The sequence below is a fragment of the Eschrichtius robustus genome, chromosome 4, assembly GCF_028021215.1.
Source record: "Eschrichtius robustus isolate mEscRob2 chromosome 4, mEscRob2.pri, whole genome shotgun sequence".
In the NCBI taxonomy this organism is placed as follows: domain Eukaryota; kingdom Metazoa; phylum Chordata; class Mammalia; order Artiodactyla; family Eschrichtiidae; genus Eschrichtius; species Eschrichtius robustus.
In genome coordinates, this window is record NC_090827.1 from 65,663,592 (window position 1) to 65,735,680 (window position 72,089).

At 37.2% G+C, this 72,089-nt stretch overlaps 1 protein-coding gene across 1 annotated transcript; it reads left to right on the forward strand.

The window, feature by feature from the left end:
* The first annotated feature begins 9,026 nt into the window (after window positions 1-9,026).
* TMPRSS11A (transmembrane serine protease 11A) lies at window positions 9,027-52,836 on the forward strand. Its single transcript, XM_068542184.1, has 9 exons — window positions 9,027-9,051; window positions 21,836-21,954; window positions 23,753-23,871; window positions 35,926-35,993; window positions 37,955-38,115; window positions 44,328-44,499; window positions 46,684-46,943; window positions 50,743-50,885; window positions 52,675-52,836. Exons 2-9 carry the CDS (start codon window positions 21,879-21,881, stop codon window positions 52,834-52,836), a joined length of 1,161 nt encoding a protein of 386 aa, XP_068398285.1. The 5' UTR covers window positions 9,027-9,051; window positions 21,836-21,878.
* The last annotated feature ends 19,253 nt before the right edge of the window (window positions 52,837-72,089 follow it).

Below are 72,089 nucleotides of genomic sequence, written 5' to 3' on the forward strand. Positions count from 1 at the left end.
TTCCACACACATTATGTTGTTTAATTCTCATAAAAGTATTGCACATAAATGGTACCAGCTCATTTCATATAGAAGGAAACTGATGCTCAAAAGATCTAAGTAGCCTGTCCAGGTTCACATAACTTGATTATAATCAAGGCTAAACACTAAGTATATTCATATTTCATGTAGCTGTTAAAAAGAATAAGGTAGGTAGATCTGTGTCTCCAAACACAGAAAGATCTTCTAAATATTAAGTAAAGAAAGAGCAGGTTGCCCAAGGGTGTTTGCATCATGACATTGTTTAATTAACATTCATATATGTTTTTCTATGAATACGTGTGCGTATGTGTCTGTGTCCGTAAATGCTTAGTATGTTCCACGAAAAGATGGACCCTAATAACAATGGTTGCTTCTGAGGAGAAAGAAATAAATCATGATTAGGACATGGTCAAACAGAGTTTCAGCCTCATTTCTTATGTCTTAATATTCACAAAGAGTTGGTATTCATGTTGTCTAATTGAAAATATTATTTGTTTCCCTGATCTTCTCTTTTTGTTTTCTTCATTATAATAAATCTCTCTCTCCCTCTCTCTCCCTCTCTCCCCTTCTGTGTGTGTGTGTGTGTGTGTGTGTGTGTGTGTATACATACACACATACATACATATATGTATATAAATATAGAGATATATATGTATAAATATATATTACATAAATATAAATTAAATTACACTTATTACATTGTCATTTAGGGAAAAAATCTGGTTTGATATGAGTTTATTTGTATGTACTCTGAGAAATAGGTATTTTTAAAAAGTAAAATGATTATGTATTAATAAACTCGCTATACCCCTGATACATGGAGATAGCTGTTGTTCAACAAAAATTTAAGGAGTATTTCCTGAGTCATATTATGAATCTCGGTTTTAAGAATATCTGATTGTTTTTATTGAGAGCTTTTTATGTGAAGGTTTCTTTAAGATATTTGTATACCTGCCAATAATCTTCTTTAAACTCTTAATCCTAGTGCATTCCTAAAGTATTTCTCATTCAAATCCCTGTAACCAGTTCCTTCTCCTTTAACAAAATTAGTCAATACCAAAAAAAGAAATATTGCTTTCTTGTTGGGACTATGCTGTCTCTGGAGCTATTCTATGGGTTGAGGCTTCTCTGTTCAGACTTGTCAAACTAGTTTCATTTCAAGTACTTGAAATTTGTTCCCTTATGTCTTCCAGCCATAGACCTCTAATATATCTAGAGATGTCATATAGTTGATTAGAAAGTCAGGTTGAGTGGGCGCAGACCTCTAAGATCATATTCTTCCTCCCACAGATGATGTATCGGTAAGTTCAGTTTTGTTTAGTAATGGCTTGTTTGCTCTACTGTCTGTCAGTGGCTAGATTCCCAGAATGTCGGGGGACTGCCTGCATTGGATGTTGTGAAATTTGTGGAATTATTATAGCAGCTGGATTACTTAATCTCTGTAGTTAAAATCAATATTTTTGTATTAAAAATCATTATTAACATTATTTCATGTCACCAAGTTCAACAGTTGGGATTTTAGAAGAAGTTAATGAAAAACTATATTACATTGTTGTTTTGACTGCTTCTGATTTTGGAGGGGGATGGGGGAGAAAGGTGTTAATTTGTTTTAAGAAAAGCCTCCTGTCAGTAATATGACTAAACTTAGTTTCTGTAACACTTTCCTTCAGTTCCTTTTCCTCATACCTTATAGTCAGTCATTGGGAACTAATGCAGATTGGGAGGTCAAAATCTGCCGAGACACCTGCCTTCATAGATATTTCAGGACTTCTTGGGGGGAGAAAGGAGACAGCATCCTGATTAGGGAAACTGTTTACTCTCTAAATTTTTTCCTGTTAAATATTAAAGAGGAAAGAAAACTATAAATTATTTCAAGTTTTTTTTTTTTTCAAAGTAAGGTTTGCCACATGTAAAGGAGAGGAAAAAGATAAGATTTCTTGGCATAACCTTTGATACAATTAAAATAGTGATTTTAAACATCAATGACAGTAATATTTCAAGATTGCTTAGATGTATGCCATTTTCAAAACATTTTTACACATTTTATTTCATTTAATAGTCAGGACACCCCTGTAAGATCAGCAAACAGTTACCAATTACCATTTTAAAGTGATGAATCTAAGAGAAACAGATCTTAAGGGGCTTCTCTGTATCGACAGAGTAGTGATGTCAAGATCAGAGCACTGCAACCCACAACTCCTTAAATCCAGTCTTCCTGGACTCTTGCAGCCTCTCTAGGTGGCAAGGATTCCATCTGGGGTCTTTCAGAGATGAGAACTTGACACTAGGTCAGCCCCTAAATTAGTGAACTTCACTGGGCTTCCTTCCCCACTAATAAAATGCACATTTGGATCAGTCCTTTAGTGAGCAAATAGTAATTGCCAGAGGGTCTCTGACATCCTTAGGCAGGGTCTACAGTGCTTCACACATAATTGGCACTCCACATATTTGTTGAACAAATTAATGAATAAGCAAATGTAAATATCTAGCATTAGTGTTGTGCTTATTAAAATTCATTGAATTTGAAAATGCATATTCCATGTCTATGGAAATCATGATATTATAGAGCAGTAGTTCCAACCTTTCATATTTCACATTCTCCAAATTATTCTTTCAAAAAAATCAAGTCTCATGATTATGGACACCAAAAATCTTCTTTTCTAATGCATATTTATGTGTTTAGAGGAATGTTTTCAGTTTAAGGGAAGTAAATTATAGGAGTAATATTGGGGGTCAGTGCAATTGTTCAGGACATCCATGACAAAGAAAGGGGACAGTGAGAAACACTGAATGTTTATGGTTTCTTTAAGATAAAGTAATGGAACATTAATCCAGGATTTGGAGGATTTGCAGGAGATGGCCAGGCAGTCTTAAGGATTGAGGCAAAGCAAATGTTTAATAATTACTGTGACGCCCTATGTCTCACCTACACTAATTTTACAGTACATTCTATAGTCGTGTCGGCCATCCTTACTTCTCCACTAACAAGAAACTCAGTGTGGAAGCTGTGTCAAAATGTACTTGATTCATATCTTTGTTGTTTCTGGTCTGTTGAAACTTGGATCTCTTTTCTATGGGTTTTTGACTCTCCTCTCTACCTTTCAGAGATAGTATTTAGTGTTCCAACTTTGCTGTGAATATCCATTTGCATTTGCCTTTAGCAATATCCATACCCCTACTCTTTCCTATAAATTGATTAGTTGGGTGATCTATTCACTGAAAATCTCAATTATTTCTCTTATAAAAGATAAAATATCAAATGACTTCTTCATCTGAGATTGCTGTCCTGTTCCCAGATGACTGGCATCTCTCTCTTCCTATTGCCATTATTTTCAGCATTGCTTAATAAATGCAAAAATTAGATTTCTCCTTGTCATTATCCTCATTTAGAGAAAATGCTTCGCAAGCACTCATGTTGTACATTTTAATTTCATTTTGAATACTCATTTAAATCAACTTGATAATTTGCCAAGTTCATTCTCTAATAGACTCAAAAACTATATCTTCAGAGTTAAAGCCAAAATAACAAGGTAAAACCTCCATGTTACTTACTGATCACTAAACTTTGTGTAAATTATCACTTAAATGTTACTGTTTTGTTAGTTTTTAGCAAACTCATAGTGCTTGCTGGGTGCCACATATGCACCACATTATATTACCTCATTTAATTCTCACAACAATTCTATGATTAGGTACTATTATTATCTCCATTTTATAGATGAAAAAGTAACTAGCCCTACATCACAGGCTAATGAGTGGAAGCTGGGATTTGAGGCAGTCTAGAACTCAAGCCTGAGCTTAACTATTAGGATATCCTGTTTTTTTCTTTTTCAAGAGAAAAAATCAATTTTTCCATTTTAATTTAAAATTTGAGTAAGAGATTCATAATGTTAGTTATGCAGTAAAGCTTTATCTACATATGTATTCATATCATTGAGATTTAAAGGCTAGTTTATAGCATCCTCTTCTTTCTTTTGCTTTTCTTCTTTCCAATTGTCTGTCATACAAAGAATAATGTATTTGTAGATAAAATAGGGAGGCTGGCAAATATGTATACAAAATACTTGGAAACCAAGATAATAGAAGTTTATGCTCAGATAAGCATATATGAATCTATAGTAGGTGGTAGTTTATTTGTAATTACTGTAATAGCATCTACCATTTATTACCTATTTACAAAATATTCATCATTTTCCATATATTATCTCATTTATTTACAATCCTCATATGAGTTAGCTATTATTATCCCATTTTACAGAAAAAGAAATCAGCCCTAGATCATAGAGTTATTGAGCTTTAAACCCAAGCTATACACAACATCTTACCCCCAATACATTCATAGCAGTGCCTCTGAAACATCTGGGCAACGACAGGAAATTGACCCACTACGGATACAAAAATAATATAAGCAACAACTGAACAGCGTACTACTAAAGGCTTTCACATTCATTATCAGAGTGGCCTGGTTACAAATGGTACTGATAGATTTGAAGTCAGAAAGATAAGCCCTCCCCTTAGCTTTGTAACCTGTGTTGATTTTCCTCTCTGATCCTCAGTTCCTCATTAGTGAATGGTGATAAGACACACCTCACCAAGCTGTGGCAACAAATACATCAGATAGCTCCTATGAAAACTCCTGACCCAGAGTAGGAATTTGATATGTGCTAGAGTCTTTCATATACTCGTTTCATTGCCTCACATCCTTGGGTAGTATTTATAATCACCATCTTACAGGTGAGAAAACTGAAATTCAGAGAGGTTTCATTAACTTCTCAAGATACATGTTAAAGAGTTACAAGCATGGACTGAAGCCAAAGTCGTTTGACTCTAAAAGGTAGGGCAGATCTGCAATACAAATAGGCCTAGAGAAGGTTTGTCCAGGCAGGTAAAAACTTAAAGGAATTTAAAAAAAACCTTTGTCTTGGAAAAACTGTGTTTTTCTTTACTATCACACTATTACCACACACAATACTTCTGACATCAGCTGGGTAGGGTTTTCCCCCAAGCAATTCTCCAACACTGGCTGGGAATCCTACAATTCAATTCAATTATGACAGTAACCAGAGTTAGTGCAGGCCCCACAGGTTAAGGGCTCAGTCCCATAAGACTGCCCGTGCCGCCACTTCAGATGTCAATCCCAAGTCCCAGTCGTTACCTGTGTTCCTGACTGGCGGGCTAGAAAATGGAGCTTCCTACAATCCCCTCCTCCGATTTGATTAATTTGCTAGAGTGACCACAGAACTCAGGAAAACAGTTTACCTACTAGGTTACCAGTTTATTACAAAGGTTATTAAAGGATATGTATAAACAGCCAGATGAGGCTGGTGAGGTCATATATGGTGAGGTCTAGAAGGGTCCCCAATGCAGGAGATTCTGTCCTCAAAGAGTTGAGATGCTCTCTCCTCCCAGCACATAGTTGTGTACACCAACCCAGAAGCTCTTTCATCATATACGACTGGGATTTTTGTGGAGGCTTCATCACATAGGTATGAATGATTATTAACTCAATCTCCAGCCCCCTTCTCTTCCCAGAGGATAGAAGGCAGTGGTGGAGCTTAAAGTTCCAAGCTTCTAATCATGGCTTCATCTTTCTGGCCCCCAGAAAGACTAGCCCCCATCTTCAAGCCATCTAGGAGCCCACCAAGAGTATCTCACTGGAATAAAAGACACTGCTATCACCCAGGAAACTCCAAGGGCTTTAAGACCTCTATCTCAGGAACTGGGGCCAAAGACCAAATATTAGAACAAAAGATGTTCCTAGTGCTCTTCATCACTTGGGAAATTACAAGGGTTTTAGAAGGAACTGGGGGCAGAGACCAATATATATATTTTCTATTATTTCATAATCTTTAAATCTCATTTTTGTTACCTTAATGGAAATTTGTTATTTGTGATATTTTAAATATTTATAGAAAAGAAGTTTACAATACTTAATTATTATCATCCATATGGCACAGATTGAGACAAAAGCATTATATGTTGTATCATGAGTTACATGAGGGTAGAAACCATATTTTATTCATCCTTGCCTCCCTAAGCCCTGCATGATTCCTGAAAACATAATAAAGACTCAATGAAACGTTGTGGAAAAGAAAAATAGTTGGGTAAATGGGCAGATGGATGAATAGTTGAATGGATACATAAAAGGACAAATTAAAGGACAAAGGAGGAATAAGAAATACTGCAATATATGATTAATTCTCAGTAGTCTGCTAGGACATATTTATAGTATATACGGCTGTGATCCAGGCATTTGTATACAAACAACTCATTTTGCACACATGCATAGACTCCTAGCCTAGACCTTAACCTCTAACCTGAGACATATTTTACAAACCTTAATAGGTGGGACTGCACTTTGTGTCAAAAACATGCTAAACTAAACCAAACACACATATCACACAACTCCATAACATCTGGTGCTGTCTACCTTTTCTAGTAAATTAGAACATTCTGTAATAAATTTCTGTTTTGTTACTGAATCTCTTTTTCCCTTATTAATAGTGTACTTGTAAAACAGGATTTCCATTTCATTGTGTCACTCAGGGCCACCCAGGACACATTTTTTGTTGATTAACATTGCATTTAAAATATTTGGGGGATTTCCTAACATACTACCTATCTAAGCTTTCTCTTGTGGGGCCACTCCAAGATGATCCTAAATTCCAAAATGCTACTGGTATAAAAATTACCTACCATGAATATTCTCAGGGTGAAATGCCCACTTTCTCAGCATGGTGAATTTCTAACAAGTGTGTAATATTAAGAAGAACAAAAATACTGATAATAGCTCATATTTATATAGCATTTACTATGTGCTGGTCATTTCACATGAATTAATGCACTTAATTTTCATGGAAATCCTGTGAGGTAGGTATTAATTTCATCTCCATTTTACAAATGGGGGAACTAAAACAAAAAAGGGTCAAATATGTTGCCACCTATTACAGAGCTAGCAAGTGGCAGGGCTAGGACTTGAACTCTGGTAGTTCAGCTCCAGAGATTGGGCTCTTATCCTTAATACTATACCACCCCCAGTAGAAGTGAGTTCAATCATGTTGCATTAATTTAAACTAACATGTGACTATGCTCTACCTCTAATGCAAAATCTAAGTTCAACACCATTTAAGAAAGACTTTGTGGGACCTCCCTGGTGGTCCAGTGGTAAAGAATCCGCCTTCCAATGCAGGGGACGTGGGTTCCATCCCTGGTCAGGGAACTAAGATCCCACATGCCACGGGGGCAAATAAGCCCACGTGCCACAACTACTGAGCTCGTGCGCCTTAATGAGAGAGCCCGCATGCTGCAAACTACAGAGCCCATGTGCTCTGGAGCCCGCATGCCACAACTAGAGAGAGAAAACTAGAGAGAAGCCCGTGTGCCACAACAAAGAGCCTGCACCGCAACGAAAAGATCCCACATGCTGCAAAGAGGAGCCCACATGCTGCAATTAAGACCCAACGCAGCCAAAAAAAAAATAAAGAAAATATAAAATAAAATAAAATAAAATGAAAGACTTTGTGCTAAACTAGCACAATCAGACTCCCTATTTTGCTTATATATGAAGGTGAGAGAATTAAATGCCGGTCATTTCTTAGAATAAGGCTAGAGAATGCCTCCTTACTGAATCAGGACAGGGAAACCTAGAAGGGATAAGAATCTGAAATTAATTTAACTCACTAGGGCTGGGTAGATGTTAGAGGAAAGATGGAGCTGCCAGGATTTGGAGTAAATCCAGCCCAGCAGGTCAGATGAGATGAGCAGTGAGTAATTGTGTTCCTGTCAGGAACTGTCAGGGGTGGCAGTATCCCTCCAAGAGAAAGAAGTACATCCATGCGGAATCCAGGAGAGGTATTCTCAATCCCCTTTGGGTCACGTTTTCTTCTTCCAGCTCAAAATTCTCAGTTATGTTCCCTTTTTGCCAGTGTGCCTAATTTCCACCCCTGGGACCAGGGTGAAGGCATTTCCCTAGATACGTGAAGAAGTTGAGTCTTGTCTTTTCTGGCATCCTCATTTTCTTTTTCTGAGTCCCCTGAATTCAGCTCAGCCTGAAACTCTTCATTATTTTCTATAGAAGATGTTCTTTGGTCTAGACTTACAGTGGTATTTTATTCAATTTTGCCCCTCTCTCTTTGTCCCAACCCTCACTCCATTCATATCTGGGAGTTAAATATAGAAGGAATATCAGAAGTTTTCTTTGTTTCTTCTTTTTTGTTTTAAACCTCCTGACAATAAAGCATTCCATGGATTAGCACACTGGTGTAAATACATCTAGAGCCATGTTTTCAAAACTGTGTTCTGTGGAACATCAGAATCCCATGAGATACCACTAGATAGGGTGATTTTTAATGAGCACATTTGGAAAACTTTTATTTCAGCCCAATTCATTAAATAGTATTCAAGTATTTACCAAGAGTCAGATAATGTATTTGGTACTGGGGTTGTATCAGAGAACAGGATATATGCAAAACCAAGGCAGAAATACTGCCTCACCTTTACTCCCTTTTAAAACCATTAAAGGCTCTAAGACTTCTAGAAGTGAGAATCCTATTTAACTTTCTTTAACCCATTTTTTTCCAAACCTAATTAAATATGGGAAACCTCCCTTTACCCCACTACCTGGGAACACTTCTTGAGAAATGCCTCAATGCTGTATATGACTTACTCACTGTATTCAAGATCTTCCACACTTTGGGGCAAGAAGATAGGTGTACACATAATATCTCAAGAAATAAAACTTACAGGGAACATGTGGCAGCATGGAAAAAGTGTCAAATTAAATTAAAGCCTCCAAAGTTTACAGACAAGCCCAAATATGGTAATTAATTCTCCTCGTACATGCCTGCTTTCACAGCCCTCTTTCCTTCCTCCTCCTCCCTTCTAGATGACCTCTGCTACTGTCTGGAGAGGGATAAGGGAATGCTAACTTCTTGAGAGTTCACAAGAATTTAAAGCCAGTAGAAAGGAAGAAGAAGTGAAAGCAAAAACAAATTCAAGACTTGACCACAATGGACATGGGTGGTCCCTCTGGTCAGTAAACCAACCTCTGCTTTCACTTCATAAAACTGTTCACCTGCCTTTTATGCTTCTTGATGTTCCACACATTATTCATTTGGATTAATAGGAAGCCTGTTCTGTAAAAGGAAAAAAATAACTCTCAAAAGAAAATATGATACTACAGAATAAAAGGGCTTCTGAGTCACAGTGGCCAGAGCTAGGTTCTGCCTCTGCTTCTGGCTGCATGAATTGAGCAAGTTGTTCACCCGTAAAATGAAGATAAATAATTCTACTGACAAGAGCATTTAAAGGATAAAATCAACACATCCTACGAAGTCAGCACTTTCTAAATAGTAGCTCTTGTTCTTATCACTTTTAGTACTAAATGGTCATTCTAAAATAGTCACAGGAATATCAGAGCATATTAGGTCACCACAAAAGGTTGCTTTTCTGTAACAAATGACTGAGTTCAGCCACTCAAAGGGAATGACAATTTTCGTTGGTGGAAGGAGAGTTTGGCACTTTAGTTCTATAAGAACTTTCCTCCAGGGATGGGAGCCAGGCTAGGAAAAGAGGAGCAAATTTTCTGCACTGTCTCCCAGGAATTCAATGCATTAGCACCTTTGACAGTTTATATTAGGAGTTCAGTAGACTTGTAGGTTGGCCTGGGAAACTAACCAATAATTTCTTTTTAAATCAGATAGTATATCTTAAACACCAGAAAACTCTCTCTATGAAGATTTATGGGAACATAACCTGTCTGTAAATTGGCATTTTTATAATAATCACATGTATCTACATTTGTATAATGGTAACATGTAACTACAAGAAAGCAGAAAAATAATCCTGAAAAGGAAAGATTTGGAGCTTATAGCAAAATGATAAAGGGCATGTAGTTGACTGTGGAGTGAGCCAAAGTTACTGCCTTCAAGGGAGGTCTTTATAGGAAAAGGAAGATCCATGTGGAATAGGGGGTCCATGATGTCTTCTGCTAACTCAAGTCATCTTTGAACTCACATATATAGAAGTCATCAGCTTAGAGGGTTTTTTTTTTGTTTTTTGTTTCTTTTTTAAAATATTTATTTATTTATTTGGCTGTGCCAGGGCTTAGTTGTGGCACGTGGAATCTTCGTTGCCACGTGTGGGATCTTTAGTTGTGGCATGCGGGATCTAGTTCCCTGACCAGGGATCAAACCCAGGCCCCTTGCATTGGGAGCATGGAGTCTTAATCACTGGACCACCAGGGAAGTCCCCAGCTTAGAGTTCTGTTACTAAGGAAATGAATATCCCAACTCTGATCATTAACAATTCATACTGCTCTATATATTCTTCAAGGTGTATATCTTTCGGTCTTCAAGATTGCAGAAAGCAAAGTCACAAAATTATTAATATTATCACTATGTTTTTATTGATAACATCTTTGGAAAAATCATGCCATAAATACACTCTTCTAAACACTGAATAATCAAAGTTAATGAAGGTGTAATGGATATGATAAATTGGATTTCACGCAGATTATAGGTTACGTTACTCTGAATAAATATCTTCTGTACTTGCCCTCTCCTTAAAGGAATGCAAAGTGCTAATTACGTCATGATCAGGGATTACTTTTAGCTTTTTTCCTACTTTAATTTAGAAGAGTTCACTTTGTATTCCCCCAAGTTGTTACTTGAATAAAACAGTCGTCTTCTAATTTTATGCTTAAAATAGAATTCCCTTTTAATGAAATAGTTCTGCCCCAACTCCACAAAAATTAGAGAAGGTTTTAAATCTCACATGCTTGTCTTTGAAGGCTGTAGATTTCTGTCCCTTTTTATGAAAGTCATAATATTTTCAGTTGTGAAAAACTTATAAGATCCTCCAAGATTCCCAACCCTTGGGGTATACACTCCTTCACCCAGTTATTCAAACACTAACCTAGGTACTGCTGTGAGGGGATTTTGCAGATATACTGAAGGTCTCAAGTCAGTTGACTTTTAAATGGAGAGATTCTAATTTTTAGGCCTAACCTAATCAGGTGACACCTTAAAATAGAACAAGGCTCTACCTGGAGAAAGAGATTCCGAATGTGAAAGAAATTTGATGGGAGGGAGATTCCCCATTGCTGGCTTTGAAGATGGAGTGGGCTACAATGGCAAAGAATGTGGGTGACATTTAGGAGCTGAGAGGCCTCTTGACAGCCAGCAAGGGAACAGGAGCCCCAATTCTGCTTCAAGGAACTGAACTCTGCCTGAAACCTAAGTGAGCCTGGAAGAGGGTCACATACATTAGATGAGATTGCAGCCTCAGTCAACACCTTGATTTCACCCTCCTGAGATCCTGAGCAGAAAACTCAACCATGCCACATACAGAACTGTGAGCGAATAAGTGACTGTTGTTTTAAGCTGCTAACTTTGTGGTAATTTGTTACACAGCAACAGAAAATTAATAAACCAGTGTTTGTTTTATGGGTGCAGGTAAAGCAGGAAAAAAATGCTTGAGCATCTCTACCTACATACAGGCTAGATTCCAAAGGCTTTACTGAGTATATTTCCTCTCAAATCTACAGTGATATTATGCAAATCACTAATAGGACCTCTCCAGAATGGGAGGTTGATGATGCATATTTGTTTTCATGCCTTGCTTGTTCATAGTCATAAAAGTTGATATTAAGTTGCAAGTTTACTCATATACGATTAAGTAGTTACAGCTTTAACCCATGGCTCTTGCAGCTTTTGTAATTTGGCCTTGCGCACCTGTTACATTCCCCAAAAGTTTTCTCAAAAGGAGAAACACTCTGACAGCTGATCAGTGGTGCTTGTTGGCCACCATTTCCCGCTAGATGTTAACAGCTCCTTGTATGGCATTTGTGAACAAGACTGCCATGGCACTTGAAGCAGTGTATCAGTGAGTGTTGAACCACTCTTCTGCCTAGTGTCTCACAGCCTGTAATAGTGTGAGTTTGTGTGCATCTTGGTGGCGGGGATGTGATCTTCCTGCGTCTACTTTCTCCATTTGTCCTACTGAGAGGAACTGTGTTATCATGGGAAGATAGATTTGAAAGCTTATAAATCTGCTAGAGGTCTAGCCTTTCTCCTCTGGTCCACTGTTGGTTTTGAATGACTTGAAGACACACTGATAAGATTCTCTAAGATAATAAATGGTCAAATAAATGAAGAATGAATAAGTGAAGAGATGAATATATAAATAATAAATCTAGTTAAGAATTAAAATACAATCAATGGGGAGGTACTCTGGCACTGAGAATAAATAGCATACTATAAGTTAGAAGACATGAGTTTGAGATGACTACTAGCTTTATTATACTGGAGAAGGCACTTAATCATCTCTAGGCCTCAGCTTCCCCAACTGGAAAATGTGTTACATTGTACTAAATAGTCTGTAAATTATGCTTCACTTCTGAATCTAGGTTTTAAGCCAACTAAGAGGCTAATTAATGTCATATCCCATGAAGCTTCTGTTTGTTGTTGTTGTTTTTTTAACATCTTTATTAGAGTATACTTGCTTTACAATGGTCTGTCAGTTTCTGCTTTGTAACAAAGCGAAACAGTTATACATATACATAAGTCCCCATATCGCTTCCCTCTTGCATCTCCCTCCCTCGCACCCTCCCTATCCCAGCCCTCTACGTAGTCACAAAGCACGGAGCTGATCTCCCTGTGTTATGTGGCTGCTTCCCACTAGCTATCTATTTTACGTTTGGTAGTGTATATATGTCCATGCAACTCTCTCACTTTGTCCCAGTTTACCCTTCCCCCTCCCCGTATCCTCAAGTCCATTCTCTACTAAGTCCGCATCTATGTTCCCGTCTTGCCCCTAGGTTCTTCTGACCATTAACTTTTTTTTTTTTTTTAGACTCCATATATATGTGTTAGCATACAGTATTTGTTTTTCCCTTTGTGACTTATTTCACTCTGTATGACAGTCTCTAGGTCCATCCACCTCACTACAAATACTTAGGTTTCATTCCTTTTTATGGCTGAGTAATATTCCATTGTATATATATGCCACATCTTCTTTACCATTCATCGGTTGATGGACACTTAGGTTGCTTCCATGTCCTGGCTATTGTAAATAGAGCTGCAATGAACATTTTGGTACATGACCCTTTTTGAATTATGGTTTTCTCAGTGTGTATGCCCAGCAGTGGGATTGCTGGGTCATATGGTAGTTCTATTTTTAGTTTTTTAAGGAACCTCCATACTGTTCTCCATACTGGCTGTATCAATTTACATTCCCACCAACAGTGCAAGAGGGTCCCCTTTTCTCCACACCCTCTCCAGCATTTATTGTTTGTAGATTTTTTGAGGATGGCCATTCTGACCGGTGTGAGATGATATCTCATTGTAGTTTTGATATGCATTTCTCTAATGATTAATGATGTTGAGCATTCTTTCATGTGTTTTCCGGCAATCTGTATACCTTCTTTAGAGAAATGTTTACTTAGATCTTCTACCCATTTGTGGATTGGGTTGTTTGCTTTTTTGATATTGAGCTGTATGAGTTGCTTGTATGTTTTGGAGATTAATCCTTTGTCAGTTGCTTCATTTGCAAATATTTTCTCCCATTCTGAGGGTTGTCTTTTGGTCTTGTTTATGGTTTCCTTTGCTGTGTAAAAGCTTTTAAGTTTCATTAGGTCCCATTTGTTTATTTTTGTTTTTATTTCCATTTCTCTAGGAGGTGGGTCAAAAAGAATCTTGCTGTGATTTATGTCATAGAGTGTTCTGCCTATGTTTTCCTCTAAGACTTGATGGTGTCTGGCCTTACATTTAGGTCTTTAATCCATTTTGAGTTTATTTTTGTGTATGGTGTTAGGGAGTGTTCTAATTTCATTCTTTTACATGTAGCTGTCCAGTATTCCCAGCACCACTTATTGAAGAGGCTGTCTTTACTCCACTGTGTATTCTTGCCTCCTTTATCAAAGATAAGGTGACGCTATGTGCGTGGGTTTATCTCTGGGCTTTCTATCCTGTTCCAATGATCTATATTTCTGTTTATGTGCCAGTACCATACTGTCTTGATTACTGTAGCTTTGTAGTATAGTCTGAAGTCAGGGAGCCTGATTCCTCCAGCTCCGTTTTTCTTTCTCAAGATTGCCTTGGCTATTCAGGATCTTTTGTGTTACCATACAAATTGTGAAATTTTTTGTTCTAGTTCTGTGAAAAATGCCAGTGGTAGTTTGATAGGGATTGCATTGAATCTGTAGATTGCTTTGGGTAGTAAAGTCATTTTCACAATGTTGATTCTTCCAATCCAAGAACATGGTATATCTCTCCATCTATTTGTATCATCTTTAAGTTCTTTCATCAGTGTCTTATAATTTTCTGCATACAGGTCTTTTGTCTCCTTAGGTAGGTTTATTCCTAGATATTTTATTCTTTTTGTTGCAATGGTAAATGGGAGTGTTTTCTTAATTTCACTTTCAGATTTTTCATCATTAGTGTATAGGAATGCCAGAGATTTCTGTGCATTAATTTTGTATCCTGCTACTTTACCAAATTCATTGATTAGCTCTAGTAGTTTTCTGGTAGCATCTTTAGGATTCTCTATGTATAGTATCATGTTATCTGCAAACAGTGACAGCTTTACATCTTCCTTTCCTATTTGGATTCTTTTTATTTCTTTTTCTTCTCTGATTGCTGTGGCTAAAACTTCCAAAATTATGTTGAATAATAGTGGTGAGAGTAGGCAACCTTGTCTTGTTCCTGATCTTAGTGGAAATGGTTTCAGTTTTTCACCATTGAGGATGATGTTGGCTGTGGGTTTTCATATATGGCCTTTATTATGTTGAGGAAAGTTCCCTCTATGCCTACTTTCTGGAGTGTTTTTAACATAAATGGGTGTTGAATTTTGTCGAAAGATTTCTCTGCGTCTGTTGAGATGATCATATGGTTTTTCTCCTTCAATTTGTTAATACGGTGTATCATGTTGATTGATTTGCATATATTGAAGAATCCTTGCATTCCTGGTATAAACCCAACCTGATCATGGTGTATGATCCTTTTACTCTGCCGTTGGATTCTGTTTGCTAGTATTTTGTTGAGGATTTTTGCATCTATGTTCGTCAGTGATATTGGCCTGCAGTTTTCTTTCTTTGTGACATCTTTGTCTGGTTTTGGTATCAGGGTGATGGTGGCCTCGCGGAATGAGTTTGGGAGTGTTCCTCCCTCTGTTATATTTTGGAAGAGTTTGAGAAGGATAGGTGTTAGCTCTTCTCTAAATGTTTGATAGAATTCGCCTGTGAAGCCATCTGGTCCTGGGCTTTTGTTTGTTGGAAGATTTTTAATCACAATCTCAATTTCAGAGCTTGTGATTGATCTGTTCATATTTTCTATTTCTTCCTGGTTCAGTCTCGGCAGGTTGTGCATTTCTAAGAATTTGTCCATTTCTTCCAGGTTGTCCATTTTAGTGGCATAGAGTTGCTTGTAGTAATCTCTCATGATCCTTTGTATTTCTTCAGTGTCAGTTGTTACTTCTCCTTTTTCATTTTGAAGTCTAATGATTTGGGTCTTCTCCCTTTTTTTCTTGATAAGTCTGGCTAATGGTTTATCAATTTTGTTTATCTTCTCAAAGAACCAGGTTTTAGTTTTATTGATCATTGCTATCGTTTCCTTCATTTCTTTTCCATTTATTTCTGATCTGATCTTTATGATTTCTTCCTTCTGCTAACTTTGGGGATTTTTTGCTCTTCTCTCTCAAATTGCTTTAGGTGTAACATTAGGTTGTTTACTTGAGATGTTTCTTGTTTCTTAAGGTAGGCTTGTATAGCTATAAACTTCCCTCTTAGAACTTTTTTTGCTACATCCCAAAGGTTTTGGGTCATCGTGTTTTCATTGTCATCTGTTTCTAGGTACTTTTTGATTTCCTCTTTGATTTCTTCAGTGATCTCTTGGTTATTAGGTAGTGTGTTGTTTAGCCTCCATGTGTTTGTATTTCTTACAGATTTTTTCCTGTAATTAATCTCTAGTCTCATAGCATTGTGGTCGGAAAAGATACTTTATACGATTTCAGTTTTCTTAAATTTACCAAGGTGTGATTTGTGACCCATGATATGATCTATCCTGCAGAATGTTCCATGAACACTTGAGAAGAATGTGTATTCTGTTGTTTTTGGATGGAATGTCCTATAAATTTCAATTAAGTCCATTTGGTTTAATGTATCTTTTAAAGCTTGTGTTTCCTTATTTATTTTCATTTTGTATGATCTGTCCATTGGGGAAAGTGTGGTGTTAAAGTCCCCTGCTATGATTGTGTTACTGTCTATTTCCCCTTTCATGTCTGTTAATATTTGCCTTGTGTATTGAGATGCTCCTATGTTGGGTGCATAAATATTTACAATTGTTACATCTTCTTCTTGGATTGATCCCTTGATCATTATGTAGTGTCCTTCTTTGTCTCTTGTAATAGTTTTTGTTTTAAAGTCTATTTTGTCTGATATGAGAATTGCTACTCCAGCTTTCTTTTGATTTCCATTTGCATGGAATATCTTTTTCCATCCCCTCACTTTCAGTCTGTATGTGTCCCTAGGTCTGAAGTGGGTCTCTTGTAGACAGCATATATACGGGTCGCATTTTTGTATCCATTTAGTCAGTCTACGTCTTTTGGTTAGAGCAATTAATCCATTTACATTTAAGGTAATTATCGATATGTATGTTCCTATTACCATTTTCTTAATTGTTTTGGGTTTATTATTGTAGGTCTTTTCCTTCTCTTGTGTTTCCTGCCTAGAGAAGTTCCTGCAGCATTTGTTGTAAGGCTGGTTTGGTGGTGAATTCTCTTAGCTTTTTGCTTGTCTGTAAAGCTTTTAATTTCTCCATCAAATCTGAATGAGATCCTTGCTGTGTAGAGTAATCTTGGTTGTAGGTTTTTCCCCTTCATCACTTTAAATATGTCCTGCCACCCACTTCTGGCTTGCAGAATTTCTGCTGAAAGATCAGCTGTTAACCTTATGGGGATCCCCTTGTGTGTTGTTGTTTTGCCCTTGCTGCTTTTAATATTTGTTGTATTTAATTTTTGATAGTTTGATTAATATGTGTCTTGGCGTGTTTTTCCTTGGATTTATCCTGTATGGGACTCTCTGTGCTTCCTGGACTTAAGTATTTCCTTTCCCATATTAGGGAAGTTTTCAACTATAATCTCTTCAAATATTTTCTCAGTCCCTTTCTTTTTCTCTTCTTCTTCTGGGACCCCTATAATTCGAATGTTCGTGCATTTAACGTTGTCCTAGAAGTCTCTGAGACTGTCCTCAATTCTTTTCATTCTTTTTTCTTTATTCTGCTCTGCAGTAGTTATTTCCACGATTTTATCTTCCAGGTCATTTATCCGTTCTTCTGTTTCAGTTATTCTGCTACTGATCACTTCTAGAGAATTTTTTTTTTTTTTTTTTTTATGGAAGAGGCGGTTTGCCTGGAAGGATGTAACAGAATTGGGATGGTAGTGATGAGCATCTTCTAGAGAATTTTTAATTTCATTTACTGTGTTGTTCATCACTGTTTGTTTGCTCTTTAGTTCTTCCAGGTCCTTGTTAAACGTTTCTTGTATTTCCTCCATTCTATTTCCAAGATTTTGGATCATCTTTACTATCATTACTCTGAACTCTTTTTCAGGTAGACTGCCTATTTCCTCTTCGTTTGTTAGGTCTGGTGGGTTTTTGCCTTGCTCCTTCATCTGCCGTGTGTTTCTCTGTCTTCTCATTTTGCTTAACTTACTGTGTTTGTGGTCTCCTTGTCACAGGCTGCAGGTTCGTAGTTCGCGTTGTTTCTGGCGTCTGTCCTCAGTGGCTAAGGTTGGTTCAGTGGGTTGTGTAGGCTTCCTGGTGGAGGGGACTGGTGCCTGTGTTCTGGTGGATGAGGCTGGATCTTGTCTTTCTGGTGGGCAGGTCCACGTCTGGTGGTGTGTTTTGGGGTGTCTGTTGACTTATTATGATTTTAGGCAGCCTCTCTGCTAATGGGTGGGTTTTTGTTCCTGTCTTGCTAGTTGTTTGGCATAGGGTGTCCAGCACTGTAACTTGCTGGTCGTTGAGTGGAGCTGGGTGTTGGCGTTGAGATGGAGATCTCTGGGAGATTTTTGCCGTTTGATATTACATGGAGCTGGGAGGTCTCTTGTGGACCAGTGTCCTGAACTTGGCTCTCCCACCTCAGTGGCACAGCCCTGATGCCTGGCTGGAGCACCAAGAGCCTGTCCTCCACACAGCTCAGAATAAAAGGGGAGGAAAAACAAGAAAGACAGAAAGAAGAAGATAAAATAAAATAAAGTAAAATAAAATAAAGTTATTAAAATAAAAAATAATTATTAAGAAAAAAAAATTTTAAGTAATTAAAAAAACCCAAAACACAAAGAAACAAAAACAGACAGACAGAACCCTAGGAGAAATGGTAAAAGCAAAGCTATACAGACAAAATCACACACAGAAGCATACACATACACACTCACAAAAAGAGAAAAGGGGGAAAAATATATATATATCGTTGCTCCCAAAGTCCACCTGCTCAGTTTGGGATGATTCATTGTCTATTCAGGTATTCCACAGATGCAGGGTGCATCAAGTTGATTGTGGAGATTTAATCCGCTGCTCCTGAGGCTGCTGGGAGAGATTTCCCTTTCTCTTCTTTGTTCGCACAGCTCCCGGGGTTCAGCTTTGGATTTGGACCCGCCTCTGTGTGTAGGTCGCCTGAAGGCATCTGTTCTTCACTCAGACAGGATGGGGTTAAAGGAGCAGCTGATTCGGGGGCTCTGGCTCACTCAGGCCGGGGGGAGGGAGGGGCACAGATGCCGGGCGAGCCTGCGGTGGCAGAGGCCTGCGTGACGTTGCACCAGCCTGAGGCGTGCCGTGCGTTTTCCCGGGGAAGTTGTCCCTGGATCACAGGACCCTGGCAGTGGCGGGCTGCACCGGCTCCCGGGAGGGGCGGTGTGGAGAGTGACCTGTGCTCGCACACAGGCTTCTTGGTGGCGGCAGCAGCATCCTTAGTGTCTCATGCCCGTCTCTGGGGTCCGCGTTGATCACCGTGGCTCGCGCCCGTCTCTGGAGCTCCTTTAAGCTGCGCTCTTAATCCCCCCTCCTCGCGCACCAGGAATCAAAGAGGCAAGAAAAAGTCTCTTGTCTCTTAGGCAGGTCCAGACTTTTTCCCGGACTCCCTCCCGGCTAGCTGTGGCGCACTAGCCCCCTTCAGGCTGTGTTCACGCCGCCAACCCCAGTCCTCTCCCTGCGATCCGACCGAAGCCCGAGCCTCAGCTCCCAGCCCCCGCCCGCCCCGGCGGGTGGGCAGACAAGCCTCTCGGGCTGGTGAGTGTTGGTCGGCACTGATCCTCTGTGCGGGAATCTCTGCTTTGCCCTCCACACCCCTGTTGCTGCGCTTTCCTCCGCGGCTCTGAAGCTCCCCCCTCCGCCACCCGCAGCCTCCGCCCGCGAAGGGGCTTCCTAGTGTTTGGAAACCTTTCCTCCTTCACAGCTCCCTCCCACTGGTGCAGGTCCCGTCCCTATTCTTTTGTCTCTGTTTTTTCTTTTTTCTTTTGCTCTACCCAGGTATGTGGGGAGTTTCTTGCCTTTTGGGAGGTCTGAGGTCTTCTGCCAGCATTCAGTAGGTGTTCTGTAGGAGCTGTTCCACATGTAGATGTATTTCTGATGTATTTGTGGGGAGTAATGTGATCTCCGCGTCTTACTCTTATGCCATCTTGAAGCTCCTCCTGTTTGTTGTTTTTATGTTCTGGAACCTTAGGTCTTTTCCATCAAAAACTGCCTTTCAACAGCCAGTTGTCTAGATTCTTTTAAATCAGTCAATGTGCATTGTCAGTATTTTCCATACACAATAGAATTCAGGTCTCTCAAGTTTCACTAGTGGTAATTTGTTACACAGCAAGCAACAGAAGATTAATATACCATTGTTTGTTTTATGGGTGCAGGTAAAGCAGGAAAAGAATGCTTGAGCATCTCTACCTATAAACAGGCTAGATTCCAAAGGCTTTACTAAGTATATTTCCTTTCAAATCTGAAGTGATATTATGCAAATCACTAATAGGACCTCTCCAGAATGGGAGGTTGATGATGCATATTTGCTTTCATGCATTGCTTGTTCACATTCATAAAAGTTGATATTAAGTTGAAAGTTTATTCATATAGGATTAAGTAGTTTATTGGCTAAATGTATTACTGATGCCAAAACTATTACCTTCTTAACTATTTAGGTCCAAATAGTTTATATCTTTCATGCTGGCATTTATGTATAAAAGTATTTTATATTAAAAAAAAAATTCCTGTAAATCAATCAATATTTATTAAAAGTCTACTTAGACTAAATCAATGCACTAAATCTTGTGAAACATGAAAAATACCTCTGCCCCCAAAGAATTTAGCTTTTCAATACACACACACAAAGATAAATTCTAATGAAAGGGATAAATTAAGTTGACTACAATGGCAAGTTGCAGAGAAGGAGCACTAGAAAATGAGTTAGATGACCTGGGTCCTTTTAAGTCTCCTGGCTCTAACAAAGAAGGCATCTTCTCTCTCAGCCTCTGTTGTTTCATATGTAAGGTTGGTATAATACCTGCCTGATTCTCATGGATTTATAAAATTCCTACTCTGTACCAGGTACCTTATTAGGTCTTAATGATAAAAAGATGAACATGACTAGTTTAACCCATTGAGTTCACTGTTAAGTATAGGTTAATATACTTGAAAATAAAGTTACTACAATGTGATTATCACTATTGTTGAGCATAACTAGAGGAAGAGCAAAGAGTTACTTTTTTTCTCCTAAACTGTGGAAATTTCCTCTAATCCATAGGTGACGCAATATAAAGTATATAGCATCACTTTTGAAGTATTTTTGCCAAATGAATTTAAATCTAATCAAATCTTTAGATCTAAATTTAAGCTTATAAGAAATGAGGGGGATAGAACAAGTTAAATGAGATCACAAGAAAGCATTCAGACAAGTCCAGAAGGTGGACATTCTCAAGAAAAACTGGCTTGATCTCTTCAACAAGTCAATGCCATTAAAAGTTAAAAAGCAAGCTGGACTCTTTTATATTAAAAAAGACTTAAAAGACATAACAACCAAGGTACTATGAGGTCCTTGATTTGTACAGTCCATCTGTAAATAGGGACAATAAAGGAAATCTGAAGATGGATTTTGTATTAGAAGATAAAAAGATTAGAAAAATACTGTTAATTTTTTAGGATTGTTATGGTATTGTGGTTATATTGTAAATATCCTAATTGCTTATAATAATGATTTGGTAAAAACTCATGAAGTCCTATTTTACATTAAAATACAGCAGAAAATAATGAATAAAGCCATTATAGCAAAAATGTTAACAACTGACAAAATGATGTGATGAATATAGGGGTGTTCTATACCATTCTTTCTAAATTTCTGTGTCTGAAAAATTTCATAATAGTTAAAAATGAAAGATAAAGAATAAATGAGACAATATATTTGAAATCACTTTGTAAACTTTAAAAGGATAGATAAAAGAGATTTTTTTTTTTTAAAGAAATTGTTGGAGAAAGAAGGAATGGTTCTTTTTCAAGCATATGTGCTACTTCGGACCACACTGCTAAGAGAAGTCAGGACTGGCCACCACAGAGACCCACCCAATGCCTCTAGAAATAGAAACCAGGAGCAATAGCATGGATTCCCAGATACTGATCTTTTTAATACCTCCCTTCATGCCGAGATGACCTTGACCAAAATTGAAGACAAATGTCTTCTTGCTGGGAAAGGTGGGCTAAAGCAACGTGCACTTATCCAAGAAGAAGCAGAAAGCCTGTAACCATTACAACATGAGAGTAACTGGTGAGTTTTCCTTTTTGCAGATCGGTAGGATTTGGCACCCAAAGCAGAGGTTTGAAACCATGGATGATTGCCCTTATTGTGTTATTACTGACAGTGGTAACTGTGGCCACTGGTCTTCTGGCTCACTTCTTAGTCTCTGGTAGGTAAACTTGTGGATTTTGCTCAGTTTGATTTCAGTTTTCTGTAAAGCTTCATTTGAATAAATGTAAATTTATTTCCATCCAAAAATAATGTACTTTCACCAGTAAATGTCCACATTTTGAATTTTTTAATTTATTCAGTCATTTCATCAACAAATAACTACTGAATGTTTAGTATGTCCAAGTACTTTTCAGGGCACTCAAGAAACAGCATTAAGCAAAGCAGATAAATTTCCCACCTCCTTGGAGCTCACAATCTAGTATTCTTTTCAGAATCTATACAAAAGACCAAAATAGTAATTGTCTAAAATTGACTAGTAATCACAATAAACTCTAATCATTCATGTATATGCAAGTGAAAAATTATGATGAATTAGTTATTAAAATTGGCTCTTTTACTCAGCATTTTCTGCCCACTAACATTTCTAGGGAAAAAAGAAAAGCACATGTCCAATGAAATAATGAATTTTGAAATTATTGGTAAAGTATAAATGTGATACAATATTATTACTTATTTTTAGAGAAAAAATTTTACTCTTTCCAAAACAATATCGAGAGATTATTTTTCTATTGCCTGATATATTTATAATCCCACAAAAATTCATTGCAGAATTCTCTTTTTATATTGCATCACTCTGCAGAGTGCAAACCACTTACATTTTTGACAAACGTCCACAATGTCAATCTCACACAGATGTATGTGATAAGACAACTAGTTCAGGGGACTTACTTGAATGGACTTATCTGTTGTCTCTTTCCTCAGACTTGATGGGGGAGTGAAGATTCTTTTAGGAGCTTTAAAGGGCTTAAGAACATAGTTCTGGGGCCCATATAACGACCCCATCTGTAGTTTACACCAACGGCAAAAGATTCTCAGGTCAGCTAATTTAATGTATAGAAGCCCCTTTACTATGAGTAGAGGGTTCAATTACAAATGGACTATATAGATTAGTAATGGGGGGGACCAAAAAAGCACTACAGAGTCCAGAGATGTCCCTAGGAGATAGACTATCCTGAGGCCCTCTTTCTTTCCTAGATCCACAGCTTCCCAAGGAGAGATGTGCTTCTGTGGTTGCTCCATTTTCTATCTTTAACTCTTTGTAGATTTCTTGCCCCACCAGGGCCATACTCCTAAGATTACCACATTCCTCCACTGCTCTGTTTTTTATGAACTTTCCTGAGAGACGAGCAGAAATCTGATTGATTCATCCCTTTTACACACTGTTCTCACCTCCAACCTCAGGCAGTTTTTTCCCTGCCTTTCTTTTCACACCTATCTTAGTGTGCCTGGCTCTTCCATTAAAAACCAAAATTTATAAGAACACTTATTTACCTCTACTTCCAGTAGAGTACAAGGTGGTATACATTTCACCACAGCAAGAAGCAATACAGTAATTAAATATTCCAGCTCTAGAGCCACACTTGTCTGGGTTTAAACTTGGAGAGGCCACTAACTAGTTGTATAGCGCAGAGCAAGTTACTTAATGCCTCCTGCCTCACTTTCTTCATCTGTAAAATGAAGGTGATGCCAGTCTTAGAGAGCTTAGTGAGAGTCAAATGAATTAATACATATAAAGTGCCCAGAACAGAGCTTGGCACATAGTAGGCACTGAATAAATACCAGCTACTATTATTAACATACAACATTAATCATTATTTTTATTATATTTATTATTAAACTAAATTAAAGTCTCAGAGATATATTCAAGACTTCATATTAGCCCCATTATAGTTGGGCCTTAGGTCCCAAAATCTACCCTCAAACCACTTAATTTCCTACTTTTTTTTTCATCACAGACCAGAAAATGGAGTATTATCATGGCACCTTTAAAATTTCAGATCTACGAGTCAAAAGTAATTCTGGACAAAGCAGCCCACACCAGCTTAAGGACTTACAGGAGATGAGTGAAAACTTGGTAAGTCAGATAAAATTGTTTCTATCATAAAATATTGCAGGAGGAAGGGATTTTGTAAATCATTTTCCCCACTATTTCTTAAAACATGATTTTCAGACAATTTGCATCAGAATCATCTTGCAGATTCCCAGGTCCCACTCCAGATCTTCTGAATCAGTGTATGATGGGGTGGGTGGGTAGGGAGAGGGGAGTAAGGGGATCTGCATTCTAGCAAATTGGTGATTCTGATAAACCACTTTTTAAACCACCTCATTTAAAAGTGAGAGAACGGAAGCCAAGGTATCCCAGCCCATCGCTCCCCCATTCCACCACAATACTACCCAACTGAAAAGCTTAAACATACCAGAAGTGGTTATTTGTAAAACCACATGCTTTTTTTTGTTAGACCACATTTTAAGACTTAAAATATTTGTTAAATACATGAAGAAAGGAAAGAGGATTATAAATGTTCATTTTATCTCAAAAACACACTAATTAAGATAAAATACCCAGACCTATTGTGCAATATTCAAATGACCTGCTAACGATTTTGTTAAAACTGAAATACAAGACTGCCCCCACCCCCCCCCCAAAAAAAGTAAACTCAGTTGCATAACAGCTCTGCTCACGATGCGTGTGAACCCTCACTCAAAAACTAAGGTCAAGTTAACTTCCTTGACAAAGAAGCACAGAGCATAAAATTATTTTAAAAGGGTGGAAATGTCAGGTGTTGGTTTGTTTTAGTCAAAGAATCTTTTTTTTACTCAAAACATTTCCTTTCTTTCTCAAACCATTTTCCTTTTCTCATGCCGCTATTTGATCTGTCCACATGCATACCCAGTTGCAGCATATTCACAGCCACATCACAGATGGAGTTTTTAATCTGTATTTCCAATTCTCATTAAATTATGCACATTTTTTAAATTTTGCAGTCTCATCCCCCCAAATCAATAATTACACTTTTAGATTGATATATATCCTCCATTCTTTTATATTCAGAGCACCTTAGAAAATAGCGTTTGTGATCATTTCTTGAGGAATGGCAGAAAAAAACTTGGATACATACCTTAGTATCTCTTTTATTCCTCTGACCCTGATTCCACATAGCCTCCTCAATCTAAAAATATGAATAATAAATTAATTAATCTTAGTTAAAAAGATATACAATTTCTTTGAACATTGAAAAAATATTTATAATTTAACAGGAAAGTTTAAAATTTGTTTTCTTTATGTTTTACAGCCAACATTGTTGGCATTGTTTTAGGCTAACTAAGACATTGTTTCTACTGAAATAAATGGACAGGAATGAAGCAGGTCTTTTAAAAAAAAGTGAAAGAAATTCACTTATAGAGGTACGTCTATAACATTATGTGTTTGAAGGTGGACTTTGAAGCTTCACTAAAGCACACGTTTTTAGGTGTGAAAGAACCTCAGGTACAAAGGCTGAGTTATGTGATGAAACATTATCATCATAAGGACATACAAGGCCTTTCTCTAGTTGTCATTATTTATTTCTTCTCTTTTATTTTCATACCACACTCTCATTCTCCTCCCCCTGCAGACAACCATACTGTATTTCACATGTATTCTTTTATTAGCATTCATTCTTGCAAAAATGCATTTTCTTGTTTTGTGCAGAGCACATGCTTTTAATTTATTCTTTGTGTTATAAATCCCTTGTTTAAAAATGTACCATAGTTTGAGTGGCTTATAAACAAGAGAAATTTACTTCTCATAGTAATGGAGGCTGGAAGTCTGAAAGCATGACACTAACATGGTCAGGTTCTGGCAAGAACCCTCTTTCATGTTGCAGACTGCAGACTTCTTGGTGTATCCTTACATGGTGGAGAGCAGGGAGCTAAAGAGCTCTCCGGGGTCTCTTTTATAAGGTGCTAATCCCATTCATGACCTAATCGCCTCCCAAAGGCCGCACCTCTTCATATATGGCCTTCATTATCTTAAAGCAGGTTCCCTCAATGCCCACTTTCTGGAGGATTTGTAACATAAATCAGTGTTGGATTTTGTCAAAAGCTTTTTTCTGCATCTATTGAGATGGTCATATGGTTTTTATTCTTCAGTTTGTAAATGTGGTGTATCACACTGACTGATTTGCAGATACTGAAAAATTCTTGCATCCCTGGGAAAAATCCCACTTGATCTTGGGGTATGACCCCTTCAATGTATTGTTGGATTCGGTTTGCTAGTATTTTGTTGAGGATCTTTGCATCTATATTCATCAGTGATATTGACCTGTAATTTTCTTTTTTTGTGGTATCTTTGTCTGGTTTTGGTATCAGGGTGATGCTGGCCTCATAGAATGACTTTGGGAGTGTTCCTTCCTCTGCAATTTTTTTGGAAGAGTTTCAAAAGGATAGGTGTTAACTCTTCTATAAATGTTTGATAGAACTCGCCTGTGAAGCCATCTAGTCCTGGACTTTGTTTGTTGGGAGTTTTTTAATCAGTTTCAATTTCAGTACTGGTGATTGGTCTGTTCATATGTTCTATTTCTTCCTGGTTCAGTCTTGGGAGATTGTACCTTTCTAAGAATTTGTCCATTTCTTCTAGGTGTTTACTTTATCGGTATATAGTTGCTTGTAGTAGTCTCTTAAGATCTTTTGTATTTCTGTGGTGTCCATTGTATAATAACTTTCTCCTTTTCCATTTCTAATTTTATTCATCTGAGCCCTCTCCCTCTTTTTCTTGATGAGTCTAGCTGAAGGTTTATCAATTTTCTTTATCTTTTCAAAGAACCAGTTTTTAGTTTCATTGATCTTTTCTGTTTTCTTCATCTCTATTTCATTTATTTCTGCCCTGACTTTTATGATTTCTAGATAGGAACAGTTTGTTGGTAGTAGACACTGCACTTATCCATTCCATCTTTTATTAACTTGGACCATATTGCCCTTCATAAAACAAAAATCCATAATTTTAAAGTAATCATATTTATCAGTTTTCTCAGCCTTATGGTTGTGTTTTTAAAGTTTTTTTTAAAGTTATTTCCTCTTTCAAGTTATAAAATTATTTTACTGTATTTTCTTCTATTAAACTATACTTCTACCTTCTACAGAAGGTTTCTAATGCATCTGAAGTCCACCTTTGAATGTGATATTAAGTAGGAACCCAGGTAGTGATCCAGTTTTCCCAATGTAACTAACTAAACAATCTGTCTCACCAATATATGGTATGATTATTCAGCTTATGACACTTCTCAGCCCCTGAGTCTTACAGAAAAATAAAACCATGATCCATCTCTTCAAACTGCTTCCCATCTCCTTGGAGAGAGGATAGTAACACACATGAAACTGAACAGCATGACGTGATATAGTTAAGGACTAAATTGTATGTTGAGGACTATAAGTGCAGAAGAACTTCAAAGAAAAGGAAGATCAACTAGGGTTCACATGGTCAGGAAAGGCTGTGTATTATTTTAGCCCTCTTTAAGTGAGACAATGTCCCTTTCCCTCCCATCCCCACCAATTTACCTTCAGGAGAATTACAGGAAGTGCTCATGCCTCATCCTGAGCCACTCCTTTTTATTGTTGCTAAATCCCAATGAGTGAAACCAGATTCTTCTCTCTGACCTATGTGGGTGCTAATTAGACAGCCAAGAAATACAGGTTGTAGGTCCTGTTCTTCCTCATAATTGGGGATTTACTGATTTGAATGGAAATGGAGATGCAAAAATAAAATGAGTTCATGCTCAGATACTGCTAAAACCCATTCCAGTTCCTTGAGATAGTAGCACAGACATATCTCATCTTTCATACCATTCTTCAGAGAATACTCCAGTAACCAGACACCATGATATTCCTAAATAGGTAGGTCAATTTTATTATTATTATAAGTTTGAGTAGGATCACTGACTGAACGAGCACTTCATTTGAAGAAATATATTTCAGAAATATTTTTAAAGTATAGGATCATTACAAATGTGAAAGTTAAAAACTTGTAACACTATAGCAATAACACTAGTTAACATATATTGAATGCCAAGCACTCAATTAGCTTAGCACATTAAGCACTGTATCTGTATTATTTTAGTTAATCCTCAAAAACAAACTTATGAGGTAAGTATAATTATTATCACAATTTTACAAATTGAAAAATCAAGGTACAGAGAAGTTAATTTACCCAAGATCACTCAGCTAGTAAACGATATAGTTAGGGTTTTAGATTACATTTTCTTAATACATTTTTGTCATCTGTGTGATTTTACTTCCCATCTACCATCCCACAAAACACCAGAAATCAAATAATTATCCCTGGTACATTATTCTCTTTCAGTTACAGTTGACCCTTGAACAACATGGGTTTGAACTGCGCAGGTTCACTTACATGCAATCTTTTCAATAAATACGTGCTATAAATAAATAAATAAATATGTGCTACAGTACTACATGATTGGTGGTTGGTTGAATTTACAGATGCAGAACCAGGGATACAGAGGGCCAACTATGAAGTTATATGAAGATTTTTGACACAACCCCCCACATAGTTCAATGGTCATTGAATACTGTATAGTATTAGCATGTGCCAGTGACCACCACCTGAATTAACAATGGCACCAGTTAGGAATTTTCTTAGTGTTGTCTCCAAAAAAACCCACTTCTCCTGTGCCCAAAGCAGTCCTAAATTTTGTCTTCTTTGTGCCCAAGAACACCAGAAACAGCTCCTGAAATGACCCTCAAACTATCCTTTAGATTATGTGTCTAGAGTTGTGGAGACAAAGAACTTGGAAACAGAAGTGACGTAAGGAGAAAATGTAGTTTAGGAACACTCTCTAAAGGAACTTGAAGACACCAGTGAGAGACTTGGCTCTCTGAAGCAGGAAGCTCTTCTCTTGAGAAAAGGCAACTGGGTCAAGGTAAACAACTTAGCAAAGGTATTAGACTACCTAAAGTTTGGAGTTGCATAATGTAAGAGAAGTAAGAGGCCCAATGCCTGGTGTAGGCCTATGGTCCTATGCCTAGAGAAGAGATGAATTTGAGAGCTTAGAGAAGAAAATAAGCAGCAATTACTTTAAAAAGCAAAAAAAAAACCTTTGTGTTCAGAGATTAGAAAAATTGGGTGTAGAATGTGACTGAGCTCTTACTTGAGAGCTCAAACGCACGTTCATTTCATAACTGAAGATTAGGTATGACTAAAAGAGGAAAATGTGTATCACAATCTCTGCCTTCAATGTGCTAAATTTGAATACTGAAAGAAAAAGCTAACTGTTGTATATTTCATGTCTAATCTTCAATATAACACTGCAAAGGAGGCATTGTTATTCACACTTTATAGACAGATAAGAGAACTAAGCCTCTGAAGTTAAGGTCCACAGTTGGTAAATCAAGGAGGGGAGATTTGAAGCCATATAGGTTAACTCCAACAGGTGCTATCTCCACTAAATTGTTCTTTTTGTCAGGAAGGGACTAAGCTATAATAGAAAGTTCAGTTCTACATCAATTCTTCTCCCATTTAATTTTTAAATCCATAAAGATTATAAATCTATATGTTCTGTCAGACCACTTTTACTTAGCCAACACATTGGGATTACATTACTAATTATATAAAGATGTCTTCATCCTTAGTTTCTTCATTTCCTTGTATCAATTTTTTCAGCTTTATTAAGATATAATTGACATATAACATTGTGTAACTTTAAGGTGTAAAATGTGATGATATGATACACTTATGTTGCAAAATGATTACCACTATAACACCTCCATCATGTCACATAATTACCATTTTTTTTGTGCGGTGAGAACACAAGATCTACTCTCTTAGCAACTTTCAAGTATATAACACAGTGTCATTAAGTATAAGCATTACAATGTACATGGGATACCAGAACTTATTAATTTGTAACCAGAAGTTTGTACTCTTTGATCAAGATTTCTCCATTTTTCCCATCCCCTAGCCTTAGTAAGTACCATTCTACTATCTGTTTCTATGAATTCCGCTTTTTAGATTCCACATAAAACTGGAATAAAGTATTTGTCTTTGTCTGACTTATTTCACTTAGCGTAATGCCCTCAAAATCCATCCATGTTGGCAGAATTTCATTCTTTCTCCTGGCTGAGGAATATACAGCTGACCTTTGAACACTATGGGCTTGAATTGCAAGGGTCCACTTATATGCAGATTTTTTTTCATTAATAAATACTGTAGGATAATATGATTTGACCCATGGTTGGTTGAATCCACAGATGCAGAACCATGAATACAGAGAACCATATGGGAACTGTGGATACAGAGGGATGTTATGCTATATGGGGATTTTCAACAGCACAGGGGTCAGTACCCCTAACCACGACATTGTTCAAGGGTCAACTGTATATATATGTATATACATCTTCTTTATCCATTTATTTTTTGACAGACACTTAGGTTGTTTCCATAGCTTGCCTATTGTGGATAATACTGTGATGAACATGAGAGTGCAGATATCTCTCTGAGATCCTGTTTTAATTTCCTTTGGATCTATACCCAGAAGTGGGATTGCTGGCTCAGATGGTAGTTTTAGTTTTTTGAGGACCCCCCATACTTCCTCCACAGTGGCTATGCCAATTTACACTCCCACCAACCGTGCTCCTTTCACCAAAGTCTTGAAGTTTCATTGTTAAGATCTTTCACCTCCTTAGTTAAATTTATCCCAAAGTATTTTATTGTTTTTGATGCTATTATGAATCGGGTTGTTTTCTTTATTTCTTCTTCAGATATATTGTTGTTATTGTATAGAAACACAACTGATTTCTATACACTATGAATGTTGATTCTATATGTTTGATTTCTCTGTTGATATGTATGCAACTTTACTGAATTCATTGGTCAGTTCTAACAGTGTTTTGGTGGCATATTTAAGATTTTCTATATATAAAATTATATCATCTGCAAATAAAGGCAATTTTACTTCTTCCTGTCTGATCTTGATGCCTTTTATTCTTTTTCCTGCCTGACTGCTCTAGCTAGAACTCCCAGTAACATGGTGAATAGGAGTGGTGAGAGTGGGCACCTTCTTATCTTGTTCCTGATCTTAGAGGGAAAGATTTCAATCTTTTACTGTTGAGTTTGGTGTAAGCTGTGCATTTGTCATATATGGAGTTTATTATGTTGAGGTATGTTCCTTCTACACCTGATTTGTTGAGTGTTTTTATCATGAAAGAACACTGTATTCTGTCAAATGCTTTTTCTGCATCTATTGAGATGGTCATATGATTTTTAGCTTTCATCCTATTGATGTGTTGTGTCACATTTATTGATTTGCATATGTTGAACCATCCTTGCATCCCAGAGATAAATCTCACTTGATCATGGTATATGATCCTTTTAATGTGCTGTTGAATTTAGTTTGCTAATACACTGTTGAGAATTTTTGCATCAGGAATATTGGTCTGAAGTTTTATTTTCTTGTAGTGTCCTTACCTGGCTTTGGTATAAAGGTAATGCTGGCCTCACAAAATAAGTTTGGGTGTGTTCCTTCTTCTTTGATTTTTTGGAAGAGTTCGAGAAGGACTGGCATTAACTCTTATTTAAATGTTTGGTAACATTCACCAGTGAAACCATCTGGTCCTGGGCTTTTCCTTTTGAGGAGGGTTTTGATTACTGATTTAATCTCCTTATTCATTATTGGTCTCAGATTTTCTATTTCTTCATGATTCAGTCTTGGTAGGTTGTATTTTTCTAGGAATTTATCCATTTCTTCTAGATTATCCAATTTGTTGGTTTATAATTGTTCATAGTAGTTTCTTATGATCCTTTGTATTTTTGTGTTATAATGTCTACTCTTTCATTTCTGATTTTGCTTGAGTCTTCTCGCTCTTTTTTTCTTTTAGATAGTCTCACTAAAGCTTTGCCAATGTTGTTAATCTTTTCAAAAACACAGTTCTTAGTTTTGTTGATCTTTTCTATTGTTTTTCTGATCTTTATTTCATTTATTTCTGTTCTTATCTTTGTTACCTCTTTCCTTCTGCTAGCCTTGGTCTTAGTTTGTTCTTTTTCTAGTTCCTTGAGGGGTAAAGAGATCAAAAGACCAATAAGCCTCAAAATCCTGTGAGCACCATCAGTGCTCAGGTTGGCCATGTTCTACATAAACTTAGGATAATGATTCACAGCTGACTTCTTAAATCCTGGGTTTTGCCAAAAATCTGGATTTTAAATAGATAGACTAACAACTTTAAAGGATTGCAATAAGAACGATCAAGATTATGGTCCTTATTTTTAGAGGGCAAAGAATATAGGCTGCCTTTGGAGAGGGGTAACCATTACATGTTGCTTGTACATATCAGTGGGTAGGAGCTCTTAGTCCATAGGAATCAAGTTACTGAAAATGTCAACAAGGAGAAAAAATTCCCCTCAAATACTTCATGGGCAGTTTTCTTTTTTCTCTAGGAGCACTGATCTCAATCTGATGTAAATTTCATTAAAAACACTAATAAAATCTTCCTGATAAATGCAAGGCTTTCTGATAAATAAATTTTCACTTCCTTTTATTAATTCATTCAAAAAAGCATGCTGAATTCTTACATATTGTAGAGTATGAAAAGAAGAATGATTGTCCCTATCCATAAAAGGTTTGCAGTTTACTAGAGGAGATAATATATTTTCATAAATAACTATATTAAGGAGTAGAAGATATAAGAGGAATAAGAACAATTAGGACAGGAAGAGGAAAGATTACTCTGAGGTTCAAGGAATAAACCCAAAGTAGGTCTTATCTGAAATAGACTTTGAAGGAGAGTTGTGATTCAGAAAAGCAGAGCCAGCAGAATCAGAGAGGGGACTACAGACCAAAGGAATAGCCTGAGAAGGGCAAGTACACAGGGAAACAAGACATGCCTGCAAACAGCACTACCAAGCATGAAAGGTAATGGTGGTGTTGATGGGGGTTGTGGGTGCGGGGATCAATGAGAGATGGGAGGCCCTTGAACATATGACTCTGTGACCAGAGGCTCAAATGCAATTGTGCTCTAATCTCTATTTCTACCTTGAGTTCAGCCCTGGAGTAAAGCAACTTCAATTAAACCTTATTTGAGGTTAAAGGTGTGTTTTTTAAAAAGCATCTCTTATACCATCCTTTGTGTGCCACCCTTATTATAACTAGGAGAAAGCAACAGGATCTGAATTTTTTTCTTGGCATGTTTTGGCTCTAAACTTTTAGTTCTCAGGCACTCTGGTCTGGTGTGATGTTGGTAGAAACTGCCTTCATATTCCATTGGCCAGTCTTCAGTGGCATATCTCTCTGAAGTTTGTGGTCTCAGCTCTGAAACACTCCTATGTGAATACAAAGACTGCTGTGAGAGGAGCAAGCTGGGAAGCATCTAAACTGAAATGCGGGCTACGTGTGTGAACAGAGGTAGTTTAGGAATGAGAGCTAAATGGCTGGGCCCGTCTGTTTGTTTGAATTGAAGGCCTCTCCCTAACTCTTCCATTAAACACCCAACTAACCTTCAATTGTCCTCTTAGAACTTAGTCTCAGTGCAACTTCCAGCATTTCAAAATCATCAAACATAAAGAGGTACTACCTTGAAAGGAGGTCTTTTGTTCAATATGAGGGACTAACTCCAACTACAAAACTCTACAAATGGCTCCAAATGGGAGCAAGATAGATTTATAAATCACTAACTCCATTAAGATATGTAAATAATCAACTTAGAACAAGCTGGCACACAGCTTAAAAAAAGTGTCCTTTGAAACTTCTGAGAATTTAGAATTAGAATGCCAAAGTGCTGGCAGAATGTTTCTGATGAAATAGGCCTTAATCTGCCAGGGAAACATTTTTGGGGGGGGGTCTCTAGAAAGCTAGTTCTTACATAAACTCCATTCAGCAATAAAGTTTACATTCATGTCTTCTCTAATTTCCCCTGTTTTAAATCCCTTTAGTGTAGGGACCCTGTTAGCTAGTCTCTGTGCCCCAGCATTTTTTAGGAAAACATAAAGATCCTGGGCTTCACCCCAGACCCAACCAATGAGGCTTTATAGGGACACGGTCCTGGAATTTGAAATATAGAGAAGAGACTTCTATATTTCTGTGATTACCAAAGTTACTTCTACCTAGATTCTTCTTATGTTATCCTTTCAGCTCCTATCTTCCCAGACACCTGAACTATTCAAAGATGGAATGGACGCTGGAGCTAGATATTCTTCTCAGCAGGCATTCTGCCAGATGAATGATGTCATCCAGAGTCAAAAACTTAATCCAGTACCTTCACCAACAAGTCACAAACAGCCAAGGGATCTATTGCGGGTAGAATTTCAGGGGATAATTACAAACCAAACTTCTTTAGATACTCAAACACTATTTACTTTTTTTCCTTTTAATGCTGGTCATTTTTCTCCCCTTTGTTTTGGTTAGTCTTTTCTTTTCTTTTGGATTTCCCCCAGATACTGAGTAATAGGACTGGCTGTGTATGTCGGAAGAGAAATGATTAAAACAATTATCGGTCTTGCAAAAACGTATCTTACAAAATAATTTCAGTTCTAACATATAAACCCCACATTTCTTCAGCCCATTTAAGCTTTTCTTATTTAAATACAAGTAAGTGTATATTCTGGATACAAGCAATTTCTCTATTTGCTAAATACTGTCTTTGATCTAAAGTTCAAAAATATATTACCAAATTTATGTTTAAAAGTTTTATACTTTAAGTCAATCGACTGTTTATGTTATAACTTATTGTCATATGTTCTATGAAAGAAAATGAAGTAAAATGCACATCACATTTAACAAGGAGGTTGTGTGATTGATAAGAGATGGACCTAGAGACAGAAGACCTAGATTTAAGTCCCAGTTTATTAATCCACATGATGCTAGGGAAATTCACATGATGTCTCCAAGTGTCAGTTTCCTCTTCAAATGAAATAAGAATCAAAATAATTCTTATTTCATACAGTTATTATAAGGAGTAAGGGGGATATATATTTTGTTTCCCAATTAAGCTTTTTACAAATGCCTGATACTGCTAAGGAAGTCACAACTTGTTCCTTGATCTCTGAAACAGTCTTCTTTTTTATTTCTATTCTTTGGGTTTTTCAAAATGAGAGTTGGTTTTCTTGTCTCTTTCTTAAGGATTTAGGACATAATTTTTGCACATTTGGCTCATCTACTATCAAATATGAAATGCAGTGCCTGCATTCAGATGACACTGTTGCCACCAAGTGGTCACTAGGGGATACTGCAAGCAAAAATCTAGGTGTGAAAAGTCACAGCATCATAACGTCTTGGCAGGCAATTAAAATTCTGTGCAAATGGACCCCAAACAGTAGTTTTTGTTCTCCTCCCCTGTTGACATAAACTGAGGAACACAACTTTGACCTAAACCTGTAAAACCACCTTACTCTTTCTTCCTTCCTGACCTACCCTAGGGCTCAGAATCAACAACAATTAGAAACTTGTTAGCTCTTTCCTAAATCTCTAATGCCTCTTCCCTGTACTTACAGCCAAAGACCTGCAGAGAAATCTGAGACCTGTGATGCCAGGATGGGGACTAACCTGATCCACTGGCAGTCTACTACCAAAATATACCCAGCATTTTATATGTGTTTAATCCTTACAACCCTATGAGTAGCATAGCAATATCTTTGTTTTAGAGGTTAAGATACTGAGGCTCAGCTTGGTTCAGCAACTTTTCCAAGGTCACCCAGTTCATGAGCAGCAGGATAAGCAGGCTTCAAACCCAGCACTGAGCCACGGTTCTCTCCACCACTCCTCAAGGCCTCCCTGCATGTCCCATCTCTGCTCTGCAGCTTTCTGCTTCACCTTCTGTGGAGCTTTAGGAAGATAACCTTTACCCCAGATACCTATGTCAGCACATTAGAGTCACCTGGGGAGATTTTTACAAATACAAATGCCTAGGTTCCGTCCAGACGATTTATAACCAAAATTCTGGGAGAGGGGCCCCAGCATCTTAAGTCTTTTTTTTTTTTAATTCTGCAAATGATTCTGTTGCACAGTTGGAATTGAGAACCACTGGTTTAAATCATGATATAACTCATGTTAAAACATTTTTCTATCGCTTTAACATTTAATCAGGGGTATATTCTTCTTATAAAATATCTTATTAACACATAGTTTCTCTCTTATTGTAATAACAGGTGGATGAGATATTTATAGATTCGGCCTTGAACAAGCATTATATCAAGAACCAAGTAGTCAGACTGATGTATGTATGTTTGGGCAAAGGTGGATTCACATCTTGCAGTGACAAAGGGCAAAAGAGATAGGAACCCTCATATACTGTTGCCTCTATGAGCTTGGCTTTTGGCTAGGATTTCTTATAAATATTATTTCGACAACAGTCTCGAGATACAGGGCCGACCACCAGTTTGTAAACACAAAACCTAAGACTCTGGGAGGTTAAGTGATATGTTCAAAATTCCACAAGTGACAGAACCAGGATTCAAATCCCATCAACTGATTATAAGGCCTGGGACTACCAGAAACCATAGCTTTGGGAAAACCCAGCAGCATGTCACTGCATGCACCAAGTTGTATTCTTTCAATACACATGTCATTTCAAAAGTATTAAGAAGGCAAGGTTGACTACAAAATGGGATCATAAGTCTTACCTGTAATGAAGCCCTAGTTACAGGAGCCATGCCCAAACAAAAAGATGTTCCTGTTTTAATGAATTTCTGCTTGTTGTGGTGGAGAGGGAAGTCTCCTGTCATTTGCAGAAATTGCTCAGAGGTTTCAATTGTGTTATTTGGAAAGCTCATAGCAGAACATATACATAACAGATACAAACATATGGGCCTGTGTGACTCATCTTCTTAAAGAAAATGAATATAGTCAGACAGATCTATTTGAAGGAAATAATAATCGGTTTTCTCATCAATAGGCTAATGCTTTATTGGCAGACTTACTCCAATTTCCTTATACCTTTATCGAGTAACTAGTGACCTCCAGAAGGATTTTACAATATATATTGGATAAATTTTATAATATTTAGGAGATAAAAAGCATGTATTTTCTGAAACTTTCTAGATTTCATGCCCTCCATTTTAAAATTCTGACTTGCCATAGCATCCTAGCAAAATTTTCATAGCCTTATGAACTCCTTTGAATTTGTAGCCACTATCATTTTGTAAGCTTTGTGTGGGTCCAGAGAAATCCCACTTGGTAAACAATGTTTTCCCTCTGATTTAAAAAGAGGGAAAATTACTAGATTGTATATTTACCAATTTGACATAAAATTCTGTTTATTTATATCTTCACATTCCAAAGCCTAAATGAACCACAATATATAAAATGCCTTCAAACTGATATGATTCCCTCTTTTTTTAAATCAAAGAATTCAGGAAAATAGGGCTTCAGTGCTTTTTAGAGCTTGGATCTTTTGAAATGTTAAAATAAAAGACATGGCAGATCAACACATAGGTTTCCATTTTTCTTAAAGCTCTTTAATTGTTTGGTTTTCCTACTTTAACAGTATGGAAAAATTCAACCCCACAAGTGAAGGGGCTTGAACTTGTGTATATGAAAAAAGTTCAAGGAACTGGACATGTGTAATCTGGAGAAGACTCAGACACCAAGAATATCACTGTCTTCAAATATTTTATGTGGAAGAGGGAACTGATGTTTTATGTATGTCCCAAGTGGTAGACCTAAGCCTATGGAATGTAAGCTTTAGGGAGACATATTTCAACTCCAAGTGAAGAGCTCTCTTAAAATCAGAGCTGACCAAAGAGAAATACCCTCTTTAGAGAAGTAAATCTTTTTAATTACTGTGCTGGGGTTAGGTGACCACTTATCATGGAGGCTGTAGAGCTGATGAAGGTATCACACAAGGGACTGGCCAACGACACCATTAAAGTTTTTTCCAATCCTCAGGGTTTATAATTTTGATGATAAAATTTTGGTGTCTGAGTCTTACTCAAATGCTATAACAAGCCTTCAAATTAATGGGGAAAATTCACTCAGAACATAATGAAAACTTGAAGAGGGAACATATGAAATGATCTTGAGTCAGAAAGTGACATATATGAGTTATCAATGTGAGATGATTAGTTCTTGACACTTTCAACAACTGAGGCATAATTCAGGAGAAGACAATACAGAAAAGAGAGTTAGATAATACTGGATGTATTCTTTGAACAAATACCTTTCTCTTGTGTGTCACAGTCCAGAGGAAGATGGTGTGACAGCAGATGTCATTATGGTGTTCCAGTTCCCCTCTGCTGAGTTAAGGGCAGTGAGAAAAAGGAAAATCCATAGCATCTTAAATGAGAAGATAAGTAACACCAGAGCTTTGTCAATAAATGCCTCGTCAGTTGAAGTTAATGGTAAGTAGGTAGCTTTCTATGGGATGTGAAGTTCTCTATTAAGTCCATTTTATGTCTAATCATAAACTTATTTACCATTATTTCCATTCCAAATAATAGCTAGAATTCAGATGGAAAAAATTTCAAGTTAAAAAAGTGACTTTTAAAGGTTTTATTATTCTCTGATGAAAGCATGTCTGAAGTTAGTTGTCAAGTGATTTTTTCTGTAGTAACTGACTGGCACTCATCCAGAAATAAAATCAAACCTTTACCACTAACAGAGAGTCAATTTGAGCCAGCCACTTCCTCCATGACTAAGCAAGTGAAAATACCAAGTGTTCAGCAAAAACTGTTTTTCTGTTTCTAAAACATAAACTCACTTGTTGCCTTTTTAAAATATGAATAGTTTCTGTAAACAGTGAAATTATGAAGTTTATGTTAACTTTTTTTCCTATGGGCATTTGAGAAAATGGTAAATCAATTTTGGAGCCACTAAAGCCTTCTTATAAGTAATGCTTTAAAAATCACTAAACTAGAAAATAAATCATAGGAACAATTATACCATTATTGCTTCTCTAAAAAGAAGTAATCTTTATCAAGGCCCTTCTCTATATCCTTTACATGCAGCATCTAATTTCTGTATTCTTATGAATTAGGCAAATTCACCTTTATAGATGTGAAAGAGGGGCAAAAAAGGTTAAGGACTCCAATAATTAAAAGGAGCAAACATTGGGGACTTCCCTGGTGGTGCAGTGGTTAAGAATCCGCCTGCCAATGCAGGGGACATGGGTTCGAGCCCTTGTCCGGGAAGGTCCCACATGCCACAGAGCAACTAAGCCTGTGTACCACCACTACTGAGCCTGTTCTCTAGAGCTCTTGAGCCACAACTACTGAAGCCCGTGCACCTAGAGCCTGTGCTCATCAACAAGAGAAGCCACTGCAATGAGAAGCCTGTGCACCACAACGAAGAGTAACCCCCACTCGCTGCAACTAGAGAAAGCCCGCGTGCAGCAACGAAGACCCAGTGCAGCCATAAATAAATAACTTTTTTTTAAAAAGGAGCAAACATTCAAATCTAGATTACTAATTTCTTGAAAGGCTTGTGAAAAAAGGGTGTGGTCAAACGCATTTCAGAAATTCAGTCTATGATATTCACCTCTTGGAAATTCATCCCTTATATTAGCATACTAAAGACTCTGAGGAGACCAGCTAAACAGAAACCTGTTCAACCGTGTACATTAAGCTGCTTCCACAAGCATCTATTTCTGGAAGACAAGTACAGATTTCCCGTACAAATTCCAGGGGACATCAAACTTATGGGTCACAGAAGAGATTCAGAGTAAGTGTGATTAATATCAGATGTGAAACAGAAGGCCCTGCCCTTGCAAGGGTCTGGTTGACCCTTTAAGAGGAAACCTGACCAGGAAGTGAAAATCTGCAGGAATGGGATGGGCAGGAGTTTGCTGATGAGACAAAGAGTCAGCTAGTCAAGGAATAAACCTGGGGACCTCTCCCAACCCAGGAGGGAAGAACCTGTCATGGGCTTAATCCACCTTCTTTGTTTTCTTGTTTGTGGGGAAACAAATGAATCGAGGTTGTGAAATAGTGGAAGCTCTGATAAATTACATGATGTGTTCTATGTAATTTCCAACAACCAGTTAATTTGCCAGGAACTTAAAAGCCTGAGCTATCTGAAACCAGAAATGAAGTATGAAATGGTCATCAGTTGTCTGGGCTTTTTGTTTCCTATAGGTTCAGTTTGTGACCTGCAGCTTACTTTAATGACTAGAGTAGATTAAAGGGCAGGATGTGCTGATGGAGAACCTGATTTGAGAGTTACCTAATTCTAACTCCACTGAGTCACTGCAGGAACACCCAAGTAATTGGCCCATGCCTTTGCCTCCATCTTCTCATCTATAAACTTGCGATGATAATGTTTGTTATTCCTGAAGTCACAGAAATAGCATGAAGATACACAAGAAAATAGAAAATAGAATATGGAACCTATAGGCCATTACCTCTTAGAAAGCTAGCAAATTGTGCATATGCGTTGGAAAACTGAAAGCATTAATGTGAGTAACTGGTGGTAGAAAAAGCTATAACCTTGAAGTTTTCCAAATTTCCAAATATAAAAAGAGCAGTGTTTACTAGCACTTAGGAAAGGCCCATTTAGTAGAAAGCTCAGTAGAATCCTCAAGGCAATTCTTACAGACAAAAACATTGCTCTCCAGCAAAACTTAATTTGGGGGACTTCAAATGAATGGAGAACTGCAGAAATTCTAGACCAAGTCTAGATACAACACTGCAGCCCAAGATTTATCCATAATTTGTCAAGGATCTGTGTTTTGGCTTGACAAATAAGTGTGTGGTGTGGGTCTTTCATGTGATGTAATGTGTCGGAGCAAAATTAAAATCAGCTCCTTTGAATTGCAAACACCATGGCTGTGGAAGAGCGGCTCACCGCCTACATGTTGTTGATGTGGGTTCCAGTTATCATCATGTTACGTGTAGCATGTACTGACCTGAATATGATTACTCCCAACTCAGAAGTGTGTTAGAGGGTCACTTTCAAAACTAAGGTGTTAATGTTTCTTTTCACTTCTAGATGTGGAAAGTAAAAGTATTTGGTCAAAACTGGAAATGTGAAACAGCTAGTTACTTGTGTATGGGTAGTTTAGTTACAGGTGTAATCATTCTCTCTAAAACTCTTTCCTTAAAAATCCAATTACACTCCCAACTATTACACTCACCCTGGTATCATTCCTGGAAAGGGGTGATTTGCATCTTGCTCAAACTCAGCTGAAGAAGTTTTAACTGAAGAAGTCTAACATTATACTATTTTCCATTTTAATTTATTACTAACATGTGGCATATTAAAATACTTCTTTTTATTTCACTTCCCTTTATTGCACTTCAGAGATGTTGTGTTTTTATAAATTGAAGGTTTGTGGCAACCCTGTAGTGTCAGATAATTTTTAGCATGTTGTAGCAATGAAGTATTTTTTAATTATATATATATATATAGTTTTTTCAAGATGTGATGCTATTGCACACTTAATGGACTACAGTATAGTGTAAAAGTAAACTTTTATTTGCACTGGGAAGTCAAAAAATTTGTGACTTGCTTTATTACAATATTCACCTTATTGCAGTGGTCTGGAACTGAACCCACAATATCTCCAAGGTATGCCTACATTTAAAAACATAAAATAAGAAATTTACTACCTTAAAACTATATTTGACTGAAAATTGAGTTCCTTTCATAAGCAAGTACTGAGAATCTGACCTGAGACATTGATTCTTCACCATATAATGATTTAGGTATGCCTTTAAGGGTATCCCTGAATTGGATATTCTCAAGAGCTCCCACTTTGTAGAGTTCATCATCACTAGTTTCCCAAGTGAAATTTATAGAAGGTAAATAGAAAGAAACATTCTTATTGTGCATAATGAGAAATTAGATACAAAGAATATGAGTCTGAGAAACATGGCATTGGTAGAAATAAGTAAAACCAATCTACCCTCATTCTACTCATTAAGCCCTTTTATTTTGAAAACCATCACAGTTTTCATGCAACCGTCCGTCAGCTTAAGTTTAAATGTTTGTATTTCCTTTATCAGATTCCTAACTTTGTTGGAAATGACAGAATTTAATCTTAGATTCTGTCCAATAATTGGCCTTTACCAATATCCAGAAGGAGTTTGATAAGAATATACAGTAGTTTATTCCTCAGAAAAAAATCATTTTAATAATTTAGGAACCGTGTTTTAGAAGTATTTTAAATATAGTTTATGTGGTAGTTTTCAAAGTTTTTTTTTCCATTCCCAAACCCTTTGACCAAAGAAAGGCTTATGCGAAATCTTAAATAAAGAGAAGAGAAAAAGCAGACCTGTTCTGGTTGAGCCTGGGTTTGAACCTGAAGACCCCATCTAGTTTCTCCCTCTTTCCCCACTTTCTCTATTTCCTTAAATAAAATCCAAAGAAGCTTTATCCTGCACCATTGGAAAACCACTGTTCTGTATTAATACAAATGATTTGTGGGTTTTGATCATACAATATTTGTGCCTTAATCACCTACTGCTTGTATTACCCACCTAATTAGCGGTTGCCTATAAATCTCTACAAAAACTGTACACATATTCTGTTATATCAGATAACCATTTTCCTGACTCATCTATATGCTCAAGTTTCTAGAATCCATATGCGGTCAGTATCCTCTGATAATTTCTGATCATTGAGACCAACCAGAAGAATATCAAATTATCATTCTTTGCTCTATTTTGTTTTTCAGCAATGAGCTCATCGACAGGGAAGCTAACTGTCCAAGCATGTAAGTCTAGTTAGCTTATAAAAACAAGTTCAATTTCCATATCAGGGAGGATAATATCTTCAAATATTAGCTCATAATCTCCCACCCATGTCCCACATTTTCTTTGGGAGAGAACAACAATTGAGTAAGAGATGAAAATACTTTTTTTCCCTAAGACCGACCTTTTTGTAATGTTCAAGAAAAACATTTTACATGGTGGGAATTGGGGGGCAGTTTGAAGAAATTATATATTTCTGGTTTGCAATAAATGAACTTGCCTTGCTAATTTTTTGACTGCTATGAAATATGCTTTCTGCTGAGAAATAAAATGAGAAAGTGATAAATGGGAAAGAGATAGACCCCATAATTTTTGACTGACCTATAAATTTTACTTATTATACCTATCTTGATGGTTGACAGCAGCTCCACTCACTCACTCTATATCCGTGTGACCTAAATTTTGAAAGATTTTATAATAGCAGTGATGAATTTTAGGAAAGTTGTTCATTTATTTTCATCTGTGTCTTGCAAACATACTATACATTTTATTCATTCATTCAATAAATAATGTTTTAACATCTACCAAGTGCCAGAAAGTGAATACAAGTGTCAATAAGACATGATTCCTCCTCTAAAGTTAGGAGTTTGAAGGTAGGGGAAGACATAAATAAATCAGGAAATGTTAAAACAGTGTGATAAACGCTATGACAGAGACAGAGCACAGTGCTACGAGAGTCAATCAGAGACAGCTAACCTGGTCTTGTGGGGTCAGAAAGTGATCCTTGAGGAGAAAGGAAGGATGGAAAATCAAGTGACAAGTGGAATGAGTGTCTCAGGCAGGGGGAGCAGAATGTAAAAATGTCTTCAGAAAAGCAAGAACACGGTCATTTCTTGTCATTGAAAAATATCAGTGTGGCTGTAATATAGAATGGGGTGGGCATGGGAAAGGGGTGTGATTAATAACGATCAAGGACCAGAACCATGCTGAAACATTTCGACTTCATTTGGAGGGCAACGAGAAGTCACTGAAGGGTTTTACACACATCAGAAAGGTCACTCAGTTTTCAGTGTGGAGAACGGACTGCAAGAGCAAAGCTGGAGGCAGGTAGATGAACAGGGAATTTATTGCAGTCCTTCAGATGAGAAAAATGGTAGTCTAAACTAGAGATGGCAGAGTGATGGGGATTTCTAAAATGACTGGCCACAAAAGGAGTGTAATCAGTACCAGTAAAGTGAATTTCCTTTTTGATACCTAATTTGTTGGAACAAGAATTGAACCTACCATGTTTTCTTTATGAGCACCATGCTTTAAACAGGCTTAATTCTTAGCAGGAACCCTAAGCATCAAACTAATCTCTGATCTGATGCACATAATAAAGTACATATTTATTCCTACCAATAGTGAATGTGATGTTTATGTGGGAACATAGAACCCTCCATCCCAAAGAGTAAGAGACTGGTCATGATACATTAACCCGTGCTCACTTTAGGAACTAGTCACTCAGAAAAATGTATGGGGGTGGGAGTTCCAAGGAATTAGCAATTACTTCTCTGACTAGTTCTTCTGGTGAGGACTTCATGTCAAAGTAACATGGTGGGAACATCTAAAACTGGGAAACAATAATCTTAGTAGGAGCTCCCAGAACATCTGGATAATTGACACTGCAGGTCCTCAGGACATACACTTTGTGATGTGTCAACACTTTACAACCTTACATAGCTTCAGTAGGCAATATATATCCACATCTATAAAGGGAGGGAGTAAGCAAAATATCAACTATCAGGAAATACAGAGGATGGATATTAATACTGTACATGTTTACATAATGACATGCAAATATTGCACCGCAGTACTCTACTAGTTTCTCTGTATCAGGGATTATAGAGATGTTTCTTACAACTTAATGATCTCATCTCTTTCAGGTTGTGGTAAACGAGTTGTTCCATTAATAATGAACAGAATAATGTCTGGAGAGATTGTGGTCAAGTCTGCCTGGCCTTGGCAAGCTTCCCTTCAGCATAATAACACACATCAATGCGGGGCCACCCTGATTAGTAATACGTGGCTTGTTACTGCAGCACACTGCTTTAAGAAGTAAGTGATTGACGTTAACTTACTACTACTGCTACTACTACTGCTTAAAAAAAAACCTCTGAGTTTTATCATCTTCTGAGTAATAACCAATGTCCCCAAATATTACTGAGGTAAAATGAGAAAAACTTCTTTCAGTTTCTTTTCTAAAATTGTGTTATACTTACACTTATTTGGAAAGTCAGTAGGGGTAGTAGTCATTATCCTAGTATCAGGTCCTTAAGGTTTTAAATAAGGAAACTGTGGCTGAACAGAGTGTGGAGAAAAGGGAACCCTCCTACACTGTTGGTGGGAATGTAAATTGGTGCAGCCACTATGGAAAACTGTATGGAGCTTCCTTAAAAAACTAAAAATAGAGCTACCATATGATCCAGCAAACCCACTCCTGGGCATATATCCAGAGAAAACTCTAATTCGAAAAGATACATGCACCCCAATGTTCATAGCAGCACTATTTACAGTAGCCAAGACATGGAAACAACCTAAATGTCCATCGACAGGTGAATGGATAAAGAAGATGTGGTATATACGTACAATGGACTATTACTCAGCCATAAAAAAAGAATGAAATAATGTCACATGCAGCAACATGGATGGACCTAGACATTATCATACTAAGTGAAGTAAGTCAGACAGTGAAGGACAAGTATCATATTATATCACTAATATGTGGAATCTAAAAAAAAGATACAAATGAACTTATTTACAAAACAGAAACAGACTCACAGACATAGAAAACAAACTTATGGTTACCAAAGGGGAAAGGGAGGAGGGATAAACTAGGAATTTGGTATTAACAGATACACACTACTATATGTAAAATAGATAAACAACAAGAACCTATGTATAGCACAGGGAACTATACTCAATATCTTGTAATTAACTCTAATGGAAAAGAATCTGAAAAAGAATATATATATATATAAATATATATATATAAAATGAATCACTTTGCTGTATACCTGAAACATTATAAATCAACTATACTTCAATTTAAAAAAAAAAAAAAGAGAATTAGGTTGAGAAACAAGTATCTACATAGGCAGTATATGTCTCCTTGCTTATCCCTCTTGGATGATGTTAGTTCAATTAATTAGTTAAGGAACATTAATCTCATTATTAATAACACATTTTGGTGGGAGATGGTATCCTATAAAGAACAGAGAGAGACAAACAGACATGTGATACTATGCATATAATTTAAACCATCTAGGCCCTATTTTCCTTAAGTATAAAACAAAGCCTTTATCAGAGGACCTTTCATTACTAGATGACCTTCCCAGTCCCTGTATGTGCCATGATCTACGAGCTGCTCAAGCCCATAAGCTAGAAGTCACCCACACTTGGTCATCTCTCAAAGGACTTCTGACAGCTTTGCCTCATTCACTCTTGCCCTCTAACAATCTACTCTCTGGAAAGAACCAACGTGATTTTTTTTTTAACATGAGACTACATTATGCTTGGCTTAAAATCATCCAGTGAATTGCCATATCACTTGAATAAAATCTAAGCACTTTATTCATGACCTATAAGACACTCTAAAATCTGGTCCCTGCCTACCTCGCCGACCTCATCCCCCACCATAATTCCCTTGTGTCCTGAACTGCAGCCTGTCTGGTCTAAGCCCTTGAGATGTTTGCCTGAAAACTTGTCACCCCATCTTCTCACAGCTGACTCCTCATCAACCATGTCTCAACCCAAATGCCATGATCTCAAGAGACTTATCTAACTACCCCCTTGTACTCTATTCCATTGCCCTATTTTATTCATAGTCCTTATCACTGTGGGAAATTATTTATCTATTCATTAATTTGTTTTGCTCCTTTTCCTTCACTGAAATTAAATACACCCACCAGCAGGGACCTTTCTATCTTGTTTGCCACTTTATCCCCGGAACTTCATATAAGGTTCAACATGCAGATGTTTAACAAATATTTGCTGAAGAAATAAATGAATACTATTTTATGTGCTTTACAGTTCTAAAATTCAATAATTCTATACTGAATTTCAGCTCAAAGATGCCGTTTGTATATATTTTATCTTTCAAAACAGTAGCAAAAGACTATATGGTCAAAGAAAACTATCATCGCAATCAAGTGTTTTAGGGTGGAATTTTCTCCTTTATTAGCCTGCATGCAATTATTGTAATGCAGTTCATATATTCTGTTCACTTCTAACCTTTTCCAGTAAAGCAAATCCACATCAATGGACTGTTAGCTTTGGAACAACAATCAACCCTCCATTAATGAAAAGAAATATCAAAAGAATTATTGCCCATGAGAGGTATCACTCCCAAGCAAGAGAATACGACATTGCTGTTGTGCAATTATCACCCAGCGTCACCTTTACTGATGAGATCCGAAGAGTTTGTTTGCCAGAAGCCTCTGTGTCCTTCCAACCAAATTCAACTGTCTATGTCACAGGATTTGGAGCACTTTTTTATAGTGGTGGGTATCCCAAAATGAATCATGGAGCACTAAGCCCTATTTATGGCAGTGTGATTTAATGTCCATCAATATTATTCTGTCAGACTTTTCCACACAGTTTGGTTGGATTAGTTAGGGCTCTTGTTTTACAAGTGACAGACACTCAACTCAAATTAACTAAAGTAAAAAATAATAATAAAATGGCAAATTTGGCCCTTGTCATTTGGAAGTCAAGAGATGAGATGAGCCTGGCTTCAGATACAGTTGGATTCAGGAGTTTGTATGATGTCATCAGGCTCTGAATCTCGGAGTCTTTCCATTACTTGGTTCTGTTTTCTCCAGGTCACCTTCATGTAGAGGGATTCTAGCTCCACATAGTGGTAAAGGTAGCCAACAGCAGCTCAGGGTGTACATCTTCACCTAGTCAATGCCAGGGAAGAGCATGTGCCTTCTCTTTGCCAGAACTACATTAATCCCTGAAAAGGTCTCTTTTGGCCCAGCTTGTGTCCAGGAGTACCAGATTGACTGGCTGACTCAAATACTCACTCCTACGCCTATAGCAAGAAAGGCAGGTGTGTGATTGGCAGCCTAGTCAGAATCACATGGAACAAGGGAAAGACAGCTCCAAAGGGAAAGCTTCAAGGAAGATAAAGGAAAAGAGGTTCCCTCAGCAACACTAAAATCTATCTCTATGTACCATTCTCTATGCAATGCCAGGTATATATTGGTTATGCTATGACCCTCATGCCCACCTTCACTCCAAGACTCTTTCACTTTGAGCCCCACCTCTGTCAGCCTCCTCTCCCTTTTTTCATCTCCTCTTCCCCTTAGTTTGCTCCATCACTTTTTCAGTTTCCTCAATCACCTCAAAAATGTTTTCTTTGCTCAGCTACAATCTTCAGTTGCAGCAAAATCTGCTTCAGAACTAAAGAGGCTAATTAGGTGTTATCAGGGATAAGAATACTGTATAGAGATGTCATCTCTCATAATAAAGCTTCCATTGACCTCTCTAAAATGATTTAACTTGATATACTAACTTAATCTCCTAAGAAATAAAAATAACTTCATGTTTTAATGTTTTAGGGGCATATTTGGTCAGACACACTCTGGATTCTAAAATCTGGTCCAGGGGCATACATGTAACAACAGCCAGAGGGTTTCTTTAACTCTGGGCTTGAGAAGGTAAAAAAGGACTTTTTGAGAATGAAAAAATTCATTCACAGAGCTCTATACAATTTATATACAATAAACTCTAAAGAATAAGCCTTTAGTTCTCATTCTCCACTAAGGAACCAGGAATACCTTTCACTAATGTGGCTGAGAATGGGCTTGATGGTCTCTAGATTTTCTCCAGATGTCCCATGTGGTTTCACTCCATATTATACAAGCTGAGATATGTATTGCTTTCTTTAAGGTCATATTACCAATCACAGAAATTATTATCCATAGCTTAATAATCCTAAGGTTGACTTAGTAGAGCTGTGAGCCTGACACCACTATGTCTTCACTCTCTCTGATGGATTTTCTCCTAAGATAGAGTTGCATTCTTTGCTTGATGGGAGGGGCATCTCAGATTCCCTTTGGCTTGATGGAAAGAATCACTTCTGGCCTGGAGTTTGAGGTTGGCATAGAAATATACCTGCCATAATAGTTTTTGAGTAGCAAAAGAATCTAACTTGTGTAGAACACTATAATGAGCAACAGAATACCTACTTTTTTTAAGCACCCATGGAACATTCGCCAAGACAGACTATATCTAGGTCCATTAAACAATCTTCGACAAACTTAAAAGAATGGGAATCGCACATAGTATGCTCTCTGATGATAATGGAATCAAACTAGATACGAGTAACAGATAACAGGAAAATCTCTAAATGCTTAAAAATTAAGCAATACACTTCTAAATAATTCATAGGTCAAAGAGAAAATCTTGAAGAAAACTGTAAGTATACATAGAATAAAATGAAAATGAAAAAGTATCAATACATGCCGGATGCATCTAAAACAGTAAAGAGAGAGGGAAACATAGCAAATGCATACATTAGAAAACAAGAAAGGTCTCAAATCAATAACATAAGTTCTCATTTCAAGAAACTAGAAAAGAAGAGCAAAATAAACCTAAAATAAACAGGAAGAAGGAAATAATAAAGGTAAGAGTGAAAATGAATTCAATCAAAAGCAAAAAATAGAGAAAATTAATGAAATAAAAAGCTGATTCTTTGAAAAAAATCAATACTTTCTGAGAAATGTCATTAAGCATTCCCACAATAGTTGAGAAGCAGTTCACGGATGTATAGGACTTATAGGCTATACTTTTTGTTTGTTTGTTTCCTATGGGTTTTTTTTAATTTAATTAATTTTTATTGGTGTATAGTTGATTTACAATGTTGTGTTAGACTATACTTTTTATAACTTTTTGCCAACTAGTTTTATGAAAAATTTACGAATTTACACTGTCACCTACAATATGCATTTCATCTTACCCTTCCCGGCACTGGACATGAATTATTTTTAATCGATAATGTAGTAGGCAAAAAAAAATTACACCAATTATATTCAAAGAACAGAATAATTTGAGCATTTTTTAAACATTTTAGCGAACACACCCGTCCAGAAATAAATCCTGAATTGGCATTCTACAGAAATTAGTGTCTATATTAGTTTTCTACTGCTGTGTAACAAATTACCACAAACTTAACAACTTAAAAGAGCACACATTTATTATCTCACAGTTTCCATGGGTCAGAAGTTCAGACATAGCTTAGTTGGGTTCTATTCTCAGGGTCTCACAAAACAGCAATCAAAGTGCTGGCTGGGGTTGTGGTCTCATCTACAGCTCTGAGTTCTCTTCCAAGCTGGTTGTTGATGGAACTCAGTTTCTTGCAGCTGCAGAGCTCATGGCATCTTGCTTCTCCAACACCATTAGGGAAAACTCTCTGAACTTAGGGAAGGCCTAAGCCCTTTTTAAAAGGGTTCACAGGATTAGGTCAGGCCCACCTTGGAAAATCTCCCATTTTATGAACTCACTGTCAGACTGACTACATCTTAATTAATCTGCAAAATTCCCTCTCCTGTGCCACAGAACATAACCTAATCATGAGGATGACATCCATAATATTCACATATCCCACCCATACCTCAGAGAAAGGAGATCACATAGGAATCTTGGGGATCATAGTAGAATTCTGTCTACTACACAGTCAGTTTCCCAATCAGCGTATGGTTGATATAAAGAAACCCTGAATGCTTGTGATATTATTGTTTTCCATCATAAATAGTTGTCTTCTGCATTAATACTGGTTTCTATAACTCAGGATCTAGTTTATGATCTGGAGTCCCAAAATTGTAAGAGGTAATGAAATCATTGCCTTTAAATGTCATTATGTATGTGAAAGTTCTTCATAAAATGTAAAGGATAAAATAAATGTATATAGTTATTTTATCAAGCCAGGGGAGCAAACTAGGCCTGCAAAGTTTCTGGGAACAATCTGGAATCTACAAATACAAACTTTATTTTTTTAAAAATGCCTTCCTAAATACATTAACTGATTGTTTTTTAAGTAAAGGTACAAAGGTTTTCCAGAAAAAGAAACAAAATGTTTTTCTTGCTAGTATAGGTATTTATAAAAATGAGATAAGGACGATTATCATTTACATATGCCAGATATTAAACAGAATTTTTTTCTTTAGGAACTGCTTACATTAACCTCATTCTGTATCAACAATTTTAGTATGAAAAAAAAATCGGGAAAAGGTCCACACTTCATTCTAGCTAAGGATGTTTATTGTAAACACTAAAATTACTTTGTTTTTCCTTAAGGGGAATCCCAAAATGATCTTCGAGAAACCAGACTGAAAATCATAAGTGATGATGTGTGCAAGCAGCCACATATGTATGGCAGAGATATAAAATTTGGAATGTTTTGTGCTGGCTATCTGGAAGGAATTTATGATGCCTGTGGGGTAGGTGGAGAGAGATTATTTTGATATCATGAACTTAAAAAATTTATCTGGCTCAAAATGCTCTTTATTTTAGTAAAATACAGAGATCTTGTCCGTTCAAAAATTTATAAATGCAAATCTCAAACACAAACATATTTTTAAATGTTTTATTAAGCAAAACAAAATAAGCAAAGAGTTGCTTTGATGCTATCAAACAACTAATAAAATTAAATTTTCTTAATACCAGAAATCCACAGGTTCATAAAGCAGAGTCCCTTTCCTTAAAGAGCTCACATTTAGAAAGGAAACAATCATGAACAATGAACTACGGTGTAATGTTATAAATTATATAATGGAGAACAAAATTTTTTATTAAAGTATAGTTGATTTACAATATTGTGTTAGTTTCAAGTGTGGAGAACAAACACTTTTAGCTTGAAGGAACATTTTTGGAACAAGTATTAGAGAGATGATACTTCAATGAGGCCAGAAGGATAAAGAGCACTTACCCTATAGAATAAGAGGAGACTATTATAGAAAAGAGAAAAAGCATAGCTAAAATTCTGAAGGTGTGAAATTATAATTCATATTTGAGGCAACTCCAAGTAATATGTTGGGTCTCAGCCTAAGGAGGATGAGAGGTGAGAAGCTGTTAATGCTGAGAAGGTGGATTAGGCAATGGTGTGAATATCTAGTCCCCTTTCCAGTGGCCTACTGTGTTGTCCAGCGTCTATCCTGCATGTATATTTTTGGACAAAGGAGTAAAGTGTGTTTCTTCCTGGAGGCACTTGCTTTATAATGTGAGATTCTTGAAAACTCCAAGGAGGTGATTCCACATGCTAAAATGACGGGAATTGTATTGTTATCAGGTGGCAGAAAGCCCTGCCCAGAGTCCCACAAGTGACACAACATAGACAACCTCTGTCAGAAAAATAGCAGGGAGTTTTGCAGCATACACGCTGGGCAAGAGCAGAATCTAGCCCTGGTTGCTGAGAATGTGGAGGAGGTATCTAGAATTCAGGGAATCCAAAGAGAGGTTCATGCCATGACAGGCAAGTGGGAGTTGGTGACAGGAACACACTGAAAATGGGAATCTAGATGAACAGTGAGATCAGTGATAAGCCTCTGGAAAGACTGGTGGTCATGAAGAGCTTTCACTGGACTGGGAAGCAGAGGTAAGATTCCTGCCCCATGACTGTTCAGTGCATAATAAGGCAAAGCTCTAGTCATAGAAAAATTGGAGAAGTTATCGAGGAAGTGACTCAGGCACAGGGGTCTAAGCAGGAATACAGGGATTGCTACTGGGGTACATCAGGAGGTGCTTCGTCTGTCTGATAAAACAGAAGCCCAGGCACTTTACTTGGAGTCAGAAAAAACTAACATCAGATTGACTTTCTGTGTTGTGTACTTGAAATTTGCTAAGAGTAGACCTTAAGCGTTCTTACTACACACATACACCCACACACACACACAAAGTATTGTGAGGTGATGGATGTGTTAATTAACCTGATTGTGGTAATCATTTCACAAAGTATATATGTCAAATTATCACGATGTACACTTTAAATATATATAAGCTTATCTGTGAATTATACATCTATAAAGTTGAAAAAATAAAAAAATAAAATGTGGAAATTGAACTTTAAGGCTTTTATAACTTTCGAAACCCATGTTTCAACTAATTATCCTAGAATTGGTAATCTATACATATACTGTCTAATAATAAAATATGTGGTTCATCAAAATATCTTAAGTAATAAGCTTTACATTTAGCTAATTTTCTTTCTCTTTTTTCTTTTTTTATTTTCAGGGTGATTCTGGGGGACCTTTAGTTGGAAAGGATCTTAAAGATACCTGGTATCTCATTGGAATTGTGAGCTGGGGAGATAACTGTGGGCAAAAGAACAAACCTGGAGTCTACACAAAAGTGGCTTATTACCGAAACTGGATTACTTCAAGAACGGGCCTCTAATTCACTATACAAGTTAAACATTGAGAGCTGTATGCAGGTCATACATGTATGAGAATCCATATATTGTACTACATTGTTGTAGTACAATGAAGTGAGATTAAATGATATGATTTATTTCAGAATCACTTTAATCAATCAAAATCCCATAGCCAATTTGTAAAGGATTTAAATTGATAAGGTAGTGGGTCAGTTTAGCCTGGCTTGAAAAATACAGCAGAGATACTGTGCTCTTTAAATCAGCAAGCTAGAGTATAAAAGAGGAGCAATGCAAATTTTTTAGGATAATCTGTAAGATTTTTAGAGTGTCTTTTTCCCTTAAGTGAGAAACTTTTTGAACTCTCAGAGTTTAGGAAACCCTTATATAATTTTCTATCATTTCTCCAGAGGTCACAAATACATTTTCTAGTTCTTACAGGTTTTCCAAAGAAATTTTCCGTACTTTCTATTTATAAATCCATTGGAGGGATCCTAATTTTTAAAAAAGTTATATCTAGGAAACAAAGTATGGTGATAAATCAAGCCAGAGATCTTATAACCTTTGTCTGCTACAAAATCTCCCTAATTTTTCAGTGATTCTTTAACATACATACACAGACACACACACACACACACACACACGCACAGAGAATATCCCTACCTTCAGATATACCCAGAAAAAGCCTGCTTAATGAATATATACAGTAATTAGCTAATCAAAGATGTATTTTTGTTACAAAAATTTGGGGGAAGGTGATAGTAACTTCATGAGCAGTCTGAAAATAATGGCACAAAAATTGGATATTTTATAGATGCGTTTACATGTTTGGACCACCAGGAGGCAGCTTTGTACATTATTGTTGTAAGCTTAAATGCCTAGAAAAAATGAGAATTTGTTAATATGTTGAAGAATTAATGAGCATTATCCTTCCACACAGAAAGAAAAAGTTTATTCCTTTGTATTGCTGCAGCCAATTATCTCCTAAGGCTTGCAGCAATAGCCTGACTATTGCAACCATGAAACAACAGTTTTTGTTTTAGTTTAATAAATATAAATTTTGAGGACCAACCATACAGAACACATGAACAAAGTGATTAAATGAACCCCCTAAGTGTCTCATGAAGACATTGGGTGAGTCAGGCTCATGTATTCCATGATACAATTAAATGAAGATTTTGTGGAAACTGTTACTCTGTGTGACAATGCTGACTAAACATCAGGGTTATAGGTGGGGCGTCGTTTACTCATGCAGTCCAAATGTAAACCAAACTGTTAGAAAATTGAGTTCCTTTATAACAGTCTCCCCCATGTGCTATTGATAAGGCATAAAAATAATCCTAAAAGCAACGAAGACCCAACGCAGCCAAAAATAAATAAATTAAATAAATAAAATTTTTTTTTAAATCCTAAAATAATCTAAAAGAGATTTAAAATTTATTCACCATAAAAATTGATCCATAACTTAGACTCACAGAATTTTAAAGCTTAGGAGAGACTACACGTCATGTGGGCCAGTACACTTAGAGTTCAGCGAACTGAAGCCAGGAAAAGTAAATAACTTTGTGAAGCTGTAGGTAATTTGTATCCCCAGGGGGCCTAGAACCCAGATACAAATTTCACAGACCCTTTTCTTACAAAGTATCTTTATGACTGTCTATATTTATTGAATCATCAGCTGTATAAAAATTTCAGTGAGTTCTATTGAATCTGTTTTAAATTAAGAAGCTCAAGAATTTTAAACGGTGTGATTCACTTAGGGGGCTGGCTGCCAATTCTCTGAACTCACTTCAAGACACAGCTGCTTTTTCTTATATAAAAATACACATAGGCATATAAATTATTCAATATTATGGTGGCAAGATATAATTCTGATTTCTAGTGTTAAGGTTCAAGAAATGATCTTAGAGTTATAACTTTATATTTCGAAACTGTTTTGTGAAGCACTTAATCCTGGGTCACATGTAAACAAATACTGATATATCATTTAAAATCTAATAATAAAGTTGGTGATCAGAGCATTCTACAAATAGTATCATTGAATCTGTGTTAGGCCAATAGCATGAATCTTTCTTTCAACTTCTGTTAAAAATTACATTTCTTTTAAAAACTAGTTTGGGTCACTCTGAAGCAGAATTTCTCAACTTTGGCACTTTTGACCTTCTGGTCTTGATATTTCTTTGTTTTAAGAGGCTACTCCATGCATTGTAGAATTTTAGCAGCACCCCTGACCTCTGCCTTCTAGATGCCTGAAATACACTCCTTCCCGCCAAATTATGATAACGAAAAATGTCTCCAGACATTGGCAAATGTCTCCTAAGGGGTGAACTTGTTCCCTTTTGAGATCTACTGTTCCAAAGACATTTGATTATTTTCAGAAATGCCAGCGATATCTCAAAATTGTGACACTGAGCATTCAAAAACTATAGTCTCCTGGTCAAACTGTATGTTCACTATCATGTTCCTAAAAGAAACAGCAGAATAAGTGACTGATGCTCAGTCACAGCTCAGTGGCTGTTTCAAATACAGAGTGATCTTCCCACACACAATGTGCCTAGCGTTTCTCTCATACTCCTGCCTACAGTATATTCATAGAGAACCATCAACCACTGCTATGAAGATAGGTGTTCTATGAATATACCCTCTAGTAGAGTTTCTCTATCTTGACCACAATCCACAGCAAGAAATATATTTTACATCACAGCTCCATAAATATGTAACAAAATACTATGTATGAAAAAATGAAATAGAAGTTTCATAAAACAATACCTACCTTATTAAATACAATAAAATCTAATATTTCTATTCTATTTCATTTTTTTAAATGCTTGCCCCACCAACTAAATTGATTTCACAATCTAACAAGTCAGTTAGATTGTGAGTCTGCAGTTCCTATAACACATTCTGGAATGATCATTCACTATTGTTAACACCATATTGTTATTATCTCACCTCTTCCCACTGCGTTCCCCACCCTCAACATCTCTCTACTCCATTTAGAAAATTGTAGCTAGATTATAATGCTATTGAATAATGCTATTCTCACGCACTCAAATCTTCACTGATTTCCCCTTTGCCTGACAAATAGAGTCTAAATCCACTTCACCATAGCTTGTAAGGTCCTTTACAATCTGCCAACAACCAATAAAATTTTTGTTTCACTTGTACTCAGTGCTCTTATAACACTGAATGTTACTCTTTATTTCCTGAACACATATATAGTGGGGCATGCAATGTTCTCTTCACTCTACAAGATCTAGCTCAAATATCACCTCTACTGAGAATACCTTTATTATCCCAGACAAAATTACTCTTTTTGAATGTTTTTGTTCTTCTCCTAGAGCATTTCTCGTACTTTACTCTGTATTACAGCTTATGTGTAAATGTATTATCTCTGCAAACATTTTAAGTTCCATTAAAGACTGCTTTGCTCATTTTTGTATTCCCTACAGTATTTAGGACAATATGCTGTATATATTGTGTTTAGTGAAAGAATAAATTAATAGAGGTTAATTATGATTTCTATGAAGGAAAGACACCTCAGTTCTCAGTTGTTAACTGCTTCCCCCAGGTCACCTTCTTTTACACTGCTTTCCAATCTGTGCTGGTCCTGCTTTGCATATTCTTGAACGTTTCTAAAGGTCTCCTGCTCTCTGCCTACACCCGAAGCAATCAAAATACAGTAAGGCAAGTCTCTGACATTTCAGGACGCCCTCTAAATCAAAAACTTTTCCCTATATCCCTTAAATGAGCACATTCCAAACCCATAGGGATATTTGGAAATAAGGCCAAAAAGCAAATCTCTCATTTCCTTTTTTTGTTTTTATTTGATCTACAAGGACAGGCCTTTCCTCCTTTTTCTTTCATGGACGTCACAAAAGAGGTCTGGGTACTTCCAAAAAGCCTTGTTAGATATCCATGGTTATATTTTTCTGATCAAAGCCCTTCTTTGTTGAATTTGCCCAATGGGAAACAATAGAGATAAAACTAAAAATCGTGTACAATATCTATTTTTGAAAGCTCACAGAAATTAAAGGATTAGAATTTCATGAAAAACATGACATTTGGTTCAGCGATTTTAATTATCCATAAGCCTGTCCTTTCATATCCATTAGTAATCAAGATTTAACTGATTAACCTTTTAAAACTGATTTTGTTGTTTTCCAAGTTCAGGAGACTCCTCCTACACCTGAAGTCACTAAATTAAATAAAGGGAAAAAAATCCCAAATGTCGCACTGAAATCTAAATACATACTAATGAAAATGATCAGGGGCTCATGGGCTAAAAGAGGAGAGACAGTAAGAGTGTCAAGACTGCTTGTATAAGTACATGCCTGGGACATCTAAGCTTGAATAAAGATGCTACATTTTAGGCTCAGTAACTTATCCATGAACTGTGGTATTTTGAGCTAAAGTTGGAATTTCTGAGGTCCTGATTTAGGGAGAAGCCAAATCGAAAGACATCTTATAGATTTTTAATCTGAAGATTAAAGCCAGTGGGGAGAGGAATCTAAATACAAATCCACTTAGACAGAAACAAGGAAAGCCTGAAAGAGAATAAGTTCAAAGGAAAGTTTGGAAATTCAAAACCTAATTATTAGACCAACTAATGGAAAAATGAAGCTGATTTTACTAGAGTAACAATATTATTTGCAAAAATAATGATGGATGAGTTAAAGAGACTATCTCAGGTTTATCCATTGAAAAACCCAAAGGTGCTTGCTACATTTCTAAGGTCGGTGCTACAACAGCATCTTCCTCCAGCCTGTACACTTTTCAGTAGACAAAAATAGAAGTCAGCTGGGAACCTCTTCACATACTTGGGTTTTCTCCCTCAGGTTAATGTTGTTGGGATATGTAGGTATAAGCTATAGTGGGGTCTTAGTTAATTGGCATAGGGGAGAGCAGTTAATCGGCATAGGGGAGAGCTGAGGAAGAAAGGAGGGATGTCAATGAATGAGGCAAATTGAAGCTGAAGGTTATGAGATTAATATTATTAGTTACTAACACCTCAAAGCAGTCCCACAGAACTTTAAAACATAACACAGGCTAGAAGGACATCGAAGAGTATATTCTACATAGTAGTCTTCCCTAAGTTTAAAAATTCTGCATCCCTAAAGATGCTACACAAATGCCAGAACATTTGCACCTGATCTTGATACCATGGAGACTATGGTGGTGTCACTTCCTTATGGCCTGTACATTTCTCAAGTGCTAAAAAGCTACCAGGGGAATGCAAAATGGTATGGCCACTTTGGAAGAAAGTTTGGCAGTTTCTTACAAAACTAAACATACTCTTACATACAATCCAGCAATTGTGCTCCTTGGTACTTAACCAAAATGAGCTGAAAATCTATGTCCATACAAAAACATGCACAGGAATATTTATAGCAGCTTTATTCATAGTTACAAAAATTTGGAAGTAACCAAGACAACCTTCAATAGGTAAATAGATAAACTGTGTTACAAGCAGACAGTGTAACATTACTCAGTGATAAAAAGAAATGAGCTATCAAGCCATGAAAAGACGTGGAGGAAGCTTAAATGTGTGTTACTAAGTGAAAGAAGCCAATCTGAAAAGGCTACACACTGTATGATTCCAACTAGATGACATTCTGAAAAAGGAAAAACTATGGAAACAGTAAAAATATCAGTGGTTTCCAGGGATTGAGGGGAGGGAGGGATAAATAGGTAGAGCATGGAGGACTTTTAGGGTAGTAAAACTATTCAGTATAATACTCTAATGGTTGTCAAAACTCATAGATTATCAAAACCAAGAGTTAATGTTAATATAAACTTTGGATATTGGGTGATAATGACATGTCACTGTAGGTCCATTGATTGTAAAAAATGTACCACTCTGGTTCAGGATGTTGATAGCGGGGAAGCTGTGCACATCAGGGGGTAGTTGGTATATGGGGGCTCTTTGTACTTTCTGTTCAATTTTGCCGTGAACCTAAAATTTCTCTAAATATAAACGCTGTTTCTCTATTTTTTAACAAAAGCTGCTAGAGCCTCAGAGGCCCTTGGGGATGTGGTAAAATATAAAGGAATATTGAGTTCTGACTCACAGGGAGTTAGTATAAGGGAATTCTTCTGTAGCTGAATTGTGTTGTCTGCAGGAAACATACAACAGGAGAGTTTTCTAATTACCAAGCTGAAAGTCTTTTTATCAGTCGGTATAGGCAAAAAAGAGGAACTCAACGTATCTTTCTTAAATGAATAGCTGAAAATTATATTTAAAAATTCTGTGGAAACTGATAGTGATGGTGAGGATAGAGGTCCAGTACAGGGATTAACAACTTCATGAGGGTAGTGAAGACCTTCAGTATAGGGATTAACAACTTCATGAAGGTAGTGAAGACCTTCAATGTTAGTGAGGGAAAATCAAAGATTAAAATGCAGGCTTTCAGGAGTCAGAAAAAAGAAAAGAAACAAATGAACAGCAGTTCCTCAGATTACCCTAAACTGTGTTTAGCCTTGAAATAGGTGTTATGGGTTTAGGCATATAGATGATATTATGTCATATACAGGGCCCCTGAAAATTCCTGCATAACCTGTTGAATACTCTGTATGGGCTACAATGATCAACTGTGGTAACAACATGGTACAGAAAAAACACTAAGCTGAGCACGTCTCTGACTGAGTTATGCGGTCACTGCCCTCATAGAGTGGACAACCTATGTACCCTGCGCCTCCCAGGGCCATCTCAGGAGGTTCTGCCATTCAGTGAGGCACTATTATCCACATGATTCTCCCGCTATCCTTTAAGGGATCATGTGCTTTAGTTGGAACCTGGGAACTAGATGACTTCAAAATTCTCAAGATTTCCCAAGGAAAAATGTCCCTTACCAATCTCTGTTAACCTGGCTTCCAGGATTAGAGGAGCCATCTGGCAGGTTTGCTTTATCTACTTCAGCAAAAGCAACTCACCAAAAAGGACAGTGGCAGTAACCATGGTAGAACAAGCCATGAAAGTCTAGAGACATAATGTTGGCCCCCCTCAAAGGGATAGTTCTAAATCTTAAAAGTGTGCTTGATATTGAATAAATAAGGTATTTTACCTTTGTGGGAATGCTTTCCTGGAGAATCATATATAATGTTGGTCCCTGAGCAAAGATAAGTCCAATTTCAATGACAGAAGGTAGGGGGAGTTTAGAGGAGGAGACTGGAGTAATTTCTGTCATTGTCTATAGAAAGTACACAGTTGTCTCTGGGGTTCCAGACACACCTCCTTCCCATGTAAAGTTTTGTTATTGTTTTGTTTTGTTTAAGTGACCATGGCAGAAAAGTATGAAATGAATCACTGGGGGACCTTAAATATTTTTGCCCAACCTTGAAGATTCCCACTTATAAAACTGTCATCAGTTTTCTGGCTGGGATCATGTCTGGATAGAGAGAACATTCAGGGTTCCTGTCAGTGCTCTTCTTGAAACTGTACTAAAAGTGGTCTGGCTCCACATAATCTGGCTCCATGATACACTACACAATGGTGGCCCAGCACAAACCTTTAGCTAGGCCTCCAACACTCTTCCTGCTTTCCCTGGATGGACAACTGGGAAGTAGGATGGAGACCATTCTAGGTCAGAAGTCATGCCACAGCTGACCACAGCTCTGTTTCCTCTCTCTCATGGTGTCTGAGGCAATGGACAGTATTCTTGGTGCAAAAGCACGAACTTTACTTCTGGCTTTCCATGAAAACCACTCTAAATACAGCCTAGCCCTCACATTGCCTTTCATTGGGCCATTTTAAGAACCTAACCATCAAATAGGAGATAATTACACCATCTCCTATTTGATCCACATTCCTTATTTCCTTCTCATTTAGATGTCTCTGAAAAAATAATCAGATCAACAGACTCAAGCACAAGACAAATAAAGCAAACATTAAAAAAAAAACACAGACTGAATTCCAAGGTGAGCTGGTAGCTTCTCCCTGTTCCATGACTACAGACTATTCCTAATCCTCAAAACTATCATAGTATTAAATGTTCTTGTTCAAAAGCCTTGGAAAACAAATAAGGATAAATCACGGAAACGCACCAGTATTACTAAAAAAAACAACTCAAGTACTTTCTCTTAGAACAGTAAGTGAGAATTGTTATCTTTGTGTCAAAATGATGTCATCATGCACTTTCATGGTTCCAAATGACCTCAAACTCCGTTCACGCACCTCCCTACAATCACATATTTCACAGATTGGTGAAAGAGTTCAACACTAATACAAAACCTGGCCATTGATGCTCATTTGAATCAACTGGATTATTAAATATAGGTTTAAAAAATCTTTCAAAATGTTTGTAAAAGATTACACTACCAAATCATACAATCGCTGGATAGTGAGTAGCAAAACACAGAAGTAAACCATATGAAGTTAAAAAGAATTTATTTAAAGAAAAAAAAAAGAATTTATTTGAATCCCAGCTCCATAGCCTACCAGCTGAGTGACTATGGGTGTGTTATTTGAGCTCTATGATGGTTAGTTTTACATGTCATCTTGACTGGGCCACAGTGCCCAGATATGTATCAATAGTTAAACATTATTCTGGATGTTTCTGTGAGGGTGTTTTGGGTGATATTAATACTTTCCCAGCTTTACTGAAATATAATTGAAAAAACTGTATGTATTTAAAGTATACAACACGATAACTTGATTGTATATATACATTGTGAAATTATTACCACATTAAGTTAATTAACACATCCATCACCTAACATGGTTACTTTTTTTCTTTTTTGAGTGAAAATGCTTAAGATTTACTATCTCAGAAAATTTCAAGTATACAATACAGTATAATTAACTATAGTCACTATGCTAAACATTAGGTTGCCAGGAGTTGGGGGCAGGGGAAATGGGGAGATGTTGGGTGAAAGGGTACAAACTTTTAGCGATGAGATGAATAACCTCCAGGATCTAATACACAGCATAGTGATTATAGTCAATACTGTATTATACACCTGAAAGTTGCTCTGAGAGCAGAGCTTCAATGTTCCCAAAACAACAACAACAACAATGAAATGGTAATTATGTAAGGTGAAGGCTGTATTAACTAACCTAACTGTGGTAAATATTTTGCAATGTATATGTGTATCAAATCATCACATTATATACATTAAACTTACACAATGTTATATATCCATTATATCTCGATAAAGCTGAGGGGAAAATCAATAGATTGCCTTGAAGTTAGCAGTAAACAAACAGGAAAAGAAATGGAAAATTAACCTATTCAAAATGACAACAAAAACAAATCCAACAAAACAAAATCAAGAAATTTGCTTTGACCATTCCCAGGGCCAAAGCAGGAAAAACCCAAGTTCTATGAAAGGTCTATGTAGGGGGAGATTCAAGATGGCGGAAGAGTAAGACGTGGAGATCACCTTCCTCCCCACAAATACATCAGAAATACATCTACATGTGGAACAGCTCCTACAGAACACCTACTGAACGCTGGCAGAAGACCTCAGACCTCCCAAAAGGCAAGAAACTCCCCACATACCTGGGTAGGGCAAAAGAAAAAAGAAAAAACAGAGACAAAAGAATAGGGACGGGACCTGCACCAGTGGGAGGGAGCTGTGAAGGAGGAAAGGTTTCCACACACTAGGAAGCCCCTTCACTGGCGGAGACAGCGGGTGGCGGAGGGGGGAAGCTTCGGAGCCACGGAGGAGAGCGCAGCAACAGGGGTGCGGAGGGCAAAGCGGAGAGATTCCCGCACAGAGGATCGGTGCCGACCAGCACTCAGCAGCCCGAGAGGCTTGTCTGCTCACCCGCCGGGGCAGGCGGGGGCTGGGAGCTGAGGCTCGGGCTTCGGTCGGATCGCAGGGAGAGGACTGGGGCTGGCGGCGTGAACACAGCCTGAAGGGGTTAGTACGCCACAGCTAGCCGGGAGGGAGTCCAGGAAAAAGTCTGGAGCTGCCAAAGATGCAAGAGACTTTTTCTTGCCTCTTTGTTTCCTGGTGCGTGAGGAGAGGGGATTCAGAGCGCCGCGTAAAGTAGCTCCAGAGATGGGCGTGAGCCGCGGCGATCAGCACGGACCCCAGAGACGGGCATGAGACGCTAAGGCTGCTGCTGCCGCCACCAAGAAGCCTGTGTGCGAGCACAGGTCACTATCCACACCGCCCCTCCCGGGAGCCTGTGCAGCCCGCCACTGCCAGGGTCCCGTGATCCAGGGACAACTTCCCCGGGAGAACACACGGCCGCCTCAGGCTGGTGCAACGTCACGCCGGCCTCTGCCACCGCAGGCTCGCCCCGCATCCGTACCCCTCCCTCCCCCCGGCCTGAGTGAGCCAGAGCCCCCGAATCAGTTGCTCCTTTAACCCCGTTCTGTCTGAGCAAAGAACAGACGCCCTCAGGCGACCTACACGCAGAGGCGGGTCCAAATCCAAAGCTGAACCCCGGGAGCTGTGGGAACAAAGAAGAGAAAGGGAAATCTCTCCCAGCAGCCTCAGGAGCAGCAGATTAAATCTCCACAATCAACTTGATGTACACTGCATCTGTGGAATACCTGATGAGACAATGAATCATCCCAAACTGAGGAGGCAGACTTTGGGAGCAATGATATATGTATTTTTTTCCCCCTTTTCACTTTTTGTGAGTGTGTATGTGTATGCTTCTATGTGTGATTTTGTCTGTATAGCTTTGCTTTTACCATTTCTCCTAGGGTTCTGTCTGTCCGTTTTTGTATTTTTGTGTTTGGGGGTTTTTTTAGTATGATTTTTAGCGCTTGTTATCATTGCTGGATTTGTTTTCTGGTTCGGTGGCTCTCTCTTTCTTTCTTCTTTTCTTATTACTTTAAAAAATTTTTTTAATAATTATTTTTTATTGTAATAACTTTAATTTTATTTTATTTTATCTTCTTTGTTTCTTTTCTTTTTCTCCCTTTTATTCTGAGCCGTGTGGATGACAGGCTCTTGGTGCTCCAGCCAGGCGTCAGGGCTGTGCCTCTGAGGTGGGAGAGCCAAGTTCAGGACACTGGTCCACAAGAGACCTCCCAGCTCCATGTAATATCAAATGGTGAAAATCTCCCAGAGATCTCCATCTCAATGCCAAGACCCAGCTCCACTCAACGACCAGCAAGCTACAGTGCTGGACACCCTATGCCAAACAACTAGCAAGACAGGAACACAAACCCACCCATTAGCAGAGAGGCTGCCTAAAATCATAAGAAGTCAACAGACACCCCAAGACACACCACCAGACGTGGACCTGCCCACTAGAAAGACAAGATCCAGCCTCATCCACCAGAACACAGGCACTAGTCCCCTCCATACAGAAGTCTACACAACCCACTGAATCAACCTTAGCCACTGGGGGCAGACACCAAAAAAAGTGGGAACTATGAACTTGCAGCCTGCGAAAAGGAGACCCCAAACACAGTACTTTAAGCAAAATGAGAAGACAGAGAAACACACAGCAGATGAAGGAGCAACGTAAAAACCCACCAGACCTAACAAATGAAGAGGAAACAGGCAGTCTACCTGAAAAAGAATTCAGAATAATGATAGTAAAGATGATCCAAAATCTTGGAAATAGAATGCAGAATATAAAAGAAATGTTTAACAAGGACCTGGAAGAACTAAAGAGCAAACAAACAGTGATGAACAACACAATAAATGAAATTAGAAGTTCTCTAGAAGGGATCAATAGCAGAATAACTGAGGCAGAAGAACGGATAAGTGACCTGGAAGATAAAATAGTGGAAATAACTACTGCAGAGCAGAATAAAGAAAAAAAAATGAAAAGAATTGAGGACAGTCTCAAAGACCTCTGGGACAACATTAAACACACCAACATTTGAATTATAGGGCTCCCAGAAGAAGAAGAGAAAAAGAAAGGGACTGAGAAAATATTTGAAGAGATTATATTGAAAACTTCCCTAACATGGGAAAGGAAATAGTTAATCAAGTCCAGGAACCACAGAGAGTCCCATACAGGACAAAACCAAGGAGAAGCACGCCAAGACACATATTAATCAAACTATCAAAAATTAAATACAAAGAAAAAATATTAAAAGCAGCGAGGGAAAAACAACAAATAACACACAAAAGAATCCCCATAAGGTTAACAGCTGATCTTTCAGCAGAAACTCTGCAAGCCAGAAGGGGATGGCAGGACATATTTAAAGTGATGAAGGGGAAAAACCTACAACCAAGATTACTCTACCCAGCAAGGATCTCATTCAGATTTGATGGAGAAATTAAAACCTTTACAGACAAGCAAAAGCCAAGAGAATTCAGCACCAACAAAACCAGCTTTAAAACAAATGCTAAAGGAACTTCTCTAGGCAGGAAACACAAGAGAAGGAAAAGACCTACAATAACAAACTCAAAACAATTAAGAAAATGGTAATAGGAACATACATATCGATAATTACCTTAAAAGCAAAAGGCTTAAATGCTCCGGCCAAAAGACACAGACTGGCTGAATGGATACAAAAACACGATCCATATATATGCTGTCTACAGGAGACCCACTTCAGAGCTAGGGACACATACAGACTGAAAGTGAGGGGATGGAAAAAGATATTCCATGCAAATGGAAATCAAAAGAAAGCTGGAGTAGCAATTCTCATATCAGACAAAATAGACTTTAAAACAAAGACTATTACAAGAGACAAAGAAGGACACTACATAATGATCAAGGAATCAATCTAAGAAGAAGATATAACAATTGTAAATATTTATGCACCCAACATAGGAGCACCTCAATACAAAAGGCAAATACTAACAGCCTTAAAAGGAGAAACAGACAGTATCAGAATCATAGTAGGGGACTTTAACACCCCACTTTCACCAATGGACAGATCATCCAAAATAAAAATAAATAAGGAAGCACAAGCTTTAAAAGACACATTAAACAAGATGGACTTAATTGATATTTATAGGACATTCCATCCAAAACCAACAGAATACACTTTCTTCTCAAGTGTGCATGGAACATTCTCCAGGGTAGATCACACCGTGGATCACAAATCAAGCCTTGGTAAATTTAAGAAAATTGAAATCATATCAAGTATCTTTTCCAACCATAATGCTATGAGACTACATATCAATTACAGGAAAAAAATCTGTAAAAAATACAAACACAGGGAGGCTAAACAATACACTACTTAATAACCAAGAGATCACTGAAGAAATCAAAGAAGAAATTTAAAAATGCCTAGAAACAAATGACAATGAAAACACGACGACCCAAAACCTATGGGATGCAGCAAAAGAAGTTCTAAGAGGGAAGTTTCTGGCAAAACAATCCTACCTTAAGAAACAAGAAACATCTCAAATAAACAACATAACCTTACACCTAAAGCAATTACAGAAAGAACAAAAAACCTCCAAAGTTAGCAGAAGGAAAGAAATCATAAAGATCAGATCAGAAATACATGAAAAAGAAATGAAGGAAACAATAGCAAAGATTAAAACTAAAAGCTGGTTCTTTGAGATGATAAGCAAAATTGATAAACCATTAGACAGACTCATCAAGAAAACAAGGGAGAAGACTCAAATCAACAGAATTAGAAATGAAAAAGGAGAAGTAACAAATGACACTGCAGAAATACAAAGGATCACGAGAGATTAATACAGGCAACTGTATGCCAATAAAATGGACAACCTGGAAGAAATGGACAAATTCTTAGAAATGCACAACCTGCCGAGACTGAACCAGGAAGAAATAGAAAATATGAACAGATCAATCACAAGCTCTGAAATTGAGATTGTGATTAAAAATCTTCCAACAAACAAAAGCCCAGGACCAGATGGCTTCACAGGCGAATTCTCTCAAACATTTAGAGAAGAGCTAACACCTATCCTTCTCAAACTCTTCCAAAATATAGCAGAGGGAGGAACACTCCCAAACGCATTCTACGAGGCCACCATCACCCTGATACCAAAACAAGACAAAGATGTCACAAAGAAAGCAAGCTACAGGCCAATGTCACTGATGAACATACATACAAAAATCCTCAACAAAATACTAGAAACAGATTCCAACAGCACATTAAAAGGATCATACACCATGATCAAGTGGGGTTTATCCCAGGAAGGCAAGGATTCTTCTATATATGCAAATCAATCAATCTGAAACACCATATTAACAAACTGAAGAATAAAAACCATATGATCATCCCAATAGATGCAGGGAAAGCTTTCGACAAAATTCAACACCCATTTATGTTAAAAACCCTCCAGAAAGTAGTCATAGAGGGAACTTACCTCAACATAATAAAGGTCATATATGTCAAACCCACAGCCAACATTGTCGTCAATGGTGAAAAACTGAAACCATTTCCACTAAGATCAGGAACAAGACAAGGTTGCCCCCTCTCACCACTATTATTCAACATAGTTTTGGAAGTTATAGCCCCAGGAATCAGAAAAGAAAAAGAAATAAAAGGAATCCAAATAGGAAAAGAAGAAGTAAAACTGTTTGCAGATGACATGATACTATACATAGAGAATCCTAAAGATGCTACCAGAAAACTACTAGAGCTAATCAATGAATTTGGTAAAGTAGCAGGATACAAAATTAATGCACAGAAATCTCTTGCATTCTTATACACTAATGATGAAAAATCTGAAAGTGAAATTAAGGAAACACTCCCGTTTACCACTGCAACATAAAGAATAAAATATCTAGGAATAAACCTACCTAAGGAGACAAAAGACCTGTATGCAGAAAATTATAGGACACTGATGAAAGAAATTAAAGATGATACAAATAGATGGAGAGATATACCATGTTCTTGGATTGGAAGAATCAACATTGTGAAAATGACTCTACTACCCAAAGCAATCTACAGATTCAATGCAATCCCTATCAAACTACCACTGGCATTTTTCACAGAACTAGAACAAAAAATTTCACAATTTGTATGGAAACACAAAAGACCCCGAATAGCCAAAGCAATCTTGAGAACGAAAAATGGAGCTGGAGGAATCAGGCTCCCTGACTTCAGACTATATTACAAAGCTACAGTAATCAAGACAGTTTGGTACTGGCACAAAAACAGAAATATAGATCAATGGAACAGGATAGAAAGCCCAGAGATAAACCCACGCACATATGGTCACCTTATCTTTGATAAAGGAGGCAAGCATATACAGTGGAGAAAAGACAGCCTCTTCAATAAGTGGTGCTGGGAAAATTGGACAGATACATGTAAAAGTATGAAATTGGAACACCCCCTGAAACCATACACAAAAATAAACTCAAAATGGATTAAAGACCTAAGTGTAAGGGCAGACACTATCATACTCTTAGAGGAAAACATAGGCAGAACACTCTATGATATAAATCACAGGAAGATTCTTTTTGACCCACCTCCTAGAGAAATGGAAAGAAAAAGAAAAATAAACAAATGGGACCTAATGAAACTTAAAAGCTTTTGCACAGCAAAGGAAACCATAAACAAGATCAAAAGACAACCCTTAGAATGGAAGAAAATATTTGCAAATCATGCAACTGACAAGTAATTAATCTCTAAAATATATAAACAGCTCATGCAGCTCAATGTCACAAAACCAAACCACTCAATCGAGAAATGGGCAGAAGACCTAAATAGACATTTCTCCAAAGAAGATATATAGATTGCCAACAAAGGCATGAAAGGATGCTCAACATCACTAATCATTAGATAAATGAAAATGAATACTACAATGAGATATCATCTCACACCGTTCAGAATGGCCATCATCAAAAAATCTAGAAACAATAAATGCTGGAGAGGGTGTGGAGAAAAGGGAACACTCTTGCACTGTTGGTGGGAATGTAAATCGATACAGCCACTATGGAGAACAGTACGGAGCTTCCTTAAAAAACTAAAAATAGAACTACCATATGACCCAGCAATCCCACTCCTGGGCATATACCCTGGGAAAACCATAATGCAAAAGGACACTTGTAATGTTCATTGCAGCACTATTTACAATAGCCAGGACATGGAAGCAACCTAAATGTCCGTCAACAGAAGAATGGATAAAGAAAATGTGGTACATATATGCAATAGAATACGATTCAGCCATAAAAAGGAATGAACCTGTGCCATTTGCAGAGACATGGATGGAACTAGAGACTGTCATACAGAGTGAAGTTAGTCAGAAAGAGAAAAACAAATATCATATAATATTGCTTATATGTCGAATCTAGAAAAATGATAAACTTATTTGCAAAACAGAAATAGAGACACAGATATAGAGAACAAACGTATGGATACCAGGCTGGGAAAGAGGGATGGGATGAATTGGGAGATTGGGATTGACATATATACAGTACTATGTATAAAACAGATAACTAATGAGAACCTACTGTATAGCACAGGGAACTCTACTCAATGCTCTGTGGTGACCTAAATGGGGAGGAAATCCAAAAAAGAGGGGATATATGTATATATGTATAGCTGATTCACTTTTCTGCACAGCAGAAACTAACACAACGTTGTAAAGCAACTATACTCCAATAAAAATTAATTAAAAAAACAATAGAACCTGCACATAGTAAGAAATAAAATAAAATAGACTTGGCCACACTTAGAAAATCCAATTACTACCCAACTTTTAAATTTACACTTATACTAAATGTAAATATTTCTATTTAAACAACATTTTACAACTTTCAAATGGTGGGCACATCCATTATGTTTCTTTTTCTATCTATATAATAACTCTGTGAAGGAGGTCATGACAAATTCATTACCAGCCATAGCCATACGACAGTGCTGCCCTAGACGTGATGACTAAACAATCTCCAAATTCAAAGAAAACACTCTGGCCCACGCCTTCTTACATCATCTGCCTTTTGGTTGTTTTCTTCTGCTCATATTGTTGTGACGGGTTCCACTGAATGACTCAGACTTCTTTTAAAGCTAGGTCTATTTTCAGACATTCGTGTATTTGGAGATATTGTCTTTACCATCATCTCCCCCTTCAGCCTAGGCAGGCAAAAGAACCAATCTTGATAGTGTTTACACTACATGATTTATACTCTATCACAACAAATGATCTCTTCTATTGATATTTCCCTGAAGCTTGTTCCTGTCAGTCTTAGGTCACATTGTCTTGGTTTTGTGAATGTACAGCTGGAGGAATAAAATCAAGCCTATGGCAGGGAAGAAGAGGATTCTGATATTTTTTGTACAATGTCATTCTACATTCCTTATTCTTACAATGGCTTCGCCTATAGAATAGAAAAGGTCAAGGCCTATCCTGCCACTCCCTGAGGATCTGAAAATTAAGAGTCAACATCTTTTGAATAAGTCCGTGTTAAGAGCAATTCCTTTGCCTCACAAACCATAATTTTTTTTATTTTTTATTAATTTTTATTGGAGTATAGTTGCTTTACAATGTTGTGTTAGTTTCTGCTGTGCAAAAAAGTGAATCAGCTATACATATATACATACATCCCTTCTTTTTTGGATTTCCTCCCCATCTAGGTCACCACAGAGCATTGAGTAGAGTTCCCTGTGCTATACAGCAGGTTCTCATTAGTTACCTATTTTATACATAGTAGTGTATATATGTCAATCCCAATCTCCCAATTCATCCTACCCGCCCCCCTTTCCCCTTTGGTAACCATAAGTTTGTTCTCTACATCTGTGACTCTATCTCTGCTTTCACAAACCATAATTTCATGCCCCACCTCTCTTCCTGTGTTGAGCTCATCACAGGAAAGCAGGAAGTTGCTTTCAGACTGAATGCAGTTTACCCCATGCCTCTCCCCTGACGCATTCCCAAGTTCTGTTGTGAACAGTGTTGCGAAACCAGGATCTGCATTAATTCATTCAGTTACTGGACATTCAAACAATGTGTGTTGACTAAGTACCTTCTCATTAAAAAGGGCTTTGCTGATTGCTCCAGGAAATACAAAGATGGAGAAGAAAGAGCACACATAGTTGGGGGAAAGTACTGTCAACAAAAACCAGAAGACAATATACTTCACATCTTTAAAAAAATTATTAAAATAAAAGCAAATTTTTAAAGGTCATTAAAATATTTAAATAATTTGCCCCAGTATGCCATTTTTTCTTTTTCATTTATTTCAGTGAAAAATTCAGCAGCAGGGTAAAAAAAAAAGACTACGTTCGTGAAGGTGGTCAAAATACTTCACATTAGGAGACGGTTTCCGTATTTTATGATGTATCTGTTCAGTGTGATATGATTCACCTTTTAAAATGCAGCCGTTAAAATTCTTAATAATTGATGAATCTGGGTACTATATTTGCAAGTTTTCTGTAAGTTTGAAATTATATCAAAATAAAAAGTTATACTTTCTATGCAGCCATTAGACAGATACACAGCTACCAGAAATAATATATACAGCTACTAGGAATAAAAATTAGTAACACAAGAATATGCTTATGAAATAACATTGAGCATAATAAAAAGCACAATACAAAGCTATATACTATGATATAACTTGTGAAAAAGAGCTGTACATGTGAAAAGTACTTAAAAGTTAACATATAAAATGAAAATGGTTTGTTTAGGTAACTTTGTTCAAATGTTTTTAATATATTGTTTTATTCTTTTTACTAAAAACGAAACAAAAAAAAAAAAAAGGTCAGAATATCAGGCATGAGATATAGGATCTGATGAAAATATATAGGGGGGAAGGGTAGGGAGGAGCCCATGCATTCCTGTTCCTGTTGTATGGTATGCACATTATATAAAAAATGCATAAGTAATTGAACACTTCTGGAGTTGAAGTCCTGGAGTGAATTCATTAGACATTAGCTATCAGTGATTTACAAGATAAAGTCATAGAATTTTAGAGATAAAAATGTCCTCTAAAACCAAGTGATTCAGCTTCTCATTTTCTCAGTAAGTAAATGAGACTCATAGAGTAATAAGTGATTTTTTGCTTAGGCTTTGCAACTAGTTGGTGAAAAAGTTGAGACCAAAATTCAAATTTCCTAATTCTGTTACACATTCCAATTATTTAGCATTCATTATTTCTCCCAAAGTAACCTCAGCATAACCTTCCAAATTTATCTCCTGTCCTTCCCAGCACAATAAACAGGAATGTCCTTTCTCACTTCCATGTTATTCTACATGGAATATTCGTACTATACTCTGCGGTCCACTCATCCACTAGCAGTATTGAGTTAGAATATTTTTTTAAAAAGGCATAGTGAAAAAGACAAAGTGAATTTTAGTTCCAACTGTTCTGCTTGCTTATCCCACAAGTTTGTATATGTAATCAATTACTTCTCTGAATCTCTGTTTCAAGTGCTATGAGAAAAACAGAATTTTATCACAGAGAAGGGAGAATTCAAAGGTAGTACTA

Coding starts and splice junctions, on each gene's coding strand:
- TMPRSS11A (XM_068542184.1), top strand. CDS start 21,879: ATGATTGCCCTTATTGTGTTATTACTGACAGTGGTAACTGTGGCCACT. Junction 35,994..37,954: donor AACCAAGTAGTCAGACTGAT/GTATGTATGTTT, acceptor TGTGTGTCACAG/TCCAGAGGAAGATGGTGTGA. Junction 46,944..50,742: donor TGGAGCACTTTTTTATAGTG/GTGGGTATCCCA, acceptor TTTTTCCTTAAG/GGGAATCCCAAAATGATCTT.